Source organism: Tursiops truncatus, chromosome 5, assembly GCF_011762595.2.
Source record: "Tursiops truncatus isolate mTurTru1 chromosome 5, mTurTru1.mat.Y, whole genome shotgun sequence".
Lineage (NCBI taxonomy): Eukaryota > Metazoa > Chordata > Mammalia > Artiodactyla > Delphinidae > Tursiops > Tursiops truncatus.
Genome location: NC_047038.1, coordinates 97,046,867 through 97,105,103, shown reverse-complemented (window position 1 = coordinate 97,105,103; position 58,237 = coordinate 97,046,867). Strand labels below are relative to the sequence as shown.

Sequence of the window (58,237 nt, the reverse complement as noted above, 5' to 3'; positions counted from 1 at the left end):
GCGAGCGGGGGGCTACTCTTCGTTGTGGTGCGCGGGCTTCTCATTGCAGTGGCTTCTCTTGCTGTGGAGCATGGGCTCTAGGCGCGCGGGCTCAGTAGTTGTGGCTCGCAGGCTCCAGAGAGCAGGCTCAGCAGTCATGGTGCACGGGCTTAATTGGTCCGCGGCATGTGGGATCTTCCCAGACCAGGGCTCAAACCTGTATCCCCTGCATTGGCAGGTGGATTCTCAACCACTGCGTCATCAGGGAAGCCCCCAATTCTTTCAAAAAATTTTTTAAAATTTTGTTGAAGTATAGTTGATTTACAATGTTGTGTTAATTTCTGCTGTACAGCAAAGTGACTCAGTTATACATATATATATTTTTCATATTCTTTTCCATTATGGTTTATCACAGGATATTGAATATGTTCCTTGTGCTATACAGTAGGACCAATTCTTTCCTGAACACACTCCAGTCTTGCTTGTTACCACTTCACTGGACCTGCTCTGCTCAAGTTCTCCAAAGACCTTGTCATGTTATATACACAGTTCATTCTTTTCATACCTTACCTAGCAACACTTCACAACTGGATCACCTACCTGCATAAACATTTTCTTCACGTGGCTTCCAGAACACCATGCTCTTTTAGTTTTCCTCCTGCTTCTGTCCCCTCCTCAGTCTCCTTTGCTGGGCCTTCTCCTCCCTGACATCTTTGAATGTTGAAGTCCCCCATGGCTCAGGCCTTGGAACTCTTCCTTCCCATCTACACTCACTCTCTTGGTGACCTCATACAGTCTTCTAGTTTGAACAATTGCCATATGCTGACCTCTCCCAACTTCTCCAGCCCAGACCTCTATCCTAAATGCCAGACGTGTATATACAACTACCATTGTGACATCTCCCCTTGAAGGGCACCTAAAGTTTAACAGTCCTGATCTGAGCTCTTTAAACTCACTCCTCCAGGAGTCTTCCCATCTAAGTTAGGGACAACTCATCTTTCAGTTACCAGACAGAAACCTTGAAGTAATCCTTATCTCTTCTTTCTCTCACACCCCACCCACATCTGTCAGCAAATTTGGTTTGCTCTATCTTCAAATTATAATAGAATTCGTCCACTGCTACCATCTAATCCAAGCCACTTCCATCTCTCCTGGACTTTTAGAATAGCCTACAAAAACTACTTTCTCTGCTTTTTCATTTGCTCCCTTCAGACTGTCCTCAACACAGCAGTCACAATGATCTCAGATCATCACTCCTCTGCTTAAAATCCTCCAGTGGCTTCTCTTGTATTCCTACTAAAAAACCCCGTTCACTAAAATGCCCTACAAGCCCCAACAGGACCTGCCTCTCCATCTTTCATTTCGCCTGGTCCACTCCCTCTGCCTCCTTGTGTTCCTCCAACAGCCAGCCATGCTCTGACCTCAGGACTTTTGCACTTGCTAAAACCTCTGGCTTGGACAATCTTCCCCCGTCTCTCACCTTCTTCACCTACTTAAGTGTTACCTTCTCACTAAGGCCTCCTTGGCCTCTAAAATTCACCCCCCTCAAGCCCATCCCAACACTGTCACTCTTTCCAGCTTTATTTTGCCCCATAGCATTTTTAAAAACATGGTCCTGGGCTTCCCTGGTGGCGCAATGGTTAAGAATCCACCTGCCAATGCAGGGGACACGGGTTCGAGCCCTGGTCTGGGAAGATCCCACGCAGAGCAACTAAGCCCATGCGCCACAACTACTGAGCCTGCACTGTAGAGCCCACGAGCCACAACTACTGAGCCCTCCTGCCACAACTACTGAAGCCCGTGCGCCTAGAGCCCGTGCTCCACAACAAGAGAAACCACTGCAGTGAGAAGCCCGAGCACCGCAACAAAGAGTAGCCCCCACTCGCCACAACTAGAGAGTCTGCGCACAGCAACAAAGACCCAACGCAGCCAAAAATAAATTAATTAAAAAAAAAACACATGGTCCTGTGATTACTTAAAAGTCTGACATACGTAACACTCTCTAATACCTTTTACTTATTTTATTATCTCATCTTCTCTACCCCTAAAGTGCAAGCTCCACGAGGGCGGGGATTTTTGTCTGCCATATACCTGGCACCTAGAACAGTGCCCAGCACATAGTTAAGTGCTTAGTAAATTTTTTTAACACCTTTATTGGAATATAATTGCTTTACAATGGTGTGTTAGTTTCTGCTTTATAACAAATTGAATCAGCTATACATATACATATATCCCCATATCTCCTCCCTCTTGCGTCTCCCTCCCACTCTCCCTATCCCACCCCTCTAGGTGGTCACAAAGCACCGAGCTGATCTCCCTGTGCTATGTGGCTGCTTCCCACTAGCTATCTACCTTACATTTGGTAGTGTATATATGTCCATGCCACTCTCTCACTTTGTCACAGCTTACCCTCCCCCCTCCCCGTGTCCTCAAGTCCATTCTCTACATCTGCGTCTTTATTCCTGTCCTGCCCCTGCCACTGGGTTCTTCAGAACCTTTTTTTTTTTTTTTTTAGATTCCATATATATGTGTTAGCATACAGTATTTGTTTTTCTCTTTCTGACTTTGGTAAATATTTTTTAAAATAAATGAATGACTGGTAGCTACTATCCCCTTCTTTTTCTTTTCTTTTTTTTTTTTTTTTAATTTAGTCTCTTAAATATGAGCTGCTCAGTGTTCAAGGCACTTAGGAAACAATAGTAATAGGGTCAGATTTCAGAGGATGCAACTGTCCCCATGCTTCTCATAGCAAACAGCTTTATGGGTCTTAAGGAGGAAATTCTAGATTAAAAAAAGGGTTTTTCTTATGATGTCTGCAGCAACTAGTACACGTTAAATACCCAAGTTCTAAATAGGACCTAAAATAATCCTTATGCAAACTCTGTGTCAGTACCTGATTTTCTCTCATGGAGCTTCAAAAATAAAATAGTTATTTTTGGATAACTGGGTCCTTACCTGAGGAAAATTGCATCTATTTCATGGTTTTAAGACAGGAAGCTGAGATGACTCTGCAGGTCATACTCAGATTTTTTAAATTTAAATCGTCAAAAACTCTCCTTACAAATACTGTTTGGATTAGGATAAAGAAAATGGTGTAAGTTATTGAATGAATATTTTTGTAGAAAGTAGAACTAAGGGATTTAACAGTCAATATTGGAATAATATCTAACACCTCTAGATTTTTGTTAAACCAAGTTTAGATTTGTAGCCCGGGATTGTTCAGAGGGGCTGGAGCAAAAGAGCTTTGACTAAACACAGGAACAAAGTGGATCCAGGGACTAGAAGTACTCCAGGGACTTCCCTGGCGGTCCAGTGGTTAGGACACCGCACTTCCACTGCAGGGGGTCTGGGTTTGATCCCTGGTCGGGAAGCTAAAATCCCACAAGCTGTGCAGTGCGGCCAAAAAAATAATAATAATAAAATTTTTAAAAAAACAACAAAAAAATAAAGAAGTACTCCAGAGACTACCCAGTGATTTGCTTCTTGAATGGCCCTGGAGGCACCTTCTCAAAATACAGCCGACTTCCATGTCATATATCTATAAGCATTATCATTTCTTGCCCTTGGAAAGCTTTAAATGCTACCTTTCGCTAGTATGAAACCTGAGAGCATGATGCCTATTATTACTGGCAGTCTTTTTCTACCCCATTGCTCTGTATTCTGTAAGTAATAATGAACTCCTGGAATTTCAAGCACAGGCTGTTAGGAATGGGAAGTAAAGAACAAATTTGTGAGGCTGTGAAAAAGACAGTGGGTGTCACTTGCTACCCACGTGAGGAGGGTGAAGGGGAAGGAAAAATCAGAGACATTCTGAGGTTTCAAGCCTGGATGATTGGGAAGGTGGGACACTCACAAAATCTAGGAAGATAAGAGATGCCACTGTTTGGAGGGAGGAAAAGGGAGCACATGAGGCAATCTTGATGCTCCTCACTTGCACTTTGCAGCACAGGCCCTTTAAATCCATCTGTGCTGAAAGGGATGAGAAGTCTGTCCACTGCTTGGTACCATATGACACACTTGGTGACTTTCCAGTTACTGTGGCTGCCTAGCAAATTACCACAAAATATAGCGGCATAAAAATAACTATGCATTATGCTCACAGATTCTGTGAGTCAGGAATTCAGACAGGGCACAGCAGGGACAACTTATTCCTGCTCTACGATGTCTGAGGTCTCAGCTGGAAGACTTGAGGGCTGGAGGCTGGAAGCATCTGAAGGCTAGTTTATTCCTATGTCTGTAGATGGAGGCCAGCGTCAGCTTGGGGCCTCCTTTCCTCTCCCCAGGGGCCTCTCCACCTGGTCTCTCCCTATGGGCTAATTTAGGCCCTCACAGCATGGTAGCTGGCTTCCTCAGGGCAAGTGTCCGAGGCCTAGCTCCTGAACAAAAGGATATAGAAGCTGTATCCTTTTCATAACCTACCCTGGAAAGTCACAGAGCATCACTTCCGTGGGCCTCTTTTGGTTGGAGCAGTCATAAGCTCCCACCTAGATTCAAGGGAAGGGAACAAAGGCCCCCACCTCCTAGTGGGAGGAGTGTCAGTGTCACACTGTTAAAAGAGCACGTCGGGTGACATCAGTGAAAATGGAGGAATAAGGAACATCAAAAGTGCTTCCCTCCAAAAAAGCAACAAATAGACTGGCAAAAACTGTCACAATCAACTTTTTCAAAATTCTGGAAAGTTAGTAAAAGCTTACAGCAGCCCGGGGGAATGCTTAATCAAGGCAAAAACAGCTGAATCTCAGTAAAGACAGAGAGCTTGGTGGTGTTTTAACTCACCTTGGTCCCATCCCTGCTCCCCAGCTCAGGGGTAGCCTAGACAATAACAGCCTGTATTTCTGGAACGGGTAAGAGAACCAAAGGGAGCAGAAAAATGGACCTCATTTGCCAAGAACTGTGGTTGTTTGTTTTGAGCTGTGTATTAGCTCAAGCTGCAATCACAAAATACCACAGGCTGGTTGTTTGAAACAGCAGAAGTTTACTTTCTCACAGTTCTGGAGGCTGGCAAGTCCAAGATCAAGGCTCTGGCCGATTCAGTTTTTGGTGAGGGCTGTCTGGTGTCTCTTCCTCCTGCTGTGAAGACATCAATCCCGTCAGACTAGGGCCCCACCCTGATGACTTGCTTTAACCCTAACTATCTCTTGAAGGTCCTATCTCCAAGTAGAGTCACACTGGAGGTCAGGACTTCAACATATGAATCTGAGAGCGGCCGGTGGGGGGAGGGGGCGAGCCCTAGAATCACAATTCAGTGCATAACCATCTGCCTGGTGGCTCCTTGGAGGACTGGCTCAAAGAGTTTACCTTTATCTTGCCGAGCTAAGAATTCTGCCAGTGTTGAGGCAGCTGCCCAGGGGCATTTGTCAAAAAACGTTTAAAGGCAATGTATTAGTCACAGTTACCGGGAGCACTGGATAACAAATGGGACAAAAGACAGACTAACCAAAAAGCTTGAGAGGAAAGAGTGGAGAATGAGGTGCTTCGGCAAATAAGGGCTTTGAAAAGCTCTGACATATTCCTGGTGTTGTGGGTTGAATTGTGTCTCCCCAAAAAGATTTGTTGAAGTCCTAATCCCCAATAGCTCAGAATGTGACCTTATCTGGAAATAGAATTGTTGTAGATGCAGTTGGTTAAGATGAGGTCATGCTGGAGTAGGGTAGGCCCCTAATCCAATACTACTTGTAAGACAGCATGTGAAGACACAGACACACAGGGAGAATGCCATGTGAGATGGAGATGGAGATTAGAGTAATACATCTGCATGCCAAGCACTGCTAAGGGTTGTCAGCTGTCATGAGAAGCTAGGAGGCAAGGGACAGATTCTCCTTCAGTGCTTCGGTGCTTCCAGAAGGAACCAACTCTGCTGACACCTTCACTTCAGATTTTTGGCATCCAGAACTGTGAGAGAATAAATTTCTATTGCTTTAAGCCACCCAATTTGTGGTATTTTGCAGCCCTAGAAAACTAATACAACAGGTAAATATTAAAAGAAAATATAAATATGTTTGTTGTTTGTAACTCCTTTTTTTTCTCCTATCTGGTTTAGAAGACAACTGCATAAAGAAATAATTATAAATCTATGTTGATAGGCACACAATAAAGATGTAATTTGTGACAACAACATAAGTGTGGGGGGGATGGAGTTACATATGAACCAAGTTTTATATCCTATTAAAATTAAGGTAGTAGTAATTAGAACTGGATTGGTATAAACTAAGATGTTAATTATAACCCCCAGAGAAACCACTAGGAAAATAACTCAAGAATATAGTGTAAAAGAAACGACAAGCAAACTAAAATGGTGTACTAAAAAATACCTCTTTAACACAAAAGAAGTCAGTAATGGAAGACTGAGGACCAAAAAAGATATAAGAAATATAGAAATCAATTTTGAAGTATATAATGCAGTATTGTTGACTATCATCACAATGTTGCGTGTTAGATCTCCAGAACTTATTCATCTTCTAGTTACAAGTTTGTACCCAATAGCAAAATGACAGAAGTAGGTCCTTATCAGTAATTACATGAAATGTGGTGGATTAATTTTCAATTAAAAGGCAGAGACTGACAGAATGGATTTTTAAAACATAATCCGCTATACTCTGTCTCCATGAAACACATTTTCAATTTAAAGGTAAAAATAGGGCTTCCCTGGTGGTGCAGTGGTTGAGAGGCCACCTGCCGATTCAGGGGACGTGGGTTCGTGCCCCGGTCCGGGAAGATCCCACATGCCGTGGAGCGGCTGGACCCGTGAGCCATGGCCGCTGAGCCTGTGTGTCTGGAGCCTGTGCTCCGCAACGGGAGAGGCCACAACAGTGAGAGGCCCGCATACCGCAAAAAAAAATAAAATAAAAATAAAGGTAAAAATAGGTTGAAAATTAAAAAATGAAAAAAGATATGCCATGTAAACAGTAACCAAAACAGGGCTGGAGTGGTCAGAGTAACATTAGGCAAAATAGACTTTTAAGACAGAAACTGTTACAAGACACAAAAAAGTTTATTCATGATAATGTTAAAGGGCCAATCCATCAAGAAGATATGACAATTATAGACATATATACACCTAAAACAAAGCACCAAAGTAAATGAAGCAAAAACAGACAAGAATTAAAGGGAGAAATAGTCCAACAATAATAGATTGAGAATTCAATACTCCACATTTACATTTAACAATGGAAAAAACAACTAGACAGAAGACTCAATACTATAAACCAACTACACCTAGTGAACATCTACAGAGCACTCCACCTAACAACAGAATACAATGCTCTTCTCCATGGCATAGAGGACATTCTCCAGGACAGACCATATGTTAGGCCACAAAACAGGTCTCAAAAAAATTTTTAAAGATCAAAATCATACAAAGTATGTTCTCCAAGTACAATGGAATGAAATTAGAAACCAATAACAGAAGGAAATTTAGAAAATTCACAAATATGTGGAAACTCAACAACACACTCTTAAACAACCAATTGTTCAAAGAAGAAATCACAAAGAAACTAGAAAATACTTCAAGATGAACAAAAATGAAAACACAAGATACCAAAATCTACAGGATGCAGTGAAAGCAGTACTCAGAGGGAAATTCACAGCTATAAATGACCATATTTAAAAAAATAAGAAAGATCTCAAAGCAATAACCTAACCACCCACCTTAAGGAACTGGAAAAAGAAGAGCAAACTAAACCCAACACAAGCAGAAGGAAGGAAATAATGAAGATTAGAGACAAATAAAATAGAGAACCTTAAGGAACTAGAAAAAGAAGAGCAAACTAAACCCAACACAAGCTGAAGGAAGGAAATAATGAAGATTAGAGACAAATAAAATAGAGAAGCAAAAAACCCAAATGTTGCTTCTTTGAAAAGATCCACAAAATTGATAAATCTTTAGCTAGACCTCATATTATCTCAACTTAAACTAATCATACTTTTGTTCCCACCACTCCACCGAGACTGCATTTGTCCAATCCAAGGGCCACTGCTATTCTCAAATGACTTGAATTCTTACCAGCACTGACACATTTGAGCACCCCCTTCTTCATTTGGCCCTCATGCTTCTCTCCTGATTTTCCTTCCTCCAGGCCCAATCCTTTTCCATCTCCTTTGCTGGTTTCTCTCCTTAGCTTGATCTCTAACGTTGGAGACTAAGGGCTCTGTCTAGGCCTTCTATCAACAGTCTCTTCTTATGTGCCCACATCCCATAGCTTCTAATAGCATCTCCAGGCCAATGAGCTCACAAATCTGATCTCCAGCCAGGGCAAGACCCTCAGCTCTAGATTTAAATTCAACTGCTTGTTGGTCACGTTTACCCTGGCATTTCACACTTTACGTGCTATGTCAGTGGCACCACCTATCCAACTGCTCAAGCTAAAAGTCTAGAAGTTATCCTACCAAATCCAGTCAATAAACAAGTGCTATCATTGTCACCTCTAAAACATACTCTGAATGTGTCCACTTCCATATATTTCCACTTCTGCCACCCTAAGCCAAGCCACCACCATCCTTTACCTTTATTACTGCAATAGCCTTCTATCTTAGATGTAGCAAACTGTCTCTCTGAAGCACCATTTTATTCATGAACTGGAGGTTATAAACCTAAAAACATGTCCCAGACACCCTAACATGTAGAGTTCTGGGTTAGAATCAGCTACTGCCAGTTAAAAGCACTAGCACAATACTTGTAAAGAGAAGGAAGACAGAGGCAATCTTCCTATTGGTATTGCTGTTGGTAAGCGAGGTCACAGAGTACCAGTGCTTGGAGGAAGTTGTAAGGGTTAATTTGGTATTCCAGTATCTGGCCAGCTTTGTGGATATGAGGCACAGTGTCAGTGATGGCAGGATTCCTGAGCTCTGGATTCAACTACTGTGGGAATCCTTCAGCTCCGTAGCCCAGCAGTAGCCCCCCACTACTACTACTCTAGTCCTTCCCATCAATTTTGTAAATGTCTCGCTCTTTCTTTAAAACCCCTCTCTGAATAAAATACCTAAAGCAGTTTCTGCCTTGGCATTCAACTCTGATATATCTAACTGGTTTTCCTGCATCCACTCTTGCCCACCTATAATCCATTCTCCATCCAACAGAGAATTCCCTGAAAAATGTAAATCACATCATGCCATCTTCCATTTAAAATTCTCCAGTGGCTTCCCACCACACCTAGAAAACAACCCAAACTCCTTACCGTGGTACCAAGCCCTAATGATCTGGCTCTGCCCACTTCTCTGATGGCATCCAGCCACTGGCCTTCTCTCAATTCCTAGAATAGGCCAAGCTTTGCCCTAGATCTTTACTACATGCTGTTCCATCTTCATGGAATGCTCTTCCTTCTAGTTTCTCAAATATCTATTCTTTTATGTTTAGATTAGATGTCACGTTCTTTACATCCCCTTTGTAAAAAGCCACTCTACCCTAGTTTCTCTGCAGAGCACTTACTGGTGTCTAATTTTCTGTTGTTGTTTATTATTGACTGCTCCCTCCAAAAATGGATGTACCATGAGAGTAGGGAGGGACTTTGTCCCCTTATAGCATACTGTAGATGCTCAATAAATATTTGCATGAGTAACTTAGGTAAAATCTGCAAGCAGAGTGAATTTTACTTCTGTTAGAGTTACTCCAATGTTTCAACAAAAACTACAAATTATTCTTAAATATTAAGTTGAGGATAACAGCAGTTTACCATCTAGGCTTGGGTGCTGGGAATTACAAATTCTTTTGGCATACATTACATTCAACTTTGTACTCCAATGGGTTTTTTTTTAAACCCCAAAACAAGTCCATTTTAACACTGCAGCTGGAAAAACCAGCTATCCAAAAATCACTGCTTTTTTTAAAATGTGACTTAGGGAACAAGGGGGGAAGAGAAATATTAGTGGGTAGATTTCATTCAGGATTACTGCCATTTTTTCAAAACTACTCTGACTTTTGCAATATCATGTTATGATTTTTTGGTGTTTTTTTTTGGCTGCATTGGGTCTTTGTTGCTGCGTGTGGGCTTTCTCTAGTTGCAGCGAGTGGAGCTACTCTTCGTTGCAGTGCGTGGGCTTCTCATTGCGGTGGCTTCTCTTGTTGTGGAGCACGGGCTCTAGGCATGCAGGCTTCGGTAGTTGTGGCATGGGGGCTCAGTAGTTGTGGCGCACGGGCTTAGTTGCTCCGCAGCATGTGGGATCTTCCTGGACCAGGGCTCGAACCCGTGTCCCCTGCATTGGCAGGAAGATTCTTAACCATCACGCCACCAGGGAAGCCCCATGTTATGGTTTTTAAGAATAAATATACTCATTTTCCTCTCTTAATGCTACCTCCTAACTCCCATCTGCTGTGTCTGGGGAGGCCTCACACTTGCTAGTCTCTAGAGAAACAGCACCATCTGCTGGGCAAAGCCTGCTGTGCACCTGTCTTGGTGAAAAACGTTGGGCTCTCAACTTCTTGCGCCACCATGAACTGGACACCAGTTGGGCTTAGCAACTAAAGCCTGCCTTGCAGAAGGCCAAACAGAAAGCCCTGCTACCACAGAAGTGCTGATAAGATTAGAGACGCCTGAGGCTTCTCTTCTAAGAAACCAACTTGGGTTTTGACCCAAGATTGGAAATCAGTGCCCCCGAGGGAAAGAGCACAACTAAGGCAGATCTGGATTAACAAATAGAAATAACAAGAGCCACAACTTTAAGAGACCTTTGTCCCCTGCATTCTCTGCAGACAAGATGCTGAGAAAATTTAGTAACTTTGTCTGTTTCCGGAAATTGCAGAGGTGAGAATTTTTTCCCCTTTCCCTTACTAAGGATCATGATTTGAACTGGACTCACCTCCTAGCTCACTACCCACTCTCTAGGCATTTTTCCCTTCCTCATGACCAGCCTACTTTATGACTCAAGTTCTTCCTAAGATCCTTTTCCATCACGTTAATTATGAATGCGTTTCCTAAGACCTCAGAAATATTCCACTCACCTTCTTTTTCCCTTCCTTCACAGCCCACTCTGAGGAACTGAATCTGATATTGCAACTTTCTCTTAATTTTTTAATCTATTTCCATCTTCAGCTACTCAGTATAAACTACAGTTTTTCTGGTACCTTTTTTATCATGGATAGTAAATGTCTCCTGCTGTAGACAATGTTAGTGTCCCCCCAAGGTGATGTATTGATGGTGGGGCCTTTGGGAGGCCTTTGGGGCCATGAATGGGATTAGTGTCCATATAAAAGAGGCCCAAGAAAGCTGCTTTACCCCTTCTGCTACGTGAGCTTACTGTGAAAAAGACAGCCTCGTGTGAGGAGACAGGCTCTCACCAGACACTGAACTTGCCAGCACCTTGATCTTGGACTTCCCAGCCTCCAGAACTGTGAAAAATAAAGTTTTGTTGTTTATAAGCCACCCAGTGTCTGGAATCCTGTTACAGCAACCTAGATGGACTAAGATACTTCTCCAGCTCAATTCTCTGCTGGCTAGATACTGAGCATCCTCCTTTTCCTTTAATTCCTTTCTAATCTAGTCCCTGGTGCATAATTTTCTTTCTTTCCTTCCTTAATTTTCCAATTGTTCATTTACTATCATTAAGAGACCCCTTTTCTTTCGCCTTCTCATAAACTTTTTCAGAAACTATATGAAGTTCATCCTTTAATTACCATTTGGGCTTTACCATCACTTACAAATTACTCCCATTTCTAAGATTTACGTATATTCATTCCCCTTTCACTACTCTTCTGTATCTTCATAGTCCTTAGATTTCTTCATTAGCTACTAGAAGATAATAACTGTCAACATAAAATCTTTTACATTCCCTGTCCTCTCATATTTGCAAGGCTACTTCCTTTTCCTTATTCAAAGCATCCCCAAAATTATTCCTCCAGGATTCATTAGTTTTTCTTGATTAATTAGGAGAATAATTGCCTCCTTCAAGCATTATCTTATATACCTCAAATATAAGATTCTCAAAAATCTAAGAAATCTACTCATATCTTGAATGTTTACTATCCAAATGAAATAATAACCACTAAGGTTAGCCATATATATATATATATATATATATATATATAAAACTCAAATGATAGTCAGTGATTTTCTACTGGCATTCCATTAAAACACACACATGCATATTCACACATATCACAAACACACACAAGATTAAGGCAAAAAACTAAACTAAAATTCTTATTTGTCCAATCTCTCTTCAGTTTCTCTTCTGCTTATGGCAGTAAGCAAACCTACATAAAACTGAGTGAAGGAACTTCCCTGGTGGCGCAGTGGTTAAGAATCCACCTGCCAACACAGGGGACACGGGTTCAATCCCTGGCCCGGGAAGATCCCACATGCCGCAGAGCAACTAAGCCCATGAGCCACAACTACTGAGCCTGCGTTCTAGAGCCCTCGAGCCACAACTACTGAGCCCGCAAGCCACAACTACTGAAGCCCACGTGCTGCAACAAGAGAGGCCACAGCAATGTGAAGCCTGCACACCACAACAAAGAGTAGACCCCACTCACCACAACTAGAGAAAGCCCGCGCGCAGCAACGAAGACCCAACGCAGCCAAAAATAAATAAATACAATAAATAAATTTATTTAAAAAAAACAACAACTGAGCAAAGAAGAAAATGTTTTTATTAATTACCACATGAAATTGACATGACATCCTATTAGGCTGAACTAGGATAAATAATGCTGTTATAAAATTTACATTTCTCATATCCATTTCAGAGAAAACATTAGATATTAGGGCTCTTCTAGGTCTTATGGACAAATTTCAGCAAACCTTTTGTTTTTTAATAGTAAACAGCAGTTAACATATGTTCTCAAACTGTGCTAAGAAGTAGTTAGCAAGGTTAACTCTGAAATCTGTGATAAGTGGCAGGGTTAGGACTGTTTTGTTAAACATTAGGAAGCACATTTCTATTTTAGCTGTTACATTAGTGCATCTTTTTCACTGGTAAGGCAACTGCTTGCTGTGGGTACCACAACGATTAGCAAGTTTCTTAAGTAACAGATATATGATTAATCAAGACTCAAATGAGTTTCCTTTCCCAACTTTGCTCTCTTTTGGAGCAGAAACAAATAGCTTTCTCATTTGTAAATAGGGAAGGTTAATACCTTGAAATTCAGTTGCTGTAATCTTCTAACTCACAATTTAAAAGAGGAGTAGATTATTACTAGGAATGTCTTCGAAATACTTCTAGTTTTTAAAATAACCAGGCTTCTGAGTAACTTCTCAAACCTACCTTTCTATTTTGGTACATGACTTGATAAACATAACACATTTGACCTGTATAGTAGTAATTTCTTCTATCAACTATATTTCGCCCTCAATAATGGTTAGAGCTGTGGTTTCAAACAATTTCTACATATAAAGCATCATCTTTAAATAAGTTTCCTTTTCAATGAACTGAGATTCTTTTTCCCACTTACGTGCTTGTGAAAGGTAATTTGAACATACACACACATACCTTATGTATGTGTATGTATGTATTTTTTAAGTAAGTTACTTTTACCATTAGAATAAAACTAGACTACAGGGACAACTCTGTGAAGACAGTTTGGTCTTCCTTAGAACTCCTCCTCTAGGTTGAGGAAGGCAGGTACAGTTCACTGAAGGACGTGATGAGGCTGAAGTAAGTCTTCTCATCATCTGTTAACCCCGCATTGCCAGGTCTCACCACCACAGCTACGTGCACGTCAGCTTCCTCAGCAGCGCTGGCCTCTGCGAAAATCCAAATATGTGTCAGAAATGGCAGAATATGATGTTTGGGATTTGCTTCAAAATAATCAGAGGGATGTGGGAATGTAACAAATAAGTCTGGTCCAGATTTGGTAACTGTTGAAGCTAAAAGACAAGCACAGGGGGTGGACTTATTATACTTTTATATAATTTTTAATTTTTCCATAAAATTTTTTTTCAAATGCATAACTAACTGTACTGACAGACAAGGAGGGCAGTGTGTCCTAGACTTCTAAGCTTTATTAAGTACTTATGAATGCACAAAGACAGAGCCATGTCCACAGCTTTCTTCCATTCCCTCCCATCAGTCCTACAGAGAACTGAGCTGTTTCCCAAAGGACAGGCTGTCAGGAATAATACCAATTAAACAGATATGGGGCAAATGGAATCCCAGGATCTAATCAGGCTGAAATACCTACTCTCACACCTGGAGCCCAAACATGTCACAACCCTTGGCTAGACTGCCCATCTTTTTTGGCTGGCAAATTCCTACTCTTCAAAATTCAGCTCAAATATTCTATCTTCTAGAGCTACTACCATCTGTATTAGAACATCCTATGTGCTCCATTAACACCCTGTATTTAGTCCTATCAAGACAATATGATTTGACATGTTATTACCTGTTGTCTCTCTCCTCATTGGACTAAGCGTGTTTTAAGATCAGTGACTGCGTGGAAGTAAAAACAGGACTAGTCAAATGAAACTAAGTAAGCTATGTATTTGAGGGGATATCTCTAATATGTCTTGGGTTATGTACCCCTCCTCATTTTGTGTCCATCTGAAAGATAATAGCTAATACCTTGTATTAATTTAGCACCTACTATGTGCCAGGTACTATTCTAGGACCAGAGATATGCGAACAAAACAAAGTTCCTGCTTTCCTGGAACTTCCATTCCCATCTACATCTTCACAACAACCCTGAGGTCTCCATTCTACAGATGCAGAAACTGAGAGCTAGCAAGTGGTAGAGGTGAAATTTGAAATCGTGTGTCAGACTCTGTGGTCTGTGCTCTAGAACAAGGGTCAGCAAATTATGGCCCACCGCCTGTTTTTGTAAACATGGTCTTATTGGAACACAGTCACACCCACTCACTTATGTACTATCTGTGGCTTCTTCTGCATTACAAGGACCAGAGTTGAACAGCTACTACCTGGCCCTTTACAGCAGTGGTCCCCAACCTTTTTGGCACCAGGGACTGATTTCATGGACGACAATTTTTCCACGGACCGGGGTAGTGGTGGGGGACGGTTCAGGCGGTAATGCGAGCGACGGGGAGCGGCAGATGAAGCTTCCCTCGCTTGCCCGCCACTCACCTCCTGCTGTGCGGCCCGCATCCTAACAGGGGATTGGGGATCCCCTGCTTTACCGAACAATTTTGCCAACTCCTGCTCTAGAGCATTGCTGCTCTGAGTGTAGTCCCTGGACCAGCAGTGTGGAAATCACGTGGAAGCTTGTTACAAATACAGAATGTCAGGTTCCCCAATGTGCAACTACTGAATTAGGACCTGCAATTTAACAAATGACTCCTCTGCACAGATAGTAAGTTTTGATCAGAAATTTCAAGGAAGGAAAACTGGCAAGAGAGGAGGAATTGTAGGCAGACATAAAGTACATGTGCAAACAGTAGGAGAATGGGCACAGGACACAGGTCTGTGGTCACAGAGATGGGGCATACTTGGGCAGATAGAGCAAAACTGGGGAAGAATCTGAAACACATTCTTTGCAATTCAGATCTGGTGTAATAAGAAACCCCAGTAGTTTCTCAATCTGTGGAAAACAGCCAGAGCAACGGAATGCATTAATTAAAGGGCAGCAGTACTAAGAAAGAGTAAATGGGGCAGAGCTGTCTCTTCCACCTACCCACCTCCTATGAAAGGACTGTCACCTCCCAGAGCAAAAATAGTGCTCCAAAATCCCCACCTCTGGCAAATTCTGCAGATGCCATTCACTCCAGCAGCAAAGGCATTGCCTTCCACGCACCCCAAGTTCCCAGCCTGGCTGCCTCAAGCACAGTCCTCTGGACCAGCAACCCAGGATCTCAACCACGTTGAGTCATCACGATCCATGTGGGACTTACTAGTGGCCGTTCCACATTCAGCCTCTTACCAAGATCACCGTGGGGCAAGTTTTCGTCCTTAAGCATCTATTTGCTCTTTTCATATATTATTGAGACACTTATCTAATAATACTTGTTGACTTCAAACCCTGGACCTCTTTTTTCTTTCCCTCCAAAGGGAAAAGTCTTTCAGTTCTCTCTTCTATATTTGAGTATTATTTGGGATATCAACTTAGTCTTCCACTCTGCCTTGGCAGTGGAAGTCTGGACACGTGCTACTAAAACACAGGATCAGAGACAATAGAAAAGAGCAAGGCAGGTAGCCAGGTGCCTGGCCCTGTCCCAGCTACAGGTGAGCCCAGGTCTGGCCCTACTGCCTAAGCAGGAGCGGGGCTGGCAGGAGATGAACGGCAGGAATAAAACCTCCTTGCAGAGGACTCAAGGGAGAGACAACTTGGAGATTATCTCTAGTCTCTAAAGAGAATAGGAATAATTTCTGGGACTGCAACCTAAGGATATGGCTTAAGTGAAAAGAGAAAGACTTGAAATTATGATGTACTTTGATGGCAACTAGAAAAAAAATGTGGCTAAAGACAAGAATATGAAGAAACTATAAGTGGTCTTCGGGCAGGGGTTACAATTATTAGCGGTAACCAAAAAGCAGGGAATAAGGCGAGAGTCTGGGGATCACAGGTTGAATCATGCATTCAATCCCAGAATGCTTGGGACAGGCTGACTTTGTGGGGAGCTCCAGCCACAAAGCAGATCTCTAATTCTAAGCCTGCAGACACTCACCGATCAAAATCCTAGCGGAATTAAATATAGGGCAAACCATGGATTTTCATCTCCAACAGCCCTGTTTACGTGAATGACTAAAGAAAAGCAATTCACAGGTTAAACCAGCTAAACTCACCAGAAAGAGACCTATTTCCTTTGCATAAGGAGCAAAACAAAGCAAGAGGTCTTTAAATTATCATTCCTCACACCTTTATCTACACAGATAGTAAAGTGACCTCCCCAGCCCACCACTCAAAGCCCCAAAAAGCCATTCAAGGAAGAGGGTAAAATGTAGCTTTGAATCAGTAAATGGTTTATACACAGAAATATGACAGGCAAACATTTACAGTACGCTGACAGTTCAAAGCAGAGGCCAGGTGAAATGGCTATTGGTACATAGGTGTAGCCTGGCCAGCTGGTTACACAGTGAACCTTGAAGCTGTGTGTCCACGCGTCTGTCTCTCACCTTCAGTGCAGTTAAGACACGCAAATGCAAAGCCTTCCAGGATGCAGAAAAATAAGATGACAGTTTGTAGAACCTTGCACTTTGAGGCTGACCCAAACCAGGACGTGTAGCAGGGGCAGGTCTCCGCTAAATCTACTGAGCTTTCAAAATTCCAAACAACAAATGGCTGTGATTTGCTACCATCTCCCTAGATCAAAAATTCCAGTCTAGATTCACCAAGGATTGAAATTTAACAAAGATGTTAGCAGTTACTGAATGTCAACTGTACGTCAGGTAAAATTAAGCCTGTCTACCACTCTTTCTCTGGAACACACATTATGACTTCTTGAAGACATTAGATGACCTATGCTGGTTAAGATATTTTTTTTAAACTGCTTCACAAATTAGTATATATTTGTTTATATGCCTACAGATTGTACCTAACATGATAAACCAAAGCAGCAGACAAAGAATATATTCACCCACGCTAGCAGAGATAAGATGCCTTTGCCAGCAGCCTGGGTTTGCCTTTGGGCGATATCTCTGAAAAGTCCCAGTGAGTGGGAGTGACTCTAGTTCTGCGACAACGAACAGAAGGGCTGGAGGGAGGAATGTCAACTACAGACTGCCGAAGCTGCTTCCACGGGGCCCAGGAGTCCCTCGGAGCCACCAGATAGGAGAGTGCCCCTGCCCTCCGCTCCTTTTCCCTACTTCCCTTCTTGAGCCTGGTGAAATAGATGTAGTGTATCAGAGCAGCTGCACTGTACATAAAGCCCTGTACTATGGGTAAACGAAGGGTAAAACTTATGATCCAAGATGAATGGAAGAAACACAAAAATGTAAAATTATCCTCCAACACAAGTGCAATTACAAATACACCAAAGTAGGACTCCGAGAGATGCACAGACTCTAAGGAAAATGACCACAAGATCAAAGGCTGCAGCCAGCAGGGGGAGTCTGGGAAAGCCTCGCCAGCCAGGGGCAGGGACCCCCCACCTCCCCCAGCACCCCCCGACCTCTTCGCCTGCTGCTGCTTGCTTCCGTCTTCACTACCGGTTCCTTCTGTAACTCTCTGGAGGACTCATATTTTCATACAGATAGATGCTTGAGCGTATGCTTTACGTTTGGTCAAAACTGCTCTTGAGGGCTTCCCTGGTGGCGCAGTGGTTGAGAGCCTGCCTGCCGATGCAGGGGACACCAGTTCGTGCCCCGGTCCGGGAAGATCCCACATGCCGCGGAGCGGCTGGGCCCGTGAGCCATGGCCGCTGAGCCTGCGCATCCGGAGCCTGTGCTCCGCAACGGGAGAGGCCGCAACAGTGAGAGGCCCGCGTACCGCAAAAAAACCTGCTCTTGAAATCACTTAAATTGCCGATACTGTACAGTATGTGCTGTTTCTTACATTCACTCCTTACAGTGATAATGCATGTGCTAATGCACTGTATATCATATAAAGAGGGCCATGCTGGGTAAAAAAGATGCCAATTTTTAAACATGAGATCCGTGTGCAGTGAGGCTGAGGTTACAACATGAGGGGCGCCCAGGGCCTGAGCCCATCTGAGGGAAGGGAGAAATGAGGTTCCTCCTCGCTGAGGGGCAGTGCTCATCAGCCAGCAGGAAAATGAGGCAAAATCGCTCCAACTACAGACTTCTCTCTCTCTCTCTCTCACTTTTTTTTGCTGAGGGTGTATAGCTGATCTCACTGCTGTTAAGTACATTTGATGCAGGTCCCCTGTGACTTGACTGTGCTGGACTGGCCACACACCCACCCTCATACTCCTGGCTGCATGCTCCTTCCCACCCTTACCGCTGGGTGCCTGTTATCTCCCCATTTCATGTTAAAAGGAGAAAAATTCATCTTTCCAATGCCACTTCCCCCAAGGATGGGTAGATGGAGAGGGAGGTGGGTTGGCTGTTTCACTGTTTTCTTTTATAAACCTGCTTCATTTTCCAGGGCTACCCACATAAACTTTCTTTACGAAGGCAAAGCGTGTGCAGTGCCAGGCTCGGCTCCCACCCTGGAGTGTACAGTGCAAGAAGTCAGATTACTCACCTCGGGTAACGTCCGTCAGAAACAAGATGTTGTTGGTTGAGCACCCAATGCTGCTGGCAATCTTTCGATAACTCTCACTCTCCACTTTGTGTCCAATCTTGGTATCAAAGTGACCATCCACAAGCTGGACACAGAGAAGGGGAAAGAACGATGCTACTAACACACATGCAACCCAGCCCCTCTGTCTCTCATCCCTTTTCTCTGAACTACTCGACAATCATAGTGACTTCATCCACTCAACAAATATTCCCTGTAAGTCTACTTCATAGAGAATTTTATGGAAGCTACAAAAAGTAAATATAAACTAAGGTTTTATAGAAATAAACATTTGGAAAAAGAAAACTACCAATTCAATGTATATAAGATTATTTAATAATCTTGGCCTTCTTCCATTAGCATTAATTTTGTATCCAAAATCTTTTAAAATATATATGCCCTACTTCCTATCCTTAAAACACTATATTCACTCAAACTACTTGTTAGACTGGGTTTCACCCGATGAAAGGTTCTCAACATTGTCCTTTTGATCCCAGAATGACCAGATTTCTCTAACCTGCCTAATTAGTAAGCTATTACTTTACTTTCAAGAAACCTTCATTTTCTAATTAAAACATTTTTAAATTCTACCCAAGAGCTCATATATACCCTTGACATCTTAGAAATAATTGGGGTCAAATATATAACTTACTAATTTAACCAACAGTCATTAAAATAAGTTCACATTTAGGATCAGCTATTATGATGTGATCTTTCGAATATTTTCAGAACTTTTCACAAACTAAAAATAAGCCTAACAAAGATAAATTAAGGTAATATTAATATTGTGATTTTTAAAGTTAATAATTGTTTTGCATATTTTATTTCTCTCTGAAGTCTGCCTCACACTAAGCAAGTGTAGAATAAAGTTTTATTACTGAACTCGGAGGGTAATTACTGTGTCCTGTCTACTATCACCTTATTGTCTATTTCATCAGAGAGAGCAGAAAAGAAGCTTATATCTGTATTCAGAGGAGAATAGTTAACAAGCAATTAAAGGGTTTTACTACTGATTTAATATTTGACTTAGAACTAAGATGAAAAGCAGGAAAGTAAGATGAGACTATGACAATCTCCAAAGTCAAAGTGTTCTCTGCACATGGTAGAGGGTCAATAAATATTTATTTAAAAAAAATAGTTGGCTGAGTAAACTACTGTGAATCACTAATTTCAGCCTATATTCAGTTAGTCAGCATTTCTTTTTAAAGTCCTAAATGTAGTCCCTTTTTCCAATGACTACCCTGTCTTCCAGGGGACGTAGGGACTGTGGGACAGAAAAGCTAGCAAGACTTTTCTCAGGTACAAGGAATGTTAATAGGAGGCCTTAAGTAATCACTGTGTAATAACATGCCCAGTTCTCTTACAGAAGAATGCTGAATCTGCTAAAATAAAATCTGTCTCTCTCCAAAGTACCAGAAACAAATGAATCCACCATGTAGTCTCCTGCATTCAAGAAGTCTGTGTGCCCTTTTGTGAGGGATAGTGGCATGTGCCACTCTTTTACATCTTACCTAATACTTTAAACAACCAAAAGAAGCCATTAGTTTCCTTTGCTTTGGGTTGATGATTTTCTAATACTGACAAGATAGCTGATTTACAAGCTAGCTTAGGTCTTATTTATCTGTGAGATATATATATATATATATATATATATATATATATATAGTTCTAATACTACTGTCATCAGAATCACTTAGGGTAGATATTTGAAAATGCAGATTCCCAACCGTAGCCCAGACTTTCTGATATAGATTTGCCAGGAAACAGGGCCCAGGGATCTACATTTTTAACAAACTCCCCAGGTGATCCTTATGCACAGCAAAGTTTAAGAACCCCTGATGCAAAGATTGGTACCACAGCTACACTTCACCCTTCCACAATGTATTCCCCAGTTTTTCCACTTCTTTTTTACAACCTGCATAGCATATGTAAATGCAATTATCTGAATGCTGCTTAGCTTATAACTTTAGCACTCACATTCACTGTTTTATGCTTTGATGGTGTCAAAAAAACAAAGTAATCGGGTAACCTACCTCAAGAATATCTCCCTCTGTAGAATGCCCAAATAACAGTTTCTGTGCCTCTACACTCCCTGAAGAATAGATATACACCTTCATTCCAGCCTCTCTCCATTTCCTGACTGCTGGAACCACATCTTCAAAGAACCTAGAGGGAAGACCACCAAGTTGAAATGAAGGAACATGTTATCCAGCCAAATGGAAACCAGTCAAATAGCTGCCACAAGTTTCTCTATTTGTGTCCAAATGGTGGCCAGGAAAAGCACCTCCATGAGACTGTGAACTCCTGCAGATCTAATAAGCGTTCCCCCAGAGTTCCAGGGTCACAGTAGATTAGAAGCAGTAATTTAGGTCGAGGGGAGAAGAGTTTTTGACAGACAGCCACACTAAGGACAGTAAAAAGTGATTACAGAAAAAGAGATAAAATAAGAAAGGAATTTTTTTTAATTGAAGTATAGTTAATTTACAATGTTGTGTTAGTTTCTGGTATACAGGAAAGTGATTCAGTCATATATATATATATATATATATATACTTTTTCAGATTCTTTTCCATTATAGTTTATCACAAGATACTGAATACAGTTCCCTGAGAAAGGGATTTTTTGAATTGCCAAGAAATTCAAAAAAGCAAACAACAATAGTAGTGTACTATTGTGTGCCTTTGATATAATTCATGACGAGAAAAGGTTCAATTATGTCCAGCGTGCCTTAAGAGAGCATGGAAATGCTTTTAGAAAGATCTACACCCAAACAATTAAAAAAATGTTTGGAGGCTCAAAGCTATTAATCTTTGATTAGCTAGAAAACAGAACTACGTTTCTTGAGAACTAAGAAAACCTTAGGTTTTACTATACAGGAAAAAAATTATGTAACAAAGCAGTTAACAGACATGTACCATTTCACATTAGCTAATCAGCAAGATTCCTGACAGTCTTGTTCACCAACTCTACAGTGGACAACATCACAGGAGATGGGTGAAAAGAGAAGTACAAGCAACTTGGGATGTGGAACCAGTCATCTATAAAAGATTAACTGGAAAATGTCAGAGAAGTCTTCTACTGGATGAAACAACATTGAACAAAATGAAGAAAAGGGATTAGCTACTAGTTCAAAACAAGCAGTAACTGTTACTTTGTATGTTACTTTGCACTCAGAGACAGGATTAGTCCATGTTGAATTTGCAGATTGTTATTGCTCCAAAGCAGGGCTTAGAAGTCAAAGATGATTTATTTCAAGTCCTTGGTTTTATAATTAAGGAACTAAAACCAGGAGAAGGACGGGCTAACTCCTGTGAGCATCATCTCCTGACTCCAATACTTTGAGTGTTTTACCAAGTGAACTAACTGATATTTATTTCCACATCACTGGCTTATCCTGAAATTCTAAAGCATCCTTAAAAGGTGGAAGCCCCTTGTAAAGTACGTAAGGAATGGCATCTCAGTTGACAGAAAAACAAAAGAAATATAGGCAGCTAGTAACAGTCTTGGATCTTAGGGTTTACATCAGGCAATGCCCTGAAATCCTTAGTGGCAGCAACTTATTAAGATTTCTTAATATAGCAACATAGGACTCACGGGTCTCCTTCGGCAGGAGTGCTCTTAGGAACCCCACAATCAAGACTCCGAGGTCTGGAAGTTGCTGTAAGAGCACAGAACAGAGTGGCACTGCTGACACTGAGTAACCCCACAGTGACGGGGTGCATAATTTTATAGCATTCTTACTTCTCTAACAGAGCAGAAAGCAGGTAATCTAACTTTCAATCCTGGGAAGCAGCCCAACAGTGCTGTCACTCATACACTAAGGATCAGATATGACTTAGTTCAAGGAAGTTGCCATTTTCTAAGAAGCTGTTTTTTTTGTGTGTGGGTTTTTTTTTTTCCTTTTTTAATTGGAGTATAGTTGATTTACATCTAGGAAGCTGTTTTAGACTTGAGTTAAAAGTCTCCAACCATCACACAAAGCCAGACATGGGCCTGGGGGATTTATCTGGGTGAAATGCTTTATCCCAGCTTTGAAAAAACAAAACAAAATAACTCACTCACTTGTTGGAATAAAAAGAATGTTGATTTTATCTACTTGGCAAATCATGCAACTTACACTGGAGAAAGAGGACTAGTGGAAAATGTATTTGCTTTGGTGGCTAGTGAAGTGTTTAGAGTCACTTGAGGAGTTACATACTCTGCTTTCATGCTCCCAGCTTTGAATGCCGCCCTCCACATGTGGCCCTGCAGCTGTTTCAGCGCCGTGGTCTTCCGGTCCAGAGACATCTGCCAGCACACGTTATCTACCACGGCCTGGATCATCCGCTGCAGGTCATCCGCCCCATTCCCGGATGCTGCTGGGATCGGAACCGCCCCATCCAGGTGGGAGTCCTCTTCAGCCTTTAAATCATAAACAACACAAAATTTGTTTCTTACTCATTTTTAAAAAGATGCCTTAAATGATACCTGAAAACTAGCAGACCAACTTTCTCCAACCACCATTAGCACCGAGCCGTGTTAAAATTAAAGTATCCTACGCTTTGGGACTGATATAAATGATTCCTAAAAAAAACTGGATTATAATTAATAAATTTACCTTTCCTGTATCACTAAAGCTGAAACTTAAACCAAGAGGTATGTTGTGTGTGAGAAAAGAGATAGCACAAAATGATAAAATGTTATAATAAGACCTGGTTTGTTGACTCACTTACTAGGATCAACAAACCAGAACTTCAATTAAATCAGATCATTTTCTCTGCACTATAACTAACTGAGGAAGAAATAAAGAAAATCTCAGTGAAATTAGTTTATGCCTGGAATTCAATGAAAAGAAACTAGTGAAACAATGTCTGGGGTTGGTTTACATTCAGTCTCCTGCCATCTCCCACATCTTGCAAAACCTTAATAGCTATTTAGAAGCTGTTTAGCCTATGACAATGCATATGTACAATCCCTAAAGACTCAATGATTTATTTATATGCTACAATGAGGGATTATGTATGTTTCAACAACAAGAGTTGAGACAACAAAAAAAGGTAAAGAAGGGAGTGTTTCAGACTAACCCTGAGTTATCTAGAAAATTCAACAAACCCAAATGCCCCATGCCTCAAAGGATGTGACTCTCTTTCCAATCCTAACTTCTAACATTATAGAATTTACAGAAAGCCTTCCACATTGTCCAATGTAGAAAATTAACTCAGAAAAGCCAGAGAGTTAGCTCTGCATAGCATGTAAGACCTTTGCCAATGAAGCAATTTTAATAAGAAAAACAACAGATCGGGAGTTCCACAGCACACGATGTGGAAGGAGAAAGACTGAAAACTGGGGAGGGATCAAAGTAGAACAAAGTACATGTAACGAAGGCGAAGGCAGGTATGAAGGCTGGGCTGAATGTGAGCTGGGGAGAGAGGTATGTGAGGGCCCAGGAACTCTGTGGAGGGGCAGCAGGGGCTCATGCCATGAGGAGAAAAGAGTGGAGAATGAGGTGATGAGGTGTTATCACTTGGAGACATTAATGAAAAATGTGATCAGATGGCACAAGACCCTTTTGCATTCCACCCAGAAATGACTTAGTTTTATAAATACATGATATTTTATGCAACTGAAATAGCTCCAGAAAGAGGCAATTGTAGAGACAACAAACTGCCACTGATGTCATTATATCTGGCGTTTTAATTAGGTACTGTGAATTCCTAAGCAGGCAAGTCACTACAACGTCCGTGCCCTGTGAATCCAGAGCACTTATTTTAAAATATGCTCAGAGAATATTCTAAGTCTTTAGGCATCCTCAGTTCTAACACCCTTGGGAATGTAGAAGCAATGGAATAGAAATATCCCAACCTGTTTCCTCAAAAGATTGATATCCTGCTGGCACTCCTCTTCTTCCCAATGTGTCTGCAGATACTCTTTAACATTTTCTTTGATGTAAGGAAATAAAATGTCCTGGATAAAAGTGCAAAAGAAAACAACAAGAATTAGCTTTAGTGGTTTGCATGAGATCAAGTTCTTCAACAATCTCACCTTAGCTAATTCTAGCAAATAAGACAATGAAAATTTCATTGAAAATATGAAAATTGGTGCTCCGGATATAGGAGTCAGACGGAGACTGAGAAACAAATGAACTAGATCGAGAGTCAGCACCTACAGCCTGTGGGCTAAATCCAATCTTCTCCCATTTTTGTAAATGAAGTTTTATTGGAATGTGTCCACACTCATTTGTTTACAGGGTGTCTATGGCCACTTTGGGGCCACAATGCAGAGCTGAGTACTTGTAACCAAGACCATATAGCCCTCAAAGTCTCAACATGTAGTATTCAGTCCTTTACAGAAAAAGTTTGCTGACTCAAACCAGATGGCTAGACTATACATCCTTGAGGGTAGGGATCAAGTATACCCTGCTCACAGCTACATCCCCATTGCACACCACAGTACTTGGGACATGCACATAACTCAAATATCTTGTGACAGAATGATGTCCACGTATGACAAATGTTTTTGTTGTTGTTGTTGTTTTAATTAATTAATTTCTTTATTTTTGGCTGTGTTGGGTCTTCGCTGCTGCGTGTGGGCTTTCTCTAGTTGAGGTGACCGGGGGCTACTCTTCGTTGCAGTGTGCAGGCTTCTCATTCTGGTGGTTTCTCTTGCTGCGGAGCACGGGCTCTAGGTACACAGGCTTCAGTAGTTGTGGCATGCGGGCTCAGTAGTTGTGGCTCACAGGATCTAGAGCACAGGCTCAGTAGTTGTAGCACATGGGCTTCGTTGCTTAGCGGCATGTGGGATCTTCCTGGACCAGGGCTCAAACCCGTGTCCCCTGCATTAGCAGGTGGATTCTTAACCACTGAGCCACCAGGGAAGTCCACAAATGTTTTAAAAAAACACCTGATCATGATGATTCTTTCTTGGAAATCAGAATACCTACAGAATTACCCTATGTATTCTGATGTGCAAAACAATTCAGAAATAAATAACCTGTCAGTAATCCATGCATTGGGAACATGATTTTTCTTAGGTCAAAATTTTTACATCTACTTGCAATTGTAGTGTATGTATCTTTTCAAATCCAATTTGACACATTCAGGAAAATATTAGTGTCTACTATATACTAAGATATGCTACTGCAGCATGGAGAAGGGGATTGAAAAGATAAACAAGTCACAATCCCTTTTCTCAATAAGCTTCTGAAGAATCTAGTGGGGGGATGGAAGGTAAACAGAGAATTGTAACATGGTGCAATGGGTGAGACAAAGTATGAGCAGAATGCTGCACAGATCCAGGGTGTAATGGCCCTGCAACAGTCTTAGCAATAGTCAGTCTGAAAAAACAGAAAATAAATATATGCTCTGAATAGAGACAACAGGTACACAATTCAGAGAAGGACTTACATTTTAAGGGAAAGTCTATAATCAAGTGGAATCCAAGAAGTCTGTTTATTTAAATTGATTCACTCATTTATTTATTTAAATATGCACCAAGCGCCCAGTACAAGGCAGGCCTTTGTGGCAAGGGCTGAGGATATAATTGTGCGCAAAACCCATACGTGATCCCTAATCTCAAGGAGCCAAGTAGCAGAAACAGACATTAAAGTTAAGGTGGTACTTTAATAAATGGTACAGACGAGAGGTACACAGTACTACTAGGGCATAATAGGAAAGTTTGACCTAGTGAGGGAGGTCAGGGAAGCCTTCGCTGGAGAAGTGACAACAGAACTGAGATCTAAAGCAATGATTCTGAAAGTGAGATTCAGGACCCCTGAGGTCCTGAGACCGTTTTAGAAGGCTCCACGAGGTCAAACTATTTTCAAAAAAATACTAAGATGTTATTTGCCTTTTTCACTTTCATTCTTTCAGGAGTGTACAATAGTTTTCCAGAGGCTACACAGGTGTGATATCACAACAGACCCAATGCAGATATGAGAATGCAGCCATCTTCCTAGCCCGTTTATAAAATGTAAAACAATGTCTAAAACAGTCTTCTAACCATGTTTTCCAAAACAAACAAAATATTCTTCATAAAAATATATTATTTATTAAAGTTAACAAATTAATAGGGTTTATTGTTTAAAATGAATAAATATTTTTAAATTTCTCAGTTTTAATTGCTAACATGGTAAATGTTGATCAATATAACCCACACAGGGCTTTCCTGGTAGCACAGTGGTTAACAACCTGCCTGCCAATGCAGGGGACACGGGTTCGAGCCCTGGTCCAGGAAGATACCACATGCGGTGGAGCAACTAAGCCTGCGCGCCACGACTACTGAGCCTGCACTCTAGGGCCCACGAGCCACAACTACTGAGCTCACGTGCCACAATTACTGAAGCCCTCATGCCTAGAGCCTGAGCTCCGCAACAAGAGAAGCCACTGAAATGAGAAGCCTGCACACTGCAACAAAGAGTAGCCCCCGCTCACCGCAATTAGAGAAAGCCTGTGTGCAGCGACGAAGACCCAACACAGCCATAAATAAATAAATAAATTTATTTTAAAAAATATATATATACACATATATGTATATGTGTGTGTGTGTATATATATATATATATATATATATATATATATATGTATATATAAAACCCACATAAACAAAAGTTCTTTGGGTCCTCAGAAATTTTTAAGCATGTAAAGGAATCCTGAGAATAAGAAGTCTGAGAACCACCAAAGGTGGATAGGACTAACCTGGAGAAGACTAGAGGAGAGAATGTTACACACAGAGAGAACAGTGTGGGTAGGGAAAGACTCCCGTAGTGTGCAAAAGGCCCTGGAGACAAGCAATCCTCTTCCCTGCAGAGAGGGCTCACTAAATGTAAAAATAAGAATGGGCTCCAATTCACTAAGCGCCAGCATGTGCTACTGCAGGGTCATTTGTGCCAAACGGCACACCCAGTTTCTTCTGATTAGTACTAACCAGTAGCAGCCCACCACCCAGCTTTGTGCTGAAAACCACTGATCTGTGTCTTCTCACTCTCTTCCCTTTCCACTTCCTCCTTATTACAAGCTTCTGCACCATGAGATTTTCTTAACTACTGCTACAATAGAGTGAACAAGGGCAAAAAAAGAAAGAAGCTGGCAGAGGAGAGGGGGTGGGGGGGAAGGGCAAAGTAGGTGAAGAGGTACAAACTTCCAGTTATAAAATAAATAAGGCATAGGGATGCAATGTACAGCATAGGGAATATAGTCAATAATACTGTAATAACTTTGTATGGTGACAGATGGAATCTAGACTTATCCTTATTTTGTAGTGTATAAAAATATCAAATCACTATGTTGTATACCTGAAACTAATTTAATATTGTAAGTCAGCGATTCTTCAATTAAAAAAAAAAAGAGGAAGCTGGCAGAAAACTTTTTATTTTATTTCCTGCTAACAGGCCTGGGGGATGACATGGTTAGGACATAGTTAATAGATCATTATGAATAAAACCATGTTTTTTAGTGTGCATAGAATTTCCCTGACTGGAACAAAGGCTTGGCTCCATAATTAGAATTTTTTTAACACTTCAGAAGACCCAATTCTAAGTTCAACTTAAATTGCACTCCCAAAGGAAAATATACAACACAAGAAAGTTATTTGGGATTTTTTTTAAATGGTAGGACTGAAGTGTTTACCTCTCTTCACAATACGTTTTTCAAATTTCACCTGCCCCAGTAAAAATAAAGAAGCCATTCGGGATTCCCTGGTGGCGCAGTGGTTGAGAGCCCGCCTGCTAATGCAGGGGACACCGATTCGTGCCCCGGTCTGGGAAGATCCCACATGCCGCGGGGAGGCTGGGCCCGTGGGCCATGGCCGCTGAGCCTGCGTGTCCGGAGCCTGTGCTCCGCAACGGGAGAGGCCACAACAGTGAGAGGCCCACGTACCGCAAAAAAAAAAAAAGAAGCCATTCAATTTTGCTTGTTCTCATGGTGCATTCCAGTAAGTAATGGATCACTCAGCAGATTCAGAACAGTGTGATCAGACAAAATTTTCAGCATACTTGACACAAAAGCTTTATTTAAGCTCCATAAAATCTCATTTTTGATCTTAAAGAAGGAAAATGAAGAGCCAAGATTGACAGCTTTCCTTTTCTGCAAGAGATTCCTTTTACTGGGCTGATATACTTCTGATTTTCTTGAAATACTCGGTTTTCTCAGCATGCCCCTCCTCATTCCTTGCTTTCTCCCACTTAGCATCTCTCCTGCACTCATGCACTGTGGGAAACCCGCCCCCACTTGAGAGTGCTATCTGAGAAGATGCAGCAGAACCGAAGGCGCACATACACAGCACTTCTTCTCCTAGGCAGACACACATGTGCAGAGAAGAAAGTAAAAAAAAAGTTTACTGTCCCACTGGGTATGCTGCAAAATAACCGGAAACAACCTAAATCGTCATCAGCTAGAGAATAAACGGGTATATTCATACTCTAAAACATTACATAGCAGTTAAAAATGAATGTACTAAAATTGTATTTATCAACATGAATATAAACTCTAACATATGAATAAAAGTCTAATACAAAATGGGATGTGCTAAGGGACTCGGTTATAGCTGTAATGTTCTATTTCTTTAAGATCTGAAACAAACATAATATGAAGGTTTAATTAGCTTTGTGGTCGGTGCATAGTCATTACATTAATCTTTATCCTTGCTTGTTTTAAATGGGTTACAATTAAAAAACAAACAAGCCACCTTTGATCCCTCGTCCTACACCTTTCTCATTTGGTCCTTCTCCAGCGCCCAGCCTCCATTACTCCCCAACTCCTAAGCAACTGGAATATTCCCCAGGGAAAACTTTTGGTCAGATTCAGGGCCACCCAGTAACTGAAGAGCTGAAGTACTCAAAAAATTTCTAAACGCATGCAGTGCTGTATTATTTACTTTGTGCTTCACAAAGTTGAATTTCCTATATCCAGCTTTACTGGTACCAAGAACAATTCATGAAGAACCTGTTAATCCTGAGAGCCCAGGTCCTTAATCTCTGTGGGAGAGCAGATAAAGAGTACAGACTACAGGCAGCATGCCAGGCTGGGGTCCTACCTCTGGCTTTTACTAGCTGTGTTCAAGTAACTTATCCTCTTTGAGCCTGTTTTCTCATCTGCTAAACGGCAATGACAATACCAAGCAAAGTCACTGCAGTCATTAGAGATAATCAGATGAAAGCACCCAGTACCTTACCACTAATTATATACTCCAGCACAAACATTTAAACTGGGCAAGGATCACCTTTACCCCAATTTGATGATAAATAATTGCAGAGAAGTCCCCAGAGATAAATCACAAAGACAACCAACTCATTCATTCAACATTTACTGAGGACCTATTGAGTGCCAGACATTTCTGATAACAGAGTTATAAACCAGAGACCCTCTCCTCAGAGAACTCACAGAAATAAAAGGTCAAGATTTCAAACAATTCTAAACTTTTAGGAAAAGCTTTAGAAATTAGAAATTACTTTAGAACTCCTGGTCATCCAATTTGCCTCTTTCCTCTATCCATAAAACTCCCCTCTGCACTAATACACAAAGGCAGGCAATGAAGCTTGAACTTAGTATAACTGGAATTGGCATGCTAGCAGATCGAACAGTCTATTTTAGTGCAAAAGTGTTACTGCATAACATAAAAGTACATGGGGCAAATAACTAAATTCTGAAGATTTTATCCATCCTTTAAACATACTTATTGAGCATCTATCATGCAAAAAAAAAATGCCTTCAAGTTGCTTATTTTTAAAAGCCAATAATTATATCATAGCCTGATATGTACTACGATACCAGGTAAGAATGCTCTAAAAATAGACTTTTTAAAGTTAGTACTTATTGCCCAAACCTGCCCATTGAAAATTTTCAGGCTTTAAAATTAATTCCAGAAATAACTGTGATGATAAATACTTTAACTTCAGTTATAGTTACAATCCATTTATAGATAATTTCAGAATTCTATAGTATGTAAAAATGCTACAATAAACCCAGGATTCTATAAGCATGTAAATATTTTTAGTTCACCAGTCACCTATGGGGTTGTTACAGTTGTACATATAACAAAAGGCTACAGAACTAAATGAGAGTACTTGTCTTTCAGAGGACTATGATTAAATTCCACTAAATGTTAGATGGGATACTCTGCAAGCAGAAATTTATTATTCTACACAGCTCAACGACAGCATTCTGAAAAAGCTCCATTAGGGCTACAATATTTCTGACGATCTAATTAAAGAAGTTGCCTCATAAATGTTCAGAAGTCCAAATATGGAGTTGCTTTATGGTCAAGTGGCTGTTTTAATGAAAATGTCATAGAATCAATAAAAATAAAATTGTTGCTATAATATTTACTCAAATCTCCTTTGAAGAAAATGGGTAATAAAAAAGTAATGGGTAATACTACTGCTATTTAAAGAAACTATTTTAAAAGGCTTCCAAAGGAACCACACAGTGCAAATGATTTATAGTATTTGAGAACTTAATATTTTTCCAGCCAGAAAATTAAACAACACAAAGGCAATATTGGTGGGCTATTATTTCTGTATTAATCTCAGAGGATAAAAAGCAAAGGAACAGACTTCCCTGGTGGCACAGTAGTTAAGAATCCGCCTGCCAATGCAGGGGACATGGGTTCAATCCCTGGTCCGGAAAGATCCCACATGCCACGGAGCAACAAAGCCGGTGAGCCGCCAACTACTGAGCCCACGCACCACAACTACTGAAGCCCGTGTGCCTAGAGCCTGTGCTCCACAACAAGAGAAGCCACCGCAATGGCCCGTGCTCGCCGCAACTAGAGAAAGCCCGCACGCAGGAGCGAAGACCCAACACAGCCAAAAATTATTTTTTTTAAAAAGCAAAGGAAAATCAAGTAGCTTGATGGACCTTAAGAACAAATCACAATTCTTGGGACTTCCCTGGTGGTGCAGTGGTTAAGACTCCATGCTCCTGATTCAGGGCATCCAGGTTCGATCCCAGGTTGGGGAACTAAGATCCCACGTACCACAACTAAGCCCACACGCCGCAACGAAGACCCAGCGCAGCCAAAATTAATTAATTAATTAATTAAAAAAAAAAAACAAATCACATTCTCTAAATAAAAAATAGAGCATAATCGTATTTTCGGAAATGTCTAACAGATAAAATCTAAGAGAATATGGACATAAAAGTTTACAAAGGTTTTCTCTGGGTCATGAGATACCTAGGGGAAAACCCCCTCCCCCCCCTTTTTTTTGACATATTTATTTCTACAATGAAAGTGTATAGTCTTTTTTTTTTAAGATTTTTAAAAAATTTTTATTGGAGTGTAGTTGATTTACAGTGTTGTGTTAGTTTCTCCTGTACAGCAAAGTGAATCAGTTATACATATACATATAACCACTTTTTTTTAGATTCTTTTCCCATATAGGTCATTACAGAGTATTGAGTAGAGTCCCCTGTGTTATACAATAGGTCCTTATTAGTTATCTACTTTATGTATAGTAGTGTGTATATGTCAATCTCAATCTCGTAATTTATCCCTTCCCCACCTTCCCCCGCTGGTAACCATAAGTTTGTTTTCTACATCTGTAACTCTATTTCTGTTTTGTAAATAAGTTCATTTGTATCATTTTTTAGATTCCACATATAAGTGATAATTATATGATGTCTTTCTCTTTCTGACATACTTCACTTAGTATAATCATCTCCAGGTCCATCCATGTTGCTGCAAATGGCATTATTTCTTCTTTTTTATGGCTGGGTAATATTCTATTGCATATATATACCACATCTTCTTTATCCATTCACCTGTTGCTGGACATTTAGGTTGCTTCCATGTCTTGGCTATTGTAAACAGTGCTGCTATGAACACTGGGGTGCATGTATCTTTTCGAAATAGAGCTTCCTGCGGATATATGCCCAGGAGTGGGATTACTGGATCATATGGTAGTTCTATTTTTAGTTTTTTAAGGAACCTCCATACTGTTCTCTATAATGGTTATACCAATTTACATTCCCACCATCAGTGTAAGGAGGGTTCCCTTTTCTCCACACCCTCTCTAACATTTATTGTTTGTAGACTTCTTTTTTTTTCTTTTTCTTGGCTGTGCCACACAGCACGTGGGATCTTAGTTCCCCGACCAGGGATCGAACCCATCCCCCCTGCAGTGGAAGCGCAGGGTCCTAACCACTGGACTGCCAGGGAATGCCCTGTAGACTTTTTGATGATGGCCATTCTGACTGGTGTGAGGTGATACCTCATTGTAGCTCTGATTTGCATTTCTCTGATAATTAGTGATGCTGAGCATCTTTTCATGTGCTTTTTTTGGCCATCTATATGTCTTCTTTGGAGAAATGTCCATTTAGATCTTCTGCCCATTTTTTGATTGGGTTGTTTTTTGTTTCTTCTTTTTTTGACATAGAGCTGCATGAGCTGTTTGTATATTTTGGAGATTAATCCCCTGTTGGTAGCTTCATTTGCAAATATTTTCTCCCATTCTGTGGGTTGTTTTTTCATTTTGTTTATGGTTTCCTTTGCTGTGCAGAAGCTTTTACGTTTAATCAGTATAGTCTTTTCTTAAATTGAGATATAACTGACATATAACACTATATTAGTCTCAGGTGTACAACATATTGGTTCAATATTTGTATGTATTGTGAAATGATCACAATAAGTCTAGTTGACATCAATCACGACACAGTTAAAACAAAGTTTTTCTCTTGTGATGAGAACTTTTAAGATTAACTCTCTTCGCAACCTTCAGATATACAATACAGTATCATTAACTCTAGTCACTGCGTCACATATTACATCTCCGTGACTTATTTGTTTCATAACCGGAAATCTGTACCTGCTTGAACACTTCTAACAATGGAAAATTTACTACTTCTTGGAGTGGCTCATGCCATCCATCAGAGTGCTTCAGCAGTTGTGGTATTAGAATTACTCCTTAAATATCCTTCCTGAAGACCATACTAGGAGCTACCAAAAAGAAGTTTCGGTGCTCTGGCTGCTACAAAGGGCCACAGGGGCTCAGAAATTATAACTTTGCTGTCCCTATTTTCAAGCGGTAAGCAGAGACATAGCCGTTCCCCTTTGAAAGCTGAAGCGTTTAAGGAATGAACATTAGATTTCATCATCTGCATTCAAAAAGAATAAAATGTGTTGCTCATAAGACAAGTGTCTTCTAAATCACATTAAGAAGATTAAACTGTAATTTGGGCTTCCCTGGTGGCGCAGTGGTTGAGAGTCCGCCTGCCGATGCAGGGGACACGGGTTCGTGCCCCGGTCTGGGAAGATCCCACATGCCGCGGAGAGGCTGGGACCGTGAGCCATGGCCGCTGAGCCTGCGCGTCCGGAGCCTGTGCTCCGCAACGGGAGAGGCCACAACAGTGAGAGGCCCGCGTACCACAATTAAAAAAAAAAAAAGATTAAACTGTAATTCAAGAAAGATAAACTATAATCTAATTAATTGCAATGAATCACATCTCACAAAGGAAGGTTATCATTACAAGGGGCTAGTAGTTGGCATAAGGTTTTAAAAAGAAGCACAGAGACAGAAAGAATATCAGTATCTCATGAGCTGCAGAGAGGGAACCCTGACTGGCTCTAGGATGGAGTCCAAGTCCCTATGAGCAGAGAAGACAGGGAAGAAACTGACATTTACTTCCTTGAATCCACCTGTCATCTCTGCAAGGTGACCCCTTTGAATAGATGAAGAAGTTGTGGCTCAAAAAGGTTTCACTCTATACTGAATAGGGTCAACTTCAGAAAATATATATGTAGAACACATATACTGGGACAAAATACACTAAACTGCTGAGCAATTACCGAATGGTTAAGATATGGTGATCTCTATTTTCCTTTTTATATGTTCGTCTTCCAGACTGCATCTTAGTCTATTGTACTTTTTTAATCATGATGCTATTTAATAGAAGAGGCTGATCTGAAAAATCAAAAATCTAAAATCCAATCAAATAAATGTATGTGGTTTGCCCATGGAAAAAAAAAGGAGATCTCTTTAAAGTTCTTATTTATCACTCATATTGTTTAAAAATAATTAAACTTGAAAAAAGCACCTCTTTTTTGGCACGCGGGCCTCTCACTGTTGTGGCCTCTCGCGTGGCGGAGCACAGGCTCCGGACGCGCAGGCTCAGCGGCCATGGCTCACGGGCCCAGCCGCTCCGCGGCATGTGGGATCTTCCCGGACCGGGGCACGAACCCGTGTCCCCTACATCGGCAGGCGGACTCTCAACCACTGCGCCACCAGGGAAGCCCAAAAGCACCTCTTAAATAGTGTTGTATTAGTTTCTTATGGCTGCTGTAACAAATGACTTCAAACTGTGAGGCTGAAAACAACAGATAAACATCACAGATAAACAGATAAACATAAACAGATAAACATTCTCTTGCAGTTCTGGGGGCCAAAAATCTGAAATCATAATGTTGACAGGGCCTGATTCCCTTCAAAGACTCCAGGAGAGGTTCCATTCCTCGCCACTTCCGTTTTCTGGTCTTGTAGCTGCATCGCTCCAATCTCTGACTTTGTGCTCACACTGCCTCCTCCTTCTCTGCGCATCTATCTTCCCTGTGTCTCTTATAGGACACTTGGCATTGAACTTAGGGCTCACCAGATAATCAAGGGTGATTTCTCCATCTCTGTCAATACTCCTTTTTTCCAGTAAGTTAACATTCATAGGTTCCAGGGATTAGGAAATGGATATCTTTTGGGGGGCTATCATTCAGCCCACTACAGCTGGCTTATTTTATCATCGTATAATCAATATTGTATTTCCAATTAGGAACATCACCGTTTTTGAAAGCAGATTCTAATAAGACATGACAGACTAAATGACTATGATGTACATTTGAAGACTGTATAATAATGCCACATGTTTTAATATTGAGGGTGAATGCTAATATGAAGTATGTTACTGGGTTACATTAAATTCCTTGAATGCTGTTTTATTTTAACAGAATATTGCTTGATAAAAGAAAATCATTTTATTGTCCAAAAAAAAAAAAAGGTTTCACTGCTGGTACAAAGTAAAGCCTAGACTCAACCCCAGGTCTACTGAATTCTAATGCCTGAGCCTATCCAGCTCTGGGGGTGAATGACTTCGGGGAGCACAACTCATTAGGATCATCCAAATCCCTGGATAGTGATAATATATTCTCTAGAGAAACTTCTAATACCATTTTTCTCAAAGAGATTTGTACTAAAAAGAATGAGAGATTTTGGTTCACCTGGCAGTTCTGTAACAGTTCTAATAAGTAGGAATAATATGAGTAATCGTAGTAATAGTGGGAATAACTGCCAACATTGACTAAGCCCTCACTATTCCAGGCACTCGTTCTACAGTCAATCCTTAGTGATCTCATCTAATCCATGATTTTAAATACCATCTGTTGCTGATGACCCTCAAATCCATAGCTTTAGCCTGGACCTCTTCCCTGAACTCCAGACTGATTTTTTCCAGCTGCCTACCCCAGATCTCCACTTGGATGTCTGAAACTCAACTCTTGCTTCTAGCCCTTAACCCTACTCCTCCCACATCTCCCCCATCTCAGTAAGTGGCAGCTCCATCCTGCCAAGATGCTCAGGCCAAAAGCCTTAGAGTCGTGCTTGACTCCTTTTTCTCTCACATGCCACATCCAACCAATTCATCAGCAAATGAGTTAGCCCCACCTACAAAATACATCCAGAATCTTATCACTTCTCACCATCTGCCACTGTTCCCAAGGCACTCCAAATTTACTCAATGAATTGATTAATGAATGGCCTGAATTATGTCATTTCAATCCTCATAATAGCTCTATGAAACAAGTGCCCTTATTTCCTCCATTTCACAAAGGCACATAAAAGTTAAGCATAAATTAAGAAACTATGGTTATAGTTTATCAAACAGGTCTTTTTTTTTAGTTTGAAGAGTCAGATCCCCAGAACCCGATCATCCCAGGAAAAGGGATCTAATTAGCTTACTGGACCCACACAAGGTCCGGGGCAGGAGTCAGCCAGCCTCTCGGAGCACACCACGTTAGCTGCCAAGCACCGATCTAACCATGAGCTCCTCTCTCAAGTCCCACCCAGGCCCCACTGCCAGGATTACCACTAGTTTCCAAACCACATGTGCTAGTCTCTCTCTACTCAGTAAAGGGTATCAGCTCCACACTTTTTAGACTTAAGAAAAGGAACTTGTTAGAAGGTCACATAATGAATCATTGAAAAGAAAATCAAGTTAAGAAATGAACCGCTCACGTACATACCCAGAAGACAAAGAACCCTTTTCTGTATTAAAGAATTCTGTGTTTGAAAAGAAATCCATGCTTCTGAAATGGAGTCCCCTGGGAAGGGTCCAATGAGTTTCCAGTAGGGCCTCTGAGGACAGAGCTACCAACTTTCCACACAATGCAGAAAGGTGATGGAGAACCAGGTGCAAGAGGGTCAGGGTGGCTTGGCTTCCACCCCTCTTATGACCCCTACCTGAACCAAAACCAATTTTGAAAATTAAGTGAGTTAATAAATGTGAAAATCTAAAGTTTTATACAAAAATAAGCTTTTACTGTAAAAAGAATACTTTTTTTTTTTTTTTTAGTGAAGGGGTGACATGGGGTGAGCTGTAAGGATGGAAAATTTTAAGAACCATCAGACAAGGTAGGACTTTTCAGAGCTAAACACAGGATATCCTTTAAAAGTTTATCTGAGCAAGATAAAGGCTTATCTATGTATTTTCAAAACAGGGGTTATTTATTAGAATTGGTACCTTTTTGGGGGTCAATGTGACTACATTTCTTTCAAGGATCTAAGTGACTTTACTGTATGCATAGGGAAAAAAATCAGGAGGAATGTTCACCAAACTCTTAATGACTATTGCTGGGTGGTAGGAGCAGAAAGGGCATTCATTCTCTACACTAAAATCTTCTGTAATGTTTGCAATTCATAACAAGTGTGAATTAATTTTTGAGGAAAAATTTTGGGGAAAAAACACTTCCCTCTATGCTCACATTAACAGATACAAGTTTCCACAGAATAACATATTTAGCTCTTTAAATACTTAAATTTAATTGTTAATCAAAATTTTTTTATGGTTTTTAATTTCCATTGTTAACTGACTTCTCTCTCTAAAACTAAGAGGTTTTAGAAATCTTGGGTCAATGAATATTCTAATGAGACTCTAGAAATACATCAGTTAAACTGCATACTGTGCAAATAAGATAAAAGTATCACCTTGAGGAAATCTGAAATAGCAGGGATAGCAGAAGTGGGAGAAGCAATACCAGCCATTCCCAGACCCATTCTGGAATGCATCATATCACCATCAACAAGCATTTGCTGAATGCCTTATGTGCAAGTACTATGCCAGGCTCTGCTTTCTGCCCTTAAGGAGCTCTCTCAGCATCGCTGGAAGACAGCACACACAGACACCACCACAAGGCAGCATCTGCTACAGTGGCAAATACATGGCCCTGCAAAGGAGGGAGAGAGAGGATTTTGAAATTCCTGCTTAAACAGAAGTCCTGTGAAAGCAGAAGCAGGTCTTACCTGTGTATTCCCATAACCTAACGCAATAAATATGTTTTAAATTAATAAGTACATGGAACCAACTTGCACTTGGAGAGGAAAAAGTATGACATCCCAAGCTGGAGGAATGGTGGTGGCACGAAAGTGTGGCATGACCCAAATGGGCATGTTCAGCTATTAAAAAAAAAAGTGTAAAGAAAGAGAGGAATAGAAAGTTGGAAAACCCAATTCACTGAAGTTGAGGAGTTGAAACTATCTTTGAGCCAACAGGAAACCACAAAGGATTCTGATGGTGCAAAGACAACCTGTTAATGTTCCCGTCTTCCTTACTAGGTTCCTTAAGGATGGCAGCAGCATCTTTAAGGATTTTGGTTGCCTAGCAGAGCCTGGCACACGATAGGTATTCAAATAAATGTGAGGGAAAAGAAGGGAAGATTGATTAGTCTGGAAAGATTATGCAAGTGCCATGATATGGAAGGCGGTAGACGAATAAGAGACCAGAAATTAAGGCCGGAGGTGTTTTCTAATCTACCTCATGATATACTCAAACCCAATACAGTGATTCTCCAAAGGCTCCTCCCCTTGTCTCAAGTTGAATCAACAAAATTCCTCTCACATACCACCATGGGTATATCTCCCTTTAGGAATCCTGAGCAACTGGGAAGGTTTGGGGAATGTTGATCAACCCATCAACAGCTACTTATCAAGGCAGTCCTGCCATTCCAGTGCCTCCTCAAGTTCTCTGAGGTTAGCCAAGTTCTGCATCTCGTTCTTAACTTATATCTGGCCAGGGCCATAAGGAACAGAGGCGGAGGTAATCACAGCGGGTTTCAGTAAATGTTAGTTCCCCCTTTTCCACAATGACCCTTCACAAGCACTTTCTGTCTCCACCAAACAGTCTGATATTTCCTGCATTATAATCAGTGTTTCTACAGGGCTTTATATTTTTCAAAGGTTTTTGCACTCTATCTCAATCTTCATCACTACCTTATAAGCATGACAGATCCTACTACCCCATTCTTGAAGATGAAAAAGCCTAAATCCCTAGACTGAATGAAGCCAGGGAAGATGACACAATTACAGTTACTAGCATCAATAATAAACAGCACAAGTGGAAGCAAGCTTGTGGTTGCTGTCCCTTGTGGGTAGTCTTCTAGCAGTTTCATATTGAAAGCAGAATGATAAAACTTACCAAATGGATATTTAACTAAAGTTGGGAGATACTATCAGACAACACAAGCTCTCTTCTTAGAAAGACCATAAAATTAACATAACCGTTTTCATGAGAAAAAAAATGTCAATTTCAACATTTCTTGATTATTATCTTCCAAAATATATCGTTAGAATATAAGAGGACATAAAAGAGTAAATTACAAGTATTGTTAAACAATCAAGAATGTATTAGCTATTTCTAAAAGTGCTTTAACATAAAATATCAAGATATTCCAAAGAAATTCATTAAACAAATGTCAGAAAAGCATACAAACATGATTCTGCTGTTAATTGAATCAATATCTTTATCATTTTGATTTTCAATTACTTCAAATAAATATTATTTGTAGGATCAAGGATTTGTCTGCTTAATTCATATTTTCTAACACAGAACGTTCAGTTTGTGATCTCTTCTTTTCCCTTAGTCTTGTTCGAACCTTGCCAAATATCTTTTTCTTTAAGGTAAAACTCCAGTCCCTTAAACACTGTCTTTACCAACCTCCACACCACCACAATCCTTAAGAGAAACACAATCTTTAAAAAAAAAAAAAAAACTGTCAATTTTTAAAAAAATTTATAGATCCTATCCAGTACCATAAATAATAAATTTCAAGACAAAACTGGAGCTACTATAAAGCCGAACTCTGATGTAGCCAAAAACCTGTAAAGGGATCTATTAGTCAGAAATGTTGGTGCTAGCCAAGTGTGGCAGAGAGGAAACTGCCCCCTACCCTCAAATGTACATGTTCCTAATCCCCAAAACCTATAACTATGTTACTTTACTCAGCAAAAGGGGCTGTTTTTAAAGACATGATTTAAATTAAGGATCTCAGGATGGGGAGATTACCCTGGATTATCTGGTTGGGCCTGATATAATCAAAGTCCTTGCAAGTGAAAGAGGGAAGTAGGAGTGTCAAAGTCAGAGAGTGAAGGACCAATCTGAAGATACTACTCTGCTGGCTTTAAAGACAGAGGAAGGGCCCAAGAACCAGGGAATGTGGGTAGCCTCTAGAAGCTGGAAAAGCAAGGAAGAGTTTTCCCCTAGTCTCCAGAAGGGACACACCACGCCAACACCTTCCTTTTAGCTCACTGAGACCTATTTCAGAGTTGTGACCCTCCAGAACTGTAAGATGATAAATCTGTACTGTTTTAAACCACTAAACTTATGGCAATTAGTTACAGCAGCCACAGGAACTAATACAGCAGGTTAAAGCAAGGCACTACTCACCTGCCCATCTGCCAGGACACTTAGAGCCTTATTCTTCAGGTCCCTGTTGTACAGACATTCAGTGAAATGTTTCTACTAACAAATTATCTAGAAAATGACATAAGATGGTGGTAGTGAGGGAGAAGAGGGAGCCGCAGAGGAATTTTGGAGATCTGTCAGGAATTTTCAGGCCTATTATCTTGCTTCCCTATAAGTACACATAACTCCTTTCTATTTCTATTATTAAGAAAGTTGTTTTTACAGTTCAATTTCTGGAAGACAACTTGCAAAAGCTGGGGAAGTGGCCACTTGCTTAATGGTTTGTTGTCTACCAGTTTATTTCATCATCTTGCTCTCCTTTATCAATTTACTTGACTTTTGAGGGCTTTTGGTTCTGTTAATGATAGACCTCCCCTAATTCACCTACACCCTTGGGCTGCTCTATCACCTCCTCTGAGCCACTGGAAAAGAGGAGTGCTAACAGACCTCGGCACAGGTAGAACTTACGAATTTGTATAAAGCCTAACTACAGGGACTTCCCTGGTGGCACAGTGGTTAAGAATCCGCCTGCCAATGCAGTGGACACAGGCTCAATCCCTCGTCTGGGAAGATCCCACATGCTGCGGAGCAACTAAGCCCGTGTGCCACAACTACTGAGCCTGCACTCCAGAGCCCGAGAGCCACAACTACTGAGCCCATGTGCCACAACTACTGAAGACCATGTGCCTAGAGCCCATGTTCTGCCACGAGAAGCCACCACAATGTGCACTGCACTGCCTGTGCACTGCAACAAAGAGTAGCCCCCGCTCGCCACAACTAGAGAAAGTCCATGTGCAGCAACGAAGACCCAACACAGCCAATACATAAATAAATAAAATAGATTTATTAAGAGCAAAAAAAAAAGCCTAACTACAGAGTTCAGTCCATAGACCATAGTATCACCTGGGAACCTGTACGAAATTCAGCATCAAGTTCTGTTCCACATTATTCAGCAATAAAAAAGAATGAAATCTTGCCATTTGTGAAGTGGATGGACCTAGAGGGTATTTTGCTAAATGAAGTAAGTCAGGCAGAGAAAGACAAATCCCATCTGATTTCACATATCTAAAAAACAAATGAACAAACATAACAAAACAACAGAGTCATAGATACAGAGAAGAAATAGGTGGTTGCCAGAGGGGAGGGGGTTGGGGGATTAGTGAAATAGGTGAGGGAGATTAAGAGGTACAAACTTCCAGTTACAAAATAAATGAGGATGAAATGTTTAGCATGAGGAATATACTCAATTATATTGTAATATCTTTGTATGGTGACAGATGGTAACTAGACATATCACGGTGATCATTTTGTAATGTATAGAAATATCTAATCACTATGTTGTGCACCTGGAACATAATATTGTAGGTCAATTATACTTCCATTAAAAAAATATGTAGACACTGGGAGGAAATGCATCAAAATGCAAACAATGGTTATCTCTGGGGGGTGGAGATTATGGGTGATTGTTAATTTTTACTTTATGCTTTTATGTATTTCTAATTGTCTGCAATGAACACATATTGCTTGTAAAATTAGAAAGAAAACAATAAATGTCATTAAAAATGAAAAAAAAGTTCCTTTCCAGATCTTCTGAATCAGAAATTACATTTTAGACAGATCTCTAGATGATTTGTAAACACATTCAAGTCTGAGAAGCACAAAGAGCCATTGGCAAGGGTACTCACCATGACCCACTTACTATATTTTAGGGACAAATATTCTAATCAGATTCATACTTTCAGTTAATGAGAGGTTCTTAATTATTACAAAGATTTTATTTCCAAGCACAAAAAGTTTTCCTAAGGCATAAGTGAAAAACATGCCCCCGCCCCTGCTAGTACCCCTGCCCACTACTCCTGACAAGATTTGTTGAGATGGTGGATGAAATAGTGATTGTAAGGCCAACTGGCCCGAGGCAGGGGAACACAATCAGATTCACAGGTTGCATCAGACCGAAATTCTCTGGACCACCCAGTTCCAGAAACTGCCCTGGAGACATTCCGGACCACCCAGTTCTGGGGACTTTGAAACCAGCCCAGCCTTCCCGCCTTTTGAGGGGCGGGACTAACGGTCCCTCAGGATACCCGAAAAGACCACCAAATAAGGAATACCCTGCGCCCTCCCAGATTCACCACACCCCTTTCCCTTCTTCCCCTATAAAATCTTGCCCAACCCTCGCCCGGGTGCGACTTCTCTGGCCCCTTTCTCTCGGACCAGTGAACCTCGCCCGGGAGCGCTCCCTAATAAAGTTCACTTGAAGCTTTCCTCTGTTTCGCGGTGCCGTTTGTTAAGATCCGACCTTACAGTGATGGAAATATATTTATTTTTATAAAGTTTTTTCAAGGGCTAAACATTCATTAAATATTCACAGTAGCCTTATGAGGTGGATATCCCCAAAGTACAGTTGAGGGAATATGTACCTAGACTCAGAGACATTAACTAACTTGCCATAGATCATTTAGGGAAGAGCCGGAATGCTAATCAAGACTTGCAGTCTCCAAGCCCATCCTTATAACTACTACTCTACGAAGCCAATCCTCATTATTTAAAGATTCTGTATTTGCAAATTCTCCTACTCACTAAAACTTATTTATAACCCCAAAATCATTACTCACTGCACTTTCCCAATTTTTTGAGGACAGGTACATACATGAGCAGAACAGCTAAAATTGTGAAAAACCAGATGTACATGTTCCCAGTATGTGATGCTTTGCCTTCTTATTTCACCTCTCATATTTTAAACAAGTACCCTTTTCAAGGTCTACTTAGCACCACATTTTTCGCATTTTGTGCTTTTTGTTGGTGAGTGTGCAGTTTAAAATGGTCCCCAAGCAAAGTGCTGTCTAGTGTTCCTAAAGGCAAGAAAGCTGCCTTACAGAGAAAACACATGTGTTACATAAGCTTCGCTAAAGCATAAGCTATAGCGCTACTGGCAGTGAGTTCAATGTTAATGGATCAACGATATATATTAGATAAGGCAAACAGAAACACACATAAAACAAGGTTATGTACTGATCAGCTGACAAATATGCTGTGACCAGAGGCTCACAGGAACCAAACCCTGCATTTTCTCTAGGGGCAATGATTCAGTGTTTGCTAAGATGGCGTTCACGGTAACTTCACAGAACATAACTGCCGCAACTGTTGTTACATGTACTAACTTGACATGTAATGGCAGGAAAGGCACCAAATTATAGAGCATTTTCAGAAACAAGACACCATTTTCTCCAACTCAAAAACAATAGTTGAAGGTTCTTGACAGGATAACCCCAAGGACTGGTAATGGTGTTATTTCATAGCTTACAGACTAAAAACACCGGAATAATACAATGCACAAAGTCAGAAAATGAATATTACATCACACAGACAAAGATCAAGCAGTGGCTCTGTGAGGTGCATGCAAGATGATTCAAGGGGAGAAGGGAAGTGAATACAATAACATTCATTTACACTTATTTAAATCTCATCTTTAAATTCCAATTTACTTTACAACTTAATAGTACAGTAATATGTGTACACAATAAATTCTATTGGTAGTGCCTGCCTGCTCCAATTCTGCTGATGATGTACAAGACCAAAAAATGTTGGGAGATCACCACTGTAGAGAATCAAAGTTAGCGCTTGAAAAGAAAAGAAAAACTCCAGAGGCACACGTCCTGCAGTGGGCTGGTGGCTTTGAGGACTCGCATGCACTGGGAACCATCTATTGCTGCTCTGTCCCCAACACATTGTGAGGATCCTCACAAAGATATCCCTCCAGGCATCAGTTGATTCATATGAGAAATTAATTAGCTGGTTGTGACACTGATTAGATGATCCAAGCTAGGAACCCTTCGCTTTCTAGAAATTTGACCAAAGAAAATAAGACATAATAGCAGGAAGTAAAAACATTGTTTATTGTTGCCCGGAGCCCAAAGGCTGAAGGCATGCCCTGATAGAGCAACAGCCTGTCCTCAGAGCACCCAAACTGGGAGGATTCTATGGTATCCCATAAGATATCCAGCACTGTTAGTGTCATCTTATATAGTTAAGTTGCATCATATACACATTCAACTCTAAGTGCTCAGCAAAAAGAGAGAGAGAGAGAGAGAGAGAGAAAGGGAAAAAAAAACACATAACCAGAGCTGGCAATCTGTCTGCCATTCTACTCAATGAAGTGTTCTGTTCCCTTGGACAGTCTCTCAGTTCCTCAGTGTCTCTTACAGCATGAATGGTTCATTGTGAGGCTAAAGTTTGACACAATATATTTTTCATCTACATCACCTAATCCCAAACCAACTTCCTCTGATACTCAAAGGAAGAAGCAGGGATACGTTTCAACCCTGAAGGAAAAATGGCTGCATATGACTTACTGAAAGACGGAATCAATCTCCAAAGAGAACTGATTTCCTAAGGGTAGTTCAAGGGCAATTTTTGAAAATACTCAACTTTCACAGTGTACGCTGACTGTAGAAGCAACCCCCCAGATAAAGTGAGACTCAACTATAGTTATTCTGTTCCAAGGGCTCACTCTTATACCTACCACCTAGAGGTGGTGTATATTGAAATTTGCTGCCATATACTTTTATGGTATTTCTTACTGATTAAAGTGCTCTCATACCAGCTGTGTCATTTAACACCCACAAGGCCAGGCAAAGAAAATGGAACGAGCACTGTGGTTCCCATTTCAGAGATCGAGTGCAATAATGGAAAGAGTAAGAGTTGAGTCAGACAATTTGGTTTCAAATCCCAGGCATACTGTTCAATTTTTCAGAGCCTTAGTTTCCTATCAGTAAAATGCAAAGAGTACACACACCTCACCAAGTTTTTGAGGATGAGTCAAGTATACAAGCTGCAGGTATACATTACTCAATGTTTCCTTACACCATTCCACAGGAAGGAGGGCTACAAGTTCACACACCTAATGTGACTAATAAAGCCCAAGTAGAACAAACATCGCCCAATTCCCAGCTCCATGCTCAGAGGTCCAAGAAGCATATAACTTAGCATCTCTTTAAAAAGTGTTCAAAAAGATAGAGATACTCTGGTAAAAGTTTTTCTGGTTCAAGTAAATTTGTGACATGCTAGTCTCTTTAAGGCTCACAGTGTGTGTGTGTGTGTGTGCAAGTGTGTACATGATATAAAGGCTCTGAGAAGGCGTGCAATAAAGAAACCTGGTTGAATACATATAGAACATTCCCCCAAAGTGGATTTAATAATGGAAACCTTTTCTGCATAATTACTAAAAACAGCCACACAAACATAATGTTCTTCTGAACATACTTTTAGAAACACTGGTTTTGGTAAATTAATGTATAACAAACGAACAGACAATTATATTGTAATAGATTAATATTAATAAAAATAATAACAGATTATAGAACAAGGCACAAGAAACTACCCTTTAAACAAGACCCCGAATCATTTTTTGGCAGTCTGGTGTCAAATCCAAAAAAAAAATCTATTTGGGAATTCCCTGGCGGTCCAGTGGTTAGGGCTCCACACTTCCACTGCAGGGGCCTGGGTTCGATCCCTGGTCGGGGAACTAAGATTCCGCAAGCCAAACAAAACCAAAGAAACAAATCAAAAACAAAAAAAATCTATTTAGATCATCAAGGCATTTTTATTCTCAGAAAAATCTCAGGATAAGTCTTTCATAAACAAAGATTCCAAGAAGTGGCTCGTGTCATCTTACAGAAGACATAGTGGGTATAAAAGGTGAAAGAGACACATAATGTTTTGTTACAAAATTGATTTGCATGAGGTATCTTACTCCCTAAATCAACTTTCGAAGAACGCTACATATACCATATAACAACTACCTGTCCTGTCATTATCCCTGGTCTCCTGATAACAGTGGCAAGCAAGAGAAAGCCAGAATGGAGATAGTGACTTGTAGACTATAAACCACAAAGATGAGGAATCCTTTTTATCTTTGAAAACTACAAGAAAGCAGTTATTATTTTTCCTACTTTGTACTTTCCCTCCTTTCTCGGTTATTACTGCACGCAAGCACTTCTAGTGAATACTTTTATCTTAAACCTCTAGAAGTCAAATAAGAGAAGACCAGGCCCGAGGAATTCTTTAAAAAATTATATTAATATTTGATATTTACTTATCCTGGCAAATACAATATATATATAAAAAGAACCTGCTCTAATGCAAAGTTGTAAGTTTGTGAACTAGGTATAGACAAGTGTTGGTTAGCACTGACATCCTAGGAGGAAGGCTTTTGGTAAGAACTTTAAGCTTCCATGGTTTTTCGAAGAAAATGAACGGAATCTAGACGTTTGCTAGCCTAGTCCAGTAACATACAGTGTGCATTTCGGCCACTAAGAGCAGGAGTGGGAAAGGGCCAAGAGCAACCATTACCGCCTGTCACCAGGGGTACCTGAAAAGTCATCTTCATCCTTCAGCCTTCCCATTTTACTAGACTAGAAGCCTCAAGGACCACTAGATCGCGGCCGCCGCCACGCCAGGTCCAACCCGCCACGAGGCGGAAGCTCACCAGCGAGTCGACGCGGCGCACACCTGCCCGGCGGGCGGCGCCCACAACGCTTCACCTTGCTGCGGCGTACCTGCCCTCCTCGGCCCTTCTTCACCACCACCTCCATCCCTTCCCACCTGCAAATAACCGAGGGCAGGGACGCGGGAAGGTGAAGACGGTGAGGAAAAGCATCCCCGCAATCCGCCGCAGACTACCTCCTCCCATCCCAGAGCCGCTGCAAAGCCACATCGTTTCTCCCACGCCTCTTGTCTCTAGTGCAAGGTCTGCAATAGTTTAAAATTTTTGTTTTAAAGCACAAGTAACTTCCCCGCTCCCTTCCGCCCCTCACCTTCACGAAAGCAATCGGGGTTGTGGTACCTTCGATATCTAACAGGATCACAGTGACTTCGGCAGGCACCGAAAGCACAACCATTTCCCCACCGGCTGCTACTACGAGAATCGGCCTACTGGTAGGGAGGGCGGAGGGCCGTGCCGGCTGCGCCCAGCAAACTGCTGGGCTTCCGACAGCCCCGAAAAGAGTCCCGGAGCGCACAACCGCGCGCGGCCTGACGCACGAGGCGGAGAGGACACGTCGGCGCCCCTGAAAATAGAGAAACCCGCAGCACAGGGACCTTGAACTCGCAAGCTGCCCGGGCCTGGAGGCCTAGACCACGTGGGCAGGGAAATGGGGCGGTCCTCGCGAGGTTCCGATGGGGCGGGGAGAGGTAATGGCACCGACGTCGATTGGCCGCTAGAGGGCCTCTAACCCGATCAGTCAAAATGGGCCTCGCGTGGGCGGGAACAAAGAAGCGAACGCGGGAGCCCGGTGCGCGGGCGCGCGCTCTCCGCAGACTGGTTGAGCGAGCGGGAGAGGCCCGGGGCACGTGCAGACGGGAGCCCCGCGAGTGGCGCGCCGGGGATGTGAGTGCCCCTTGCCCTCTACGGCACCTAGCCCCCTCCCTGCCCACGGCCTCCGCTTTTGCATTTTTACAGTAATCCGACTGGGCCCGCGCCCCTCCTCCCGTCAGCCAGCGAAAGAGGCCGTTTGCATCCCGGTCAGCCTGACTGCGTTGGCCTCGGTTCCGGCCCAGCGGCTAGGGAGGCCCGCCGCTCCCCCTCGGCCCGCGCGCCTGTAGCGGCAGCGGAAGAGGCCCCCGCGCCGCGCCGCTGTCCGGAGGGGCCAACGTGCGCCCGCTTCCTGTTCGGCTGCTTCCAGCCAGCTCGAGGACAAAACACGCGTGCGCGCGGCGGACGGCAGGGCGCGCTCGCCGCCTCAGCCACCAGCGCTGGGCGCAGTCCGCCTTTTTCCGGAGCAGCGCGGCCCCGGTGCCAATCGATAGCAGCAGCTCCGCACTGGGGGACCGAGGGCGGAAAAAGGCGGGGTTGACGGCTCTTTGCTGGGAGTGGGCTGGACCGGACGCCAGAGACAAAGGCTCTCAAGGCAAGAGGGGCTGTGACGCTGCTCGGGATTTTTGACCCAGGACTTTTCGCCCCTTCGTTTTTCTCTTCTGACGCTCTTTTCCCAAGCCCGCGTCCCTTCACCTGCGACCTCGTTCCTCAGCGGAAGGGCCGCGATGGAGGTCCCGCCCCGGCTTTCCCATGTGCCGCCGCCATTGTTCCCCTCCGCTCCCGCTACTTTAGCCTCCCGCAGCCTCTCCCATTGGCGGCCGAGGGCGCCGCGGCAGCTCGCCCCACTCCTCCCTTCGCTCGCTCCCAGCTCCGCCCGGCAGGGGGCGCGCCGGGCCCAGCGCCACGTCACCGCCCAGCAGCCCTCCCGATTGGCGGGTGGGGCGGCTATAAAGGGAGGGCGCAGGCGGCGCCCGGATCTCTTCCGCCGCCATTTTAAATCCAGCTCCATACAACGTTCTGCCGCCGCTGCTGCCGCGACACGGATTGCACGCCAGCGCTTCCCGGCCGATAACTCAGCCGCTATGGAAGACATGAACGAGTACAGCAACATAGAGGAATTTGCAGAGGGATCTAAGATCAACGCGAGCAAGAATCAGCAGGATGACGGGTACCGCACGCTTCTCCTCTTTCCCCCCTCCCCCAGCGCTCCGCATGCACCCCTTCGTCCCTCGGGGGCCGCGTGCTGCCCCTGTTCTTTCCCCAAGTCGATTCCCCGCGTGCCCGTTGGGCCTCACTAGGTTGGAGGGAACAGGAAAGTAGGAAACGGAGGTGGGGCGGTGACTCGAGAGGCCCGCGGGAGGTGGGGGAAGGGCAGAGGGGTTGGAGGCGGAGGGCGGCGGCGTTTGTGTCCCGAGTGCGCAGGCGCGCGTGGGGCCCGAGGGGGAGGGGCCGGCCGCGCTGTGCCCCATGCTGCAGCTGCAGCCGCCTCTTCATTGTGTCTGTGTTACGGTTCCGCGCAGTTTTCAGGGGGAGGATTTAGGGAACTTCTGGTTTGGGAACCTGTAGGCGACTGGTACCCAGATTCCCAGTACGTCTGATGATGAGTTCTTTTAGGTGGAACGTTGGCTTGATAGTTGAGGAAGACGGTGAGCCTCAGTTGTGTGGGATCAGTATAGAAAGTTGGATTTTCTAGTCGGGAACAATCTTTACCATGTATTGTTGGCCTCGTTTAAACTTGGCATTGTGCAGTGAGGAGAGCAAGGTGTCCACCGTTTTGAATAAGTGAGGAACTTGGGGATCTTTGTGGTCTTCGTGTGTGTCTGTAAACGGGTTAAATTATTTGTACATCAGGATGTATTTCCCCATGCTTATTTTATACTTTTATTTCGTAAACGTAATTTAAGAATTTAAGTAATCGTTGTAGTTGATGCTAACCTTAAAAAACAACTTTTATTTCTAGTAAAATGTTTATTGGAGGCTTGAGCTGGGATACAAGCAAGAAAGATCTGACTGAATATTTGTCTCGATTTGGGGAAGTTGTAGACTGCACAATTAAAACAGATCCAGTCACTGGAAGATCAAGAGGATTTGGATTTGTGCTTTTCAAAGATGCTGCTAGTGTTGATAAGGTAGGAACATGTTTCGCATTGTGGTGCTTTTGTGTGTTTCTTGCAAATTGTTCAGAGGGTTGCTTGTATGTTGTCAGATTAAATAAATCTGTCTTTTAGGTTTTGGAAATGAAAGAACACAAGCTGGATGGCAAATTGATAGACCCTAAAAGAGCCAAAGCTTTAAAAGGGAAGGAACCCCCTAAAAAGGTTTTTGTGGGTGGATTGAGCCCAGATACTTCAGAAGAACAAATTAAAGAATATTTTGGAGCCTTTGGAGAGGTGCGCTCTGCTTTTACGTTTACGTGTATTTTCATTTGATGTGTTTATATAATGTTTATCCCTGATCCAGTTCTTACAGAGCAAACTCAATGTTGGATGAGGGTGGGATTAAATTACTGCTCAAGTCCCTTCCAGTCACCGTACCTTAATCAGTGCTTTCCGTGTTATAATGGAAACTAGTGTCTAATGGAAACTAATTCAGCAAAAAGAAGGATGCTTTGGTGTGGTTAGGGTTTGGATTTATTAACTAGTGGCATCTGTGGAGTAAGAAATGGTATAAAATAAGGTTTTACTCTCCCTTTTCAATGCTCCATAGATGAAACAGATCACTCTAGTTTCATGTGGATAATAAAGCAGTGGTTTATACAGAAGTTATTTCGTTAGAATGACATGTTATGTTGAAGCTTGAAAAGGACTTGTGGCATTCTAAAACATCTTGGTAGCTTTTTACCATTAGTGGGTGACCTTGAGTGTGTATCTTGATTTCAGATTGAAAATATTGAACTTCCCATGGATACAAAAACAAATGAAAGAAGAGGATTTTGTTTTATTACATATACAGACGAAGAGCCAGTAAAGAAATTGTTAGAAAGCAGATATCATCAAATTGGTTCTGGGAAGGTAAAGCCATTTTGATTATAGTAAATAAACAATATCCTTTTCTTTTCTTAAAGTGAAATTTCTCAACCTGTTTTGAGAAGAAAAACAATGGCTTGACATTAGAATATTGGTAATAATTCTGTTTGCTTTTTAAATTTTGTTTTTAGTGTGAAATCAAAGTTGCACAACCCAAAGAGGTATATAGGCAGCAACAGCAACAACAAAAAGGAGGAAGAGGTGCTGCAGCTGGTGGACGAGGTGGTACTAGGGGTCGTGGCCGAGGTGAGACTTAATTCCTGGGCAATGACTCAATGCTGTAAGCTATAAACTGCGGAATATGAATAAGCCCATAGGAAAGTGAAGCCAAATTTAAACTGTTACAACATGGAAACTGCTCAGCTTAGTGGGTGGGCTTTTGTATTTACTGGTTTCACCTCTTCAAACAGTGGCCACTCTGACAGTGTCATTACTGATGGGAAAATAACACCATTAAACGTAATTAAGATTACATGGAACACTTTGGCCTGATAGGTTTTCTAGGGCAGGAGTCCTTGTTTTAAAGATAAACACTCTGTCTTCTCCTTTGTCCTGATTTTTCATTGAATTTCGGAAGCCTGATACTGGCACAATTGGACTTTCTGCCCCCTTTTTTATGCCAACTGTAATAATACTTTCTTGGTCAGTTAGCAATATAGGTATCCATTCTGCCTTTTTAAGATTTGCAGAGTGAGGGACAGGAACGCATCATTTTATGTTAGGATTGGGGGTCAGAAGTTGTTTCCTAACAATCATTGTGCATTGTTTCAGGTCAGGGCCAAAACTGGAACCAAGGATTTAATAACTATTATGATCAAGGATATGGAAATTACAATAGTGCCTATGGTGGTGATCAAAACTATAGTGGCTATGGCGGCTATGATTATACTGGGTATAACTATGGGAACTATGGATATGGACAGGGATATACAGACTACAGTGGTAAGAATATTTAACTTAATTTCATAAACCAATGGTACTAAAATTCGGTGTTTAAAGTACAATCCCATTCTGAGACTCTGTGTGGGTGTTTTCTATTTCTTGAAGTGTTTGGAGTTAAATTTTTGAGACATTTAATAGTCATGGGAGCTTATACTGATAGACTTCAGTCATTACAAACATTCTAGAATGTGATATGTGACTAGTTTATAATGACTTTTAAAATATCTGGTTATTTTAATTGCCATGGAGGATTTTGCATATTTAATAGTTTTTTAAATATACAGTGAAACCATTTCATTAAAAGCTAAGCATAATCTTTTGTTTTTTCAAAATAGGCCAACAGAGCACTTATGGCAAGGCATCTCGAGGGGGTGGCAATCACCAAAATAATTACCAGCCATACTAAAAGGGGACGTTGGAGAAAACAGGTGTGTATAAGAGTTCAAGACACCAGTGGAAATTCTAATTTAATTTAAAGATCAATAGACAAATGAAAAATAAGTGAAAACAAAATATCATGTAGCGTGTTTTTACTAAATTGTTAATTTTTTACTTGCTTTATGAACCTGTTTTGCCTAAAGTGTCTATAGATCTTTAACTTTAAAGTTTTATCTCACTTTCTTTAGTATTACAGAAAAACTTAAGAGTTTTTCTGTTTGCTTTGTGTACCAGGTGGTCTAGAGGAATAATTAAACTTTTTTAGAACTATTAACAGGTAAAGTACTGAAATGGGTACAACTTAAGGAAAACAGGAATGTTGTCTTCTAACTCTGACATTATACCTTGTTTGTACCCGCCAGCGGGAACTTCATTGCAGGCCGTGTGTCACCCTGACCACGTCTATCTCTGGGGGTCGCACGTTGCGGGCAGAGCGCAAGGCATACACCAGAAAACGCTGTCCTGTGGTATGGTCTCTTCCAACTTCATGTACCAGCGTAAAGATTAAAGTGGAAAACTTCAGACTTTGGCTTCTTTTTTAATCTTTTTGAAGATTAAGTGTCTAAACTTAACTTAAATGGTTTTTTACAGGAGTTAAAGTACATAAATGCCTTTTTACAGCTTAATCATTTTGGTCTTCTGTTTAGTGTTGTATTTCAATTGTGGAGCCTCATTTTAAGTGTTCATTTAAGATTTAATGCTTGCTTTTTCTTTTTATAGCTAATAGTGAAATCTACAAACCAAAACAAGAACTTTAAAATCTGGGATATAAATTAAAGATCATATGCACACAGAAATTTGTTTTCTTGTAATACAAGCCTATTAGAAATTCATGTTTGTAATAGCATTGTACGTGGCTTACTAGAGATGTTTCTAGTAGACCTTGAACCTAGCACAGTTCAACCTGTGAATATGGGAAGACTGCATTCCCAGATTTTCTAAGTAAATTTATTTTAATATCATTTGGGAACTTCAGGGTGAATTTATTAATTACCCGAACTGCGTTTTGCCAATGAATTTGCATGTGATCTTTAATTATTGAAGAAAAGAATAAAGTGAGAACTTAAAACAATTCATGAAAGTGGACCTTTGAAAGCTTGTCAGAGTTGCACAAATCTAATTGCCATTTTGTTTTTGTTTTTAGGAAGAGATTGCTAAAGTAACCCATCTTGCAGGACGACATTGAAGATTGGTCTTCTGTTGATCTAAGATGATTATTTTGTAAAAGACTTTCTAGTGTACAAGACACAACTGTGTCCAACTGTATATAGCCGCCAATTAGTTTTTGTTTTTACTTTGTCTTTTGCTATCTGTGTTATGACTCGACGTGGATTTGTGTTTATACAAATTTTATTTGTATGATTTCATGTTAAACCTCAAATAAATGCTTCCTTATGTGATTGTTTTTCTGCGTCAGGTACTAAATAGCCCTGTAAAAGTGTAATTTTAAATAAGCAATAATTAAGGCACAGTTTATTTTGTAGGGAGTGTTGATCCATAGGGAGAAACTGTGGTCCTTTACAAATAGCCAGCTACAGTGTCTACTCTGTTCTCTTTTTGTTAGATGTATTCTGTGTTGTAAGGCTTCATTTCCCTGTTAACTGAGGCTTCCACATACCTTTAAGTAATGTTGTTTTCTCTTTGTGTATCTGGAGACTTTGTCATGAAAGTTTCTGTGGCGTAGTTATAGTGTTGTGATGAGTGGAAGCTTTCTAGTAGACCATAAATCTTCTGGTTATATTTTGAAAAGTAACTTTTTAATGGCACAAAGCATGCTGGTAGCTCCTTTTATGAATAGAAAATATTTTGCTTTGCTCTTGTCTCTGGAAAGGCATTTGTTACGACTTGCTGTATTCAGTGGTCTGCTAGAAAGAGCTTTGGCTAATCATAATACCATAACTTTGTTTTCTTGATTAAACTGTCTGAATATACCCAGGGGAAAAAAACACTTGAACTGTGTTATAGGAGCCACAGTTTAAGAATATCAGATGTAGTTACATTTAACACAAGGATTTTGGCAAATAGGTATGAAGTTACTAAAATTTGAACAAAAGTTAGATTAAAATATATGACGTAGTGGATGAGTAACTAAATTAATTGTATACTATTCTGTTGGTATTATGTCACAGCAAGCACCAAACTGAACAAAATGTTTTCTGTTGGGGCATTTTTAGGAAGCTGTATTGGGTGTTAACTGTTACGTGGTGTGAGTTCTTAGAAAAAATCATGGTAGTAAGTTTCATCATTTTTAGCGCAGTTAGTGCATGAGCTGAATAGTTAAGCATATCCATATTCAAACGTAAAAGGAATAGTGGGGAAAGGTATCCCTTAAATCTTATGTAAATGCAAATCTAAGTGTGACCAAGTCATGTCATTACAACAGATCTTCTGGTGCATTAAAAGTTTTAGCTGTAGATTTTGGAGGATGTCCTGGGTAAACTCAAGTTTTGAATTTTACATTCAGTGTAGTTATTGAATTTAAGGTTTTTGTTTTTGTTTCTGTGGTTCCATGTTAGCCATTAGGATTGGCATACAAGTTCATATGTGGAACAGTTGACCTCACCTTCAACCAAGTGTAAATTTTTTTATGCTAATGAACCTGCCTTGTTTTATTTGGTGCCTGCAACTTTCTTTGTTCTGATGATGTTTGTACTTGCTGGGCTATCAAGTTACAATGCTTTTGGCCTTTTGCTCCTGTTTCGCTATTTGACCGTACACCTAGGCCAAGTACCAATGTTGGCTGTTGCAAGGGATTGTTTGATTTGTTCAACATGCAACCTTAGGGAACAGAAAGGAGATTTTCATTTTAAGTTATCTTGTCAAAGTCAGTAGGTGCAGTGTCTTTAGGGCAGTGAATCCTGTAAGTTCAAATTTATGATTAGGTGACAAGTTGACATTGAGATTGTCCTTTCCCTGATCAAAAATGAATAAAGGCTTTTTAAACAAAATCCAAACTCTTCAGTCAAGTCTTGATATATATGACTTTGAAGAAATACATCTAGAGATTATTGAGGTCTTTTAGAAAAACTGAAGTACCTATGACAAACATAATTAACCTGTATATTCTTAAATATGCTTCCTGAGTTGTTTTGAGCAAGTTCTATGTGTTGCTACTTACCCTGAAAGAAACCTAATTAGCAGTTTTGTTGATTAACATGTTAGTATTCTGTAGTCTGATGGCTACATTTACAAGATTAGGGATTTAAGAGTTAAACTGTCATTGGGATACTAACATGGATGAGCAGAGCATTTATTTCATTCTCTTCCATGCATCTTTTTCATAATGGTGACAGTAACTGGACCCTTTGCTAATCTTACAAATTTCAATACAAAAAAACCTGAGAAATTAATTGCTATAGGTTGCAAGTATTTGATAGGATATCCACCACAGGATACTATGTTTCACTGATGAAAAAGGTGATTCAAGGACACTGCAATTATAATTGCACTTTTAAATGTAATTTTATATAAACTGCAATTTTTAGTTACAGGTGTGTGTGTGTGTGTGTGTGTGTGTGCGCGCGCGCGCGCGCGTTTCTGCCATTTGAATTGCTCCTAGTGTTAAGCGAAGTCAGAAAATGTCATTCTGTAAAAATCTCTCTCAAACTTTCCAACTTAATAGAATTGCCATCTACTGTGGTCTCAACTTTCTGAGCAAAAGCAATACAACTTTGTTTTCATGTAAAGTCATTCAAAAGTGTATTGCCATAAAAATGTAGGCTGTTCCTTTAGGATTGGTTGAGGTTTTATATTTGTCTTGAAATAGTCAGATGTGGGATTTCAGTGAGTTTGGGTTGAATAGAAAAAAGTGGAAACTTTGACTTAACCACTGTGTTTTATAAACTGTAAGAAAGAATACAGTGGTATTCTATGGATTAGAGGGTAATGCTGAACATCCTAAAGATTGTTGCTTTAAGTGGCAGTTTAATTCCTGACCTTATTCTTTGGTCTACTCATTCAAGAGGAGTACCCCCATTTGAGGAGGTATATCATGATCTCAGTGTGGGGGAAGGGATATTCAACAGTCTCTGATTTGTTACTTAAAATCTAAAAATTTCAAGTAACAATGCTTAAGAGTTTGCTTTATCAAAGACTAGCATGTGTTATAAATATGTGAGAAGCACTGTACTGCAGACAGGTTTTCTCATACTGTTCCAATGCTTATCTCCTTTTGAGAATCTGACTAAAATGAGTTTTCTTAAGACAAAAAAAATAATGGCTATATATAAATGTCTCAAGGAAATGATAAACTACTTTGAAAGCTATCTAGTTTTAAAAGACTCGAAGTTGGCTCTTACGGTGACAGATTGACTAGAATTCATTCATTTAGGTCACACCATGCAGTTTGTAGGATCTTAGTTCCCCCACCAAGTATCAAACCGGGCCCCACAGCAGTAAGAAGCACCAAGTCTTAACCACTGGACTGTCAGGGAATTTCCAAAATTTATTGAATTTGCTATCATTGATGTGGTTACCCAAAGGAAGTTTCTTCAAATGTTCTCAGAAGTTTGTGTGCTGGCTGGTGAACAAATACAGGGTGATTGTTTTATTGATGAGACAGGAAGGGCCAACCCCATAAAAGGACTTATGGAAAACCATAATTAATCCCCTGATTTTTCAAATTGAGGAAGTTGGCTAATTGAAAGTAACTCATTACATTTTGGAGTCTATCAAGCATCTCTGAGGACTAGATTCAGTGTTTGCCACTTCTGGGAGGGATCTCTAAGCATTAAGATTGGTCAGCAGTCTCATTTGTGAGTGCTGAAGTCTTTTGTAGGAAAGTAGCATTTGATTATAATTCATTCATTCTTGGGACTTCCCTGGTGGTGCAGTGGTTAAGACCGAGTTCCCAATGCAGGGGGCCCGGGTTCAGTCCCTGAACTGGATCCCACATGCCTGCCACAACTGAGGAGTCCGCCTGCCACAGCTAAGACCCAGTGCAACCAAATAAGTATTTTTTAAAACAATTGATTCATTCTTGTTCCTCTGATGAAACTGGAGCCTAGATAATCTGAAGCAACTATTCATTCTCATGAGAGAGCTTTTCTATGGTATTTATTTTATTTATTTGGCTGTGCCGGGTCTTAGTTGCAGCATGCGGGTTTCTTTGTTTTAGTTGCAGCTTGCAGGATCTTTTAGTTGCGGCATGTGAGATCTAGTTCCCTGACCAGGGATGGAACCCGGGCCACCTGCATTGGGAGCGTGGAGTCTCCGCCACTGGACCACCAGGGAAGTCCCTGTCCTATGGAATTGAGTGATTACTTTGGTTACCCTTGAACCATGAGACGTATGGGACATAAAAGTTCTTTAGACCACCATACAGGCAGAAGGGTGAAGGGAGGGTGTGACAGTGAGGACTAAAATATTTTAGGGTACTTCCAACATTTTTCACTACCAAGAAACACTAGGTATTTTCTCCCCATAAACTGTATGTTTTGAATGGCTGTACATGTCACATATATTGCTCTCATTAGGTAGTGACATTTCTATTAATCAAAGGCATATAGCTGTCAATCAGAACGTCTACAGTGATAATCAGCGTTGTACCATCAACTTAATCGAGTTAAAATCTAAG

At 41.2% G+C, this 58,237-nt stretch overlaps 2 protein-coding genes across 7 annotated transcripts; one reads left to right on the top strand and one right to left on the bottom strand.

Moving 5' to 3' along the window:
- Positions 1 to 12,541: 12,541 nt before the first annotated feature.
- Positions 12,542 to 48,106, bottom strand: ENOPH1 (enolase-phosphatase 1). Its single transcript, XM_004324391.4, has 6 exons — positions 47,757 to 48,106; positions 24,878 to 24,979; positions 23,235 to 23,437; positions 21,070 to 21,202; positions 19,001 to 19,124; positions 12,542 to 13,652 (listed from the first exon to the last, which is right to left on the bottom strand). Exons 1-6 carry the CDS (start codon positions 47,838 to 47,840, stop codon positions 13,513 to 13,515), a joined length of 786 nt encoding a protein of 261 aa, XP_004324439.1. The 5' UTR covers positions 47,841 to 48,106; the 3' UTR covers positions 12,542 to 13,512.
- Positions 48,107 to 48,822: 716 nt separating this feature from the next.
- Positions 48,823 to 54,062, top strand: HNRNPDL (heterogeneous nuclear ribonucleoprotein D like). 6 transcript variants are annotated; one of them, XM_004324392.4, is made up of 8 exons: positions 48,823 to 49,424; positions 50,217 to 50,385; positions 50,485 to 50,646; positions 51,136 to 51,267; positions 51,414 to 51,528; positions 52,054 to 52,224; positions 52,560 to 52,652; positions 53,807 to 54,062. In XM_004324392.4, the coding sequence occupies exons 1-7, from the start codon at positions 48,982 to 48,984 to the stop codon at positions 52,628 to 52,630; spliced, it is 1,263 nt and encodes a 420-aa protein (XP_004324440.1). In that variant the 5' UTR covers positions 48,823 to 48,981; the 3' UTR covers positions 52,631 to 52,652; positions 53,807 to 54,062. The 6 variants fall into 6 exon arrangements, with proteins under 6 accessions (XP_004324440.1, XP_019788371.1, XP_033713071.1 ...); XM_019932812.3 differs by having other exon boundaries at positions 53,025 to 54,062; XM_033857180.2 differs by lacking the exon at positions 52,054 to 52,224.
- The last annotated feature ends 4,175 nt before the right edge of the window (positions 54,063 to 58,237 follow it).

Coding starts and splice junctions, on each gene's coding strand:
- ENOPH1 (XM_004324391.4), bottom strand. CDS start 47,840: ATGGTTGTGCTTTCGGTGCCTGCCGAAGTCACTGTGATCCTGTTAGAT. Junction 21,203..23,234: donor GCTGGGAGCATGAAAGCAGA/GTATGTAACTCC, acceptor TCTTCCCTCTAG/GTTCTTTGAAGATGTGGTTC. Junction 19,125..21,069: donor CAGAGGGAGATATTCTTGAG/GTAGGTTACCCG, acceptor CTCTGTGTCCAG/CTTGTGGATGGTCACTTTGA.
- HNRNPDL (XM_004324392.4), top strand. CDS start 48,982: ATGGAGGTCCCGCCCCGGCTTTCCCATGTGCCGCCGCCATTGTTCCCC. Junction 50,386..50,484: donor ATGCTGCTAGTGTTGATAAG/GTAGGAACATGT, acceptor TCTGTCTTTTAG/GTTTTGGAAATGAAAGAACA. Junction 50,647..51,135: donor ATTTTGGAGCCTTTGGAGAG/GTGCGCTCTGCT, acceptor TCTTGATTTCAG/ATTGAAAATATTGAACTTCC.